Source organism: Salmo trutta, chromosome 1 (genome assembly GCF_901001165.1).
Source record: "Salmo trutta chromosome 1, fSalTru1.1, whole genome shotgun sequence".
Lineage (NCBI taxonomy): Eukaryota > Metazoa > Chordata > Actinopteri > Salmoniformes > Salmonidae > Salmo > Salmo trutta.
The window spans coordinates 55,141,937-55,204,763 of record NC_042957.1 but is presented as its reverse complement, the minus strand read 5'-3'; the positions used below and the strand labels follow the sequence as shown (position 1 = coordinate 55,204,763).

At 43.3% G+C, this 62,827-nt stretch overlaps 2 protein-coding genes across 2 annotated transcripts in view; one reads left to right on the top strand and one right to left on the bottom strand.

Moving 5' to 3' along the window:
- The first annotated feature begins 6,030 nt into the window (after positions 1–6,030).
- Positions 6,031–21,645, top strand: LOC115201194 (ral guanine nucleotide dissociation stimulator-like 1). Its single transcript, XM_029764609.1, has 17 exons — positions 6,031–6,557; positions 10,772–11,061; positions 11,761–11,805; positions 11,892–12,061; positions 12,162–12,319; positions 12,428–12,664; positions 12,817–12,920; positions 13,305–13,389; positions 14,351–14,422; positions 15,432–15,518; positions 15,677–15,709; positions 16,070–16,191; positions 16,599–16,688; positions 18,531–18,657; positions 19,115–19,375; positions 19,770–19,884; positions 20,150–21,645. Exons 1-17 carry the CDS (start codon positions 6,534–6,536, stop codon positions 20,287–20,289), a joined length of 2,160 nt encoding a protein of 719 aa, XP_029620469.1. The 5' UTR covers positions 6,031–6,533; the 3' UTR covers positions 20,290–21,645.
- A 35,136-nt stretch (positions 21,646–56,781) lies between these two features.
- The window catches only part of LOC115201181 (filaggrin), a 14,255-nt gene continuing 8,209 nt past the window's right edge, over positions 56,782–62,827 (bottom strand). Inside the window, exon 2 of the mRNA XM_029764588.1 lies at positions 56,782–61,006. Within this exon, the coding sequence (XP_029620448.1) occupies positions 58,774–60,501 (1,728 nt within the window). The 5' untranslated portion in view covers positions 60,502–61,006 and the 3' untranslated portion in view covers positions 56,782–58,773. The remainder of the gene's footprint in view (positions 61,007–62,827) is intronic.

Genomic DNA, 62,827 nt, shown 5'->3' with positions numbered 1-62,827 from the left:
GCCTAGTGGTTAGAATGTTGGACTAGTAACCAAAAGGTTGCAAGTTCAAATCCCCGAGCTGACATGGCACAAATCTGTTGTTCTGCCCCTGAGCAAGGCCGTGTTCCTATGCCGTCATTGAAAATAAGAATTTGTTCTTAAGTAACTGTAACAGATTACATTTAGAAAGCACTACACAACCAGCTTAGTGAGGCACTTGTATATTAATAGGAGAAGAATCAAGTTCAAGTTTCCACTTTATTTGTCCCAGAAGTATGAAGTAATACATACAATGCAAGTGCATCAGTCGGAATAACGTCTTAATTTTATTTCAAAACAAACTATTAGATGCCTGTTCTCGAAAGAACAGTTATTTGATCGGTTACAGAACCATACCTACCAAGAACAATGTTGTAATTTGTTTAATTTCTCATAACCTAATTTGTAGATGACACATTAATAACAGATAAATGGAAGGTCCTGACGCCAACAGGTACAGTTTTAGAGCCTTAGGCTGATATATGGTGACATATTAAATAGTTAATCAGATACAGTATGGATGTAATACCCCTCCAACAAACGCCAATGATTTTAAAGCACTATTTGGCAGACATGGATTGAGTGGGTGACAAGGTTTTTGGTGAAAGTTCTCTGGAAAGGTGAGCATCTGTGCAAATGTCTGTTATTGCAACTCACTGAGAAATACTCTCTTTCCATTCCATGACACACGTTACACAAGTAGCCCTACATTGTAGGCTTTGTTGGCATAGTCTTTCTGGGGTGACCAGCTCTTTAGCTTATGGGCATTGAAAGAAAACATGTCAATTTGACGTGTCATGTCTATGCAGTGTAATCGCAATTCTATCCGTGGAGGGAGACTCAGACTTCAAAAGGCCCATGGAAGGAACTAGTTGGGTCAATCTAATTCATCGTTCACTCCTGAGATGAGTGTCTGGTGTGTGAAAGGAATAGCTGGAACAGAGTCAAACACATTGTTTCCATGTGTTTGGTATTTTACATTTACATTTTAGTCATTTAGCAGACGCTCTTATCCAGAGCGACTTACAGTAGTGAATGCATACATTTCATACAATTTCATACATTTTTTTTCTGTGCTGGCCCCCCGTGGGAATCGAACCCACAACCCTGGTGTTGCAAACACCATGCTCTACCAACTGAGCTACAGGGAAGGTATCATTCCATTGGTCCCATTCCAGCCATTACAATGAGCCCGTCCTCCCATTGCTCTTCCCACCAGCCTCTTCTGGTCTTCACATACACTACAGCCTTGGTAAAAGAGACCCAACAGATTTACTTGAACATTTAGTGGAGAAGAAATGTTGTCCACTGAACCTGTTTTTGCTGTTATTCACGGAGTGCACAAAACATTAGGAACACCTTTCTAATATTGAGTTGCACCCCCTTTTGCCCTCAGAACAGCCTCAATTAGCCGAGGCATGAACTCTACAAGGTGTTGAAAATGTTCCACAGGGATGCTGGCCCATGTTGACTCCAATGCTTCCCACAGTTGGGTCAAGTTGGCTGGATGTCCCTTGGGTGGTGCTCCATTCTTGATACACACGGGAAACTGTTGATTGTGAAAAACCCAGCAGCATTGCAGTTCTTGACACAATCAAACTGGTGCGCCTGGCACCTACAACCATACCCCATTCAAAGGCACTTAAATCTTTTGTCTTTCCCATTCGCTCTCTGAATGGCACACATACACAATCCATGTCTCAATTGTCTCAAGGGTTAAAAATAATTGAACCTGTCTCCTCCCATTCACCTACACTAACTGAAGTGGATTTAACAGGTGACATCAATAAGGGATCATAGCTTTCACCTGGATTCACTTGGTCAGTCTATGTCATGGAAAGAATAGTTGTTCATAATGTTTTGTACACTCAGTATATTACTGTGTTATTGTTATTCCCCATTTGAGCTATCTGGCTGAGATGTAAACAGTCACATCCCAAAAGCTACACATGTACTGAATATATGATTGTGACATGACATTATATTGAATAAGTGGAAGCATTCTTTATTTCTAATAGTCTCCTACAATTATAGAAAAAAGACTAACTCCCTTCATCCTAAACTGAATGTACAGTCTTGGGCTCCCGAGTGGCGCAGCGGTCTAAGGCATTGCATCTCAGTGCTAAAGGCATCACTACAAACCCTGGTTTGATTCCAGGCTGTATAACAACCGGCCGTGATTGGGAGTTCCATAAGGCGGCGCACAATTGGCCCAGCGTCGTCCGGGTTAGCGTTTGGCCAGGGTCAGACGTCATTGTAAATAAGAATTTGTTCTTAACGATCCTGAGATCAGATGAACCAAGACTCCCTGAAGTGCCACCACCAACAATGGCTGAGCTGCTACAACTTTGAGGAGATGTCACCACGCAACACAGGATGCAGTTAGCACACCTTTGAGCGGAGAAGGAGCTTTCCCGGGAAAGTGTGAAAACCTAGAGTAATCAGAAATGTTGTTGAAAGAGGGTGGAGTACAACCAAACATTACTCATATGTAAATAAGGGAAGTCTGTGTGGGCAAAAAACTTGAGTGAGAAACAATATTTGTGCAATCTAGCATATAGTCATCATTATTGTAATTTTTAAATGGTTTTAGAATGATTTACTAAACTGTTCTCTTTTCCTGGATATCTATGTACTGACGGATTTCACAACAAATTAGCAGACCTACAGGAGGGTACATATCCAGAAAGACGGGTGGACTACCCTGGTGGAAATACAGTTCAAATTACACAGATGAGGTCAAATAAAGTTGTATTAGGGAGATAAACAACAATACAAGGTATTCTCTGTAACCTTCTCAAAATAACAAAAGCACAGTGTAAAGAAAACATTCTGATAAAGTACTGAACTGATATCACCCAGACAGAGGAAGAAATTGCAAAAGAACTACTTCAAATAAAATGGTATTTGTCACATGCTTAGTAAACAAAAGATGTAGACTAACAATGAAATGCCTACTTACGGGCCTTCCCAACAATGCAGAGAGAAAAAATAATAATACGAGGAATAAATCCACAATGAGTGGATAACAACTACCTTACCATGATTGTTTGCAATTAAAATGGTTTAAAAAAAATACAAAAATAGCTTCTTACCAAAAAGCAATTTCTCAAGCAAGAATTTTGCTAGGATTGTCTGGGAGTTGTCTGAGTGGGGATGGGAAAACAGAAAACTAGCTGTTATTGGCAGAGAGGTTTGGAGCGTGCTTTCTTATTGGTCTATTAACTAATTTACCACATAGTGACGTCACCAAATAGGCCAAAACCCCCCTCTACCAAAACAGGTGGAAATTTCAGGCGGTCATTTCAAACAGCTCTTACACTAAAAAGGCATTTTCATAATTTTCACAATATCACAGTATTATTCCAACCTCATAGTGTGGAAATATATATAAAACACAGGAAAAGACATTTTGACTGCACAGGACTTTTAACAAAGATGTTGTTAAATTTAGGTCATAATTTTGCCAAATGGCCCAGATTGGCTACACAAACAGTAACTATACTGAACAAAAATATAAACGCAACATGCAACAATTTGAAAGATTTTACTGTGTTACAGTTCATATAAGGACATCTGTCAATTTAAATAAATTCATTAGGCCCTAATCTATGGATTTCACATGACTGGGAATACAGATATGCATCTGTTGGTCACAGATACCTTAAAAAAAAGTAGGGGTGTGGATCAGAAAACCAGTCAGTATCTGGTGTGAGCACCATTTACCTCACGCAGCGTGACACATTTCCTACGCATAGAGTTGATCAGGAAGTTGATTGTGGCCTGTGGAATGTTGTCCTACTCCTCTTTAATGGCTGTGCGAAGTTGCTGGATATTGGCAGGAACTGGAACATGCTGTCGTACACGTTGAACCAGAGCATCCCAAACATGCTCAATGGATGACATGTCTTGTGAGTTTGCAGGCCATGGAAGAACTGGGACATTTTCAGCTTCCAGGAATTGTGTACAGATCCTTGTGACATGAGGCCGTGCATCATCATGCTGAAACATGAGGTGATGGCTGAGGATGAATGGCACAACAATAGGCCTGAGGATCTCGTCACGGTATCTCTGTGCATTCAAATAGCCATTGATAAAATGTAACTGTGTTCGTTGTCCGTAGCTTACACCTTCCCATACCATAACCACACCGCCACTATGGGGCACTCTGTTCACAACGTTGAACAGAGTGCAAATCGCTCGCCCCCACCCAACGCCATACACGTGGTCTGCGGTTGTGAGGTCGGTTGGATGTACTGCCAAATTCTCTAAAACAGTGTTGAGGAGGCTTATGGTAAAGAAATTAAAAAATTTTTTGGCAACAGCTCTGGTGGACATTCCTGCAGTCAGCATGCCAATTGCACACTCCCTCAAAACTTGAGACATCTGTGGCATTGTGTTGTGTAACAAAACTGCACATTTTAGAGTGGCCTTTTATTGTCACCAGCACAAGGTTCACCTGTGTAAGCATCATACTGTTTAATCAACTTCTTGATATGCCACACCTGTCAGGTGGATGGATTATCTTGGCAAAAGAGAAATGCTCACTAACAGAGATGTAAACAAATTTGTGCACAAAATTTGAGAAAAATAAGCTTTTTGTACATATGGAAAACATTTAGGATCTTTTATTCAGCTCATGAAACATGGGACCAAGACTTTACACATTGCGTTTACATTTTTGTTCAGTATAAATCAAAAACAGGTTCAAGAAGATGCACCATAGATAGTTGAATTCACTCATTTGAGACTTACCAAAATAGACCTTTCTTTCAGGAAATTTGAAATCAGGATTTGTTTCCCACACATGCTTTATCAAATCAACCAAATCAATGCTCTCTGTCTGTCCACCAGTCTTCCAGACTGTCAACTCGCTGTGAAGAATGAAAAAGGGGCAACAGACAAGCACTATCCAATGGAGGAAGCAGACTCTGGGCCAGTGTGGGTGTGTTTGGGGAGAGAAGTAAAACATTTTTATGTTCTGTCCTTATTTGCAATAGGGGATAGTTGGGTAAGTTTAGCCATTTTTTACATTCAGTGTCATTCCGTCAAGAGAAATATAGTATTCTATCTAATAATTATATCTACATATATTTCAGGATGATGTGTATCCCTGGAAATAATCAGAAATCATGTAAACATTAGTTTTGAAAACACAGCTTGTCCCCAAAAAATTATCTCTTGGCACAACTTACCCCGGGTATGGGTAAGTTAAGCCACCTACAAATGTATGTACTGAATGAAATACACTACCTTTTTAAAACCATATCTATCTATTTCCCAAACACAATTCAACACAATCGCTTTTGTATTATAATCATTTTAAGCATCCTTTAACATAGGCTTAACACCTAACAAAGACGTTGTACTTTTTTAAAACACCTTTATCGTAAGCCAGGCCTTGTTCTTACCTCATTTCCCAACAATAATGCCTTGCATAACGCCTGGGAAGAAAACACATTTGCTCAACTTGCCATTGGTTCACTTACCCCATGGCCACTGGCTCAACTTACCCCAACGCAAACATTTTGACTATATTAGCCCACACAGCTACAAGGATGCACGTTCATGCTAGGTTTAGGACCTCATATTGAAGCTTATAGAGACCCCAACTGATGTATAGAACACTTAAAATGATCTACTTTGGTTTAGATACAAGCGTCATGAAACCTCTAACACAAATGGATTTGACTTGCTGAAAATCTTTTGGACCTAACTTGCTTACCACTTTTTCCATGTGGTTTCTTCCTTCACAGACTCCATGAAATGACCTCTTCCTAAACATTTCGTCAAATGATCAATTGTGTGTATGGTTTCCTAGAAACAAGGGAGGCTCAACTTACCCCACTCACCCCTAATTATCATTGTGCTCATTCTGCCACCCTTCTTTTCCATAGAATATATAGGTTGTGGAGCTGCCAACACGCCAACAACAGATTTTACTTTCAGCATCCAAAACTCACCAGAAGATGAACTTGCAGAAGTAATGAGATCGAGTTTCGACCAGATGATTATCCCCTATGTAGTTTTTTGTAGGAAATATGCAAACCAATACAGAAGAGTAGACCAGAGAGCACACCCCTTTCATCAAGACCGCAGTCAAATGAGTAGCCTATTCTTCCCATAGCCGCCACCCACTGCATAAAAGCTGGGAGTTACAGGCAAGAACGCCAAGCTTCGCTTTGAAGAATTGACCGATAGTGGCATTAGGTGCGGAGCTAGTGTAGATCATTGATCTGCCTGACAATCAGCCATGGGAAGCTCTTGACAACGGATAGCGTGTAACTTGTATGCGGCCGCAAAATGTGACGAATAGTACGCAGATAAAAAAAAGAAGATATATATTTTAAAAATATGTAGTTTAAAGAAAGACGTTTCTGTAAAATATTTATTAATATCACCATGCAGCCGTAAACTTCAACTCCTTCGAAGTGGATGTGTATTTTCAGCTTCAACACTTAGTTTGAACAAGATGGAAGTTATTACACCATAAACGTTCTGCGGTGACTGACGAGATGGGAAAATGGGAGATATCAATGGTAATTTCCAATGATATGCATAAGAATTTTGTGGTTGTACGACATGCGTTTCATTTAGAAATGATAAAGTTATTATCTTATTAGTTTTACTGTATTTTAAGAACTATAATGTAATGTAAGCTATTTGAATCATAGGTTATGCACTGTTTGAACAAAGTCATATGCGGTTAATAGCCTAATTTATCTTCTTACACCTGTTGGTCATAAATCAGACAGTGCTGTCTTGTCAGAGCGTTATAGACATCTGTAGCTATAGCCCAATAATGGACTAAATGAGCCTAACGTTACTCCATATAATCTAAGGACCTTGGATGTTCTGTTTCGAGGTGAATTGGTTATGGCAGCCAAATACACCATCTAAACGTGAATCGATTCACAATTGTGGTATGCTTTTTAGGAACATAAAGCCCTCTACTTTCATGTCACATCAAAATATAGGCTTAATATACACTTACTGTACACGGTTTTAACACAGTCGCAGCAGACAGTATTTTTCAGTGACACACTTTGTGGCGTCAGTCTTCTGTTTACACACAGGTGTTTGGAGAAGCAGTTAATTAGCATAGGCAGTGGACTCTGTCTTCTGGCTGTTTTCTGTAAACAAGCGCTGTAACATGGAAATATGGCTGTGTGGGAACCCTAACCCTATACAGGTGGGTAGTAGTGTTATATATATATATATATATTATTTCTTGCTGATATGAAACAGATACCTGAGAAGACAACATATATATATATATATATATATAGGTATATTATTTCTATATTATTTCTTGCTGATATGAAACAGATACCTGAGAAGACAACGGTCCTCATTAGAGGAGGCTGGAGCAATAAGAGGACTGGCTCATTGTAAAGGGTGGAATGGAGTTCATTGAATTGGATCAAACATATGGAAACCACACGATTGAATCCGTTCCATTAACTCCATTCCATCCATTACAACGAGCCTGTCACCTTATAGCTCTTCCCACCAGCCTCCACTTGTCCTTATGTTTCCTTCGTGTTAAAACTTAGAGCAAACGTCTGGGTTCTTAACAAAACTTCCCTGGCCAGAAGGCGTCTATGAATGGGCTAATGTGCAGCTAATGAATAAGGCAGCAACACTGCAACATATTGCCAATGCATGCATCTTGCATGGATGTACAGTATATCCTTGCATTTAGTGTATGCATATCTGTCAGTGAGACTATTATTTGCATCATTGTCCTGTGACTACCGATGGTGCCTCTTTTAGTCTCCATGGTCTATTTATTCATTAGATAAAACTGCCTGAATGGAAAAACAAGTATTAGGCCTATAGCTGGTTTCCAACAATACATGGTGATATCATAATGCTAACAGATTAATAGACGCTAACTGCTTTAGCAACGATTGACAATAGTATTTTATGGTCGGGGCAGTTTTGTTAAGATCCCAGACACTCGTTCTAAACGTTAAAACGCATCGCTGGTATTGGAAACAAGGATCATGTTTCATATCGGCGAGAATTAAATTTACTACCGACCTTTAAGGGTTAGTGTTCCTACATGGCCATATCTCCATGTTACATCGCTTGTTTACGGAAGACATAGGCTGCCACCTGTGCTAAATTGCTATCTAGCGTTCTCCATTAACCTGTGTGTAAGCATAACTGGGGAGGAAGTGTAGTTCCTCACTGGAGGCACACACAGTTTGTGGATCTGTGCAAAGCTACTACAGTAAGTTAACTTATTTGAAAAATGTTCTCACTGATATGAAAGATAAGGTGCATATCGGAATGTGTTTCGAAAACCGGTTTGAAAACTATGATTTATGTTTCTAAACATTAAAACAAAGCATCGAAATTGTAGTTCACATACGGGGAAGAAGGGTTTTCGAGAGCTATCCTGATATAATTTGTATCATTATGTTCAGTCTCAATATTGGACAAATCTTGTCTGTTTTGAATTTAGTTTGGTGCACCTAAGATAGATGTTACTGTATTGTATCCTTGCCCATAGAAATAGGATCTCTGTGCCTTGGCCTCATGTAGGCCTACAGATAATGTAATGCAGTATTCCATAAAGGACAATGGTGTGATATTGGTCCCCTCACGACACCGATAATAGTGCCTCTCTTTCTTGGCCTGGTCTTTTGTCAGGTGTGTATAATTAGGTTGTGACGCACGTCTGCCTGCCTTGTACCTCAGTAACCCTCTGTAATTTAGGAGCTGGGTAATAATTATAATGTGCCTTGAGTGCTCTGCCCACCATACGCATCTGCACGTCTGTCAGATGGCATGTGACTTAAAATGTTCTGATTTGCTTTGAGCATACAGGGATAATATCAGTGCCAATGTTAAAACCAGACTGTTTAGTTCTGACAGGGACATAGGGGGGGAAGCCTAAATTATATCAGAAAGAGGTGGATAGATATGAGGGGTGTGTATTAGAGCAGAGAGATTGATTGGGGGCTAGTGACAGACTTGCATGTAGGACTGAGTGGGTGGAGGGATACTGTGACAAGAAAAAGTATGTGAACTCTTTTGAAATACCTGGATTTCTGCATAAATTGGTCATAAAATTTGATCTGATCTTCATCTATGTCACAACAATAGACAAACAGTCTGGTTAACCAATTTAGGTAATCCAGGTAATTCCAAAGTGTTCACATACTTGTTCTTGCCACTGTAGATTTAATAGGTTACATATTTTAAAGGGGATTATGCTGATTTATTTACGATTTCTTTGATCACGTCGTTTCAATTATTAGACCCAGGTGCCGTCTCTTTGTACCACATTGCTCTTGTCCTCAATAGGCAAGCTGTGTTCCTTTTCATGTTGTTCTGTACCAATGTTCTTTGGAATACATTAGAGTCAAGTTCCTTGTCCTGCTAAATATGCAGACTATTGTTTGAAATGTTGTAATTGGGTAACTCCATTTGAAGTCAGTCACTTTTTGACAGCACCCCTTTTGATTTGAAGAAAACTTTCCATACATATTTGCCCATTGTAGAAGTGCTCAGAAAGTGACTTTTTGGATCTGAATGCCAAAACAGAGAAAGGTGCTTAAAGTTGACCTATTTTGCATACCATGAGACATCCATGTCTTCATCACTGGAAAATATCTATATATATTTTTAACCTTAAACATTAATTATATATTTGTTCAAATTGGCACATGTTGTAGCTTAGACCCTATTTTACATAATCTGAGGTTGTTGTGCCTGCCATCAGTTGAGACACAACATGCTCTTGAATACAGGCTGGGCAATCATTTACGTTAAAGGTAAAAAAATAAATAATCATAATTTGTATTCAATAAATTAGTTTGACAACCCTGTTTAACCATGTATCTTTTCCAATAATTAAGACATGGATGTCTGATGGTATGGTGGGGTATGCAAAACGGGGCAACTTTGAGCACCTCTCTCCTGAATGTTTTGCCATTCATGTCCAAAAAGTAACTTGCTGAGTACTTCTTCCATCGGCAAACATGTATGGGGGGAAAAAGGGATGCTGTCAAAGTATTGAATTCATATCTCCATTTCTGCTCAGTGTTTTCTCTAATTTAAACAGTACAGTGTTTAAGAGAGATTTGAATTAAACCTTTAAAGCGAAGAAATCTCATCCAAATCTAGCTTTGGTAAACCAAGGTGTGAATATCCAGAGACAAATCTGTGATAGTGTGTGTGTGTACAGATGCAAACATGAGTTTGTCTTTTCACCAGTCAGCTGAATAACTGATAAACCCAAAGCACTCCCTGTATCACAGACCTTCCAGGTGAAGTGTCTACATTTTGCTCACAAGGCGGGCATGCCTCTGTATAGGCTTACTGTAATGGACCATAAACATCAATCTGGTCTTAAAGCTGGTCATTATGGTCTGTAGGCTCTGTCCTGTCAGTGGTCTACTGCCCCTAGACAGCTATTATACACATGAGCTGAAATGTCTGTGTTGCATGTGAGGTCCAGTTTGTTGTTGTGTGAGCCTCATAGCCACCTCATCACTGTGGATCAGGGGGGTTTAGGTGGTTTGCATGTCAACACCTCTGCTTGTTTGTTAGTGGTCAACTATGGCTATTTTTACCTGCTAATGATCCACCTTTTGACCTCCGTGTTTCCAAAAACAAAAATGAGGTGTCTAGTCCAGTATGCGTCAATACAAGGGTAATAGAGGATTGAAGGAATTGAAAGGAGCTCCAGTCTCCCCATCTCACCGTGTGAGTTCTTCCTTCCTTCCTTCCCACCCAGAACCCAGTGCAGGAGTGGGGGGAGGAGTTTGAGGAGGGGGCGTTGTATGGGATCACCCTGCGTCGGGAGCCCGTCCAGATACCAGCCAGCCCCACCGATGCCCGGCCATGCATGGCCTTCGTCCAGTACCGGACCTGCAAGGTGCGCAGGCTGAAGGCAGCCACCCTGAACCGGCTGGTGAGCCACCTCCTGGACCCCTGCTGCCAGGAGCCCGACTACAGACGTATCTTTCTGTCCACCTACCAGACCTTCACCACTACCAGTGCACTCATTGAGCTGCTCTTCCAGAGGTGGGCCATGTCATTAAGTTTACAGTACTCATAACTGCTGTTATGTTTCACCTGACCATTGTCTCAGACCATAATGCAGAAGCTATTTCACTGTTAAAATTATACAGTATGAAATGAGGTGAGCAGGTTGTTTGACCTCTATAGTTTGAAAACACCTTGACGTTCTAGTTTTACTGCTTATTAAAACCCATCTTCTATTGGGTGAAATGGCCTAAAAATGTCTATCTCCCTCTTCTTTTGCCTTCTTGTCTTCACCCACCGTTTTGCAAACACAACTCTTTTGACACATTCCGAGTTATCACAGTAACAAATAAGATTAGCCAAATTGGATTCAGAATGTTATGTTGGAAACAGATGAGAGGGTACGTCGAGAGTGGACGTTTTTGAACAACACCTCTCGCTGTGTATGCAAAGTCACTTAGTTTCGTCAGATTGTTTTTTCTTTCTTGCTTCCCTCACAAAATGACTATCTCAGCATCTTTGATGTAATGATAATAAGCACCCAGCAGGTAGTTAGCCATTACAGGTTTTACAACAACAACAATTATTCGCTGAGTTTGGAGTGAGGGCAGTGTCAGGATAACAATGGAGCATAGAGACAGACCAAAGAAAAACAGTCTGAAGAAGAATGGACCACGGCCCTGTTGGTCACAATCACGGTTTAGATGAGTCTGACACTCTTCCTAATTGTTCTCACAGGGACAATGGGGCTTCAGACGTGTACAACAGTGAATGTCACAGGAGGTGAGCTGGCTGCTTTTCCCTTGATCACATTTACTTCCTTGACTCTGAAACAGGGAAGACATTGTTTCATCACGTTGTCTCCTCAGGCGTCTGTTGCCCCTGATCCAGACTTGGTTGGAGGAGTACAGTGAGGACTTCCGGGATCCTCCTCAGCACCCATCCCTAAGGCTGCTGATGGACCATCTGCATAGCCTGTCCTCCTTCTGTTCACTGGCCCAGCGCTCTGAAACTCTGCTTAAGAAGTTCCAGAGAGAAGGTACAGGATTCACTTGTTTTTCCTAACCTTTTCTGTGAATTGCCTTTGATTATGATACCATTGTTAATCCCCTTCTGTCATTCCTCTCTCCCTTTAATAGAAATGGATACTGGTGGCCATTCTTCCCAGGCTGAGGTTAATCAGGAAGATGAGGGCTCAGGGGAGGAAGGCCTAGAATGGGACAGCCCACTGGATCAGGGTGACATCATGGACTTCTCAGTCACAGGCATCGCAGAACAGCTCACCCGACTGGATGCTGTAAGTGGCAATTATGGAAGATAACTTCTGGCTCTTAATATGTGTCCTCAGGAGTGGATCGCTAACACTCTTTTTCCGTTTTACCTTCCTTATCTGTGCGTCTCTCAGGGGCTGTTTGGGAAGGTGGTTCCCTACCAGTGTCTGGGCTGTGTGTGGTCCCAGAGAGACAAGAAGGAGAACCTGTCTGCTACCGTCAGCGCCACCATTGCCCAGTTTAATGCAGTCACCAACCGAGTCATCACCTCCCTGCTCTGCCGGCCCACCTCCAGCCCCACTTCCGTCCACAGGGCCTCCAGCCCAGCTCAGAGGGCCTGCGTCATTGAGAAGTGGATCAGAGTAGGACAGGTCAGACACATCTAGTAACTTGGACCATTTGAGGGATACATTTTCAAATCCAAGTGCAGCCTTCTTACACATCTAAACGTTAACCTGGTTCTCAGTGCATTCAGATGTAAGTCCCTAGTCAGTCTCTAACTTGTGACTGTTTTCTGAAACAGGAGTGTCGGCAGCTGAAGAATTTCTCCTCTTTGAGGGCCATCCTGTCTGCCCTTCAGTCCAATGCTGTCTACAGGCTGAGGAAGACGTGGGCTGCTGTGTGTAGGTACGGACTGTCGGGTCACACTGCAAGGGTTAGCTGAGTCATGAAGCTAGAGGGCCAATAACATTGATTGAATATGGCAAAAAATATGAACAAGGGTGTCCTTATCCTCTGAGAATGTAAGGCTTAGTAAGGAAATTATTTACTAGTAATTGACCTACATTATTCAACTAACCTTAGTTTGTACTTCATGCCATAACTATGTAATAAACAATTTTTATTGTGTCAGTCAAGAATAGTTGAACAATAATTTTAGGTCAACATGCCATGCCTTACGAACTCTATATCCCTTTGAAGCTTAAAGGATATATTTTGTAATAAAGTTGCTAGTGGTGTCTTGTCTGAGTGTTATTTTTGGATTGATTTAAGTGGTTTGTTGTTCTTCAGGGACAGCGTGGAGATCTTTGATAACCTCTGTGAAACCTTCCCTGATGAGAACTGTGTGTTGAGCAACAGAGAGATCAGTGTGGAGGTATGAATCAAGTACATTAAGAAAAATTATTTAACTTCATTTTTTTAACTTGCATCTCTGCACAAATATATGCTTTCTTTCTACAACCATAATGCAGACAACATGACACTGTTGAAATACTTACAGTATGGAGTGTTTTGTGAGCAGTTGACCTTTACTTACATCTTCAAGCACCTTGATATTCTACTTTTACAACTTATTAAAACCCATCTTTCTGTTAAGTTAATGTTTAGTGAAATTGCGTAACAGTGTGTTAATAGTAAGCCATTGTCCCAAAGCAAAAGAGAGGGTGTTCTATTTTTCTGTCGGCTCTGGGTGTTTGTGTCAAATCTTCATTCGGTCTGGTTACAGTGAGAGGGCTCTAAAGTAATATTCTACATATTGCTCAGAATTTCCAAATAAGCTGATATTAACATCATTGTCAACAAACACTACACTAATGATAATTTCTCCAGCAGTTCCTTGAGAAACACCTTAATTTGCCTCACATCTTTATTTCATTTTACTGTATTGGTCCACCCCTTGTTCAACCGGACTGTTCCAGAAAAATATTTTAACGTGCTCCCTGTGCTCCCTGTGCTCCCTGTGCTCCCTGTGCTCCCTGTGCTCCCTGTGCTCCCTGTGCTCCCTGTGTCTGTATTAACAGGCTCACAGTATTTGTGCTTTTGACAGATGTTCTTATCAAAATATTCCTTAGCACAAAACTGCTTTTGTTCACATGTTTGCATGGATTTTAAAAGCTCAATATGTTGTTTACATAATGAGATATGTGTGTGTGTGTGTGTGTCTAAGAACAACCAATGTGGTGTTGACCCCATAAGCTGGTAAAGGAAGTTTTGACCTAGACCATATTTGACTGACTCTTTGCATATGCTGTAGGTCATTGCAGATGAGTGGACAGGTTGACAATGGAAGGCCATAAATGCAGACTGAATTTAGCTTCTATCTGACTCCTTTTCAGGATGGAAGCCAAACAGCCATGGATAACATTTCTCCCAAGATATCCAAGCGATGTCCTGTTGCCAGACAGATGGTAAGCAATACTTCAGAGAGAGATTGAGTAAGAGACATTGCAGACATGATATGTAGATATGAGAGATATCTATATATAGTGGGGGTCATTAAGTTTGGGTTTAGCTTTCTCTTCTTTCCATGCAACATTAAATGGACAGAAATGATAGCAGAGGCCTCCTGAGTGGCGTAGCGGTCTAAGGCACTGCATCGCAGTATTGCAGCTTCACTACAGCCTGGGGTTTGATCCCAGGCTGTGTCACACCCGGCCATGACTGGGAGTCCCATAGGGCGGCGCACAATTGGCCCAGCGTCGTCCGGTTAGGGGAGAGTTTGGCTGGAGGGGGCTTTACTTGGCTCATCGCACTCTAGCGACTTGTTGTGGTGGGCCGGGCAACTGCAAGCTGACTTTTGTCGTCAGTTGAACGGTGTTTCCTCCGACACATTGGTGCAGCTGGCATCCGGGTTGAGCGGGTGTTAAGAAGCGCGGCTTGGGGGGGTCATGTTTCGGAGGACGCATGAGTCGACCTTCGCCTCTCCCGAGCCCATTGGGGAGTTGCGGCGATGAGACAAGATCGCAATTGGATATCAAGAAAAAGGGGGGTATGACATAGAAATGATAGCATAATTCTGTGTATCTGAAAGTTAAAAAAACAAGTTTATTATAAGCTGCTATAGGGGGTGGAAAGGGGAGGAAGGAACCTAGTATTGTCTACTCAGTATTTTGCGGGGGCAGTTTCTGCTTCTTGAAGTCACATGTAGCCCCCTAACCCCATCAGCTCTTAACCCACAAGAGGTTACAGTGATTCCCCTAGAGGAAAAATCTATTCAAAGACCGAGAGAGTCATGTGTGGCAAGAGGAAGCCATCCTATCCTTAGCCACTGATGTTTCAAATGGCCACAGATTACTAGGCTATGAAAGGACAGTAATCATAGACCAAGACCTTTTCTAGCTTCATATGCACATTCTCTAAAGCTGTGTTAATAGAATCCTCTGCTGACATGCTGTCTCTGTACTGTCATCTCCTCAGAGCACCTCCAGTGGGGTGGTTCCTTACCTGGGCACGTACCTGACTATCCTCACAATGCTGGACACTGCTCTACCAGATACTGTGGAGGTAAGCAAACAGCCATTGAAACAGACGGCTCAGTTATGGCAGCTACTTTAAGTTAATTCTATATTTACCTTATAGCGGATTGCTATCTTAATGTTTAATATTGATAATAAATCTTCCATATTGTCAAGTATAATAGCATGTTGTGCTATTTTTGACAGGGGGACCTCATAAACTTTGAAAAGAGGAGGAGGGTAAGTTGTTGCTGTTTTTGTCTTCGATCTCTAAGCCTGTAGGGAATAGGATTTTACGTAAAGAAAACAAAAGATGCAGTACAAACGTGTCTAAATATTTCACCCTTGTTATAGGACATGACATGCATTGAATTGGTGGTACACTCACCACCACATTTTAGTGGTACTTTCATATGCCGAAGCAAAAAGTGCACACCTTTATGCTTAAGGATGTTTGCTTACTGCTCTAAATGACTATCTCTCAGCCTTTATTGGAGCCCCATGACTGTTAAAAGTGTTGTCAGGTGTTACTAGTTCAGGACAAGTTACATAACAACCACACAGCTGACATGGGCTCATGATCTCCCTCTCTCTCTGCAGGAGTTTGAGATTCTCTCTCAGATCCGGCAGCTCCAAGCCTCCTGCTCTCAGTACAACCTGCCCCATCACACCAGGATCACTGCCTGGTTGCAGGGCCAGAAGCTGCTCACTGACCAGGAGAGGTGAGAACCTGTCCCCCACTGGTTTTATGGTAGATCAATGAGGAGATAAAGAGCTGGTGAGCTTTGTAAGGATTAATGGGGCCTAATCATGTCTTAAAATGATGCCCCTTATAGGCCAATAAACCCTTTATACAACCTGAATTGTCTCTTTCTAATATACTGTATACCCAAATGTAGTACTCAAATGACATGTAAAACACAATTCCCATAATCCCTACCCTGGTTTTGCCTGTTAAGGAAATTAATAGAAAACGCATCTAGAGCTGGGGTTGACACAGGGCTGCAGTGTGTTTAGGCTTTTAGAATCAGATGTGCTAGTGCAGGGCTGGAACAAAAGGCTGTATACATTTAGACAAGTCCACCCTGACTTTGGGCCTCATAAGTGTTTTCTCTGTGTTCTGCCACAGCTATGAACTGTCCAGAAACCTGGAGCCTCCAATAGACCTCTGCTCCACAGGCGCCTGGAGCCACCGTTTGCTCAGCAAGAAACTGTCCTCGTGAGTACTGAACACTTCTCTTAACAGCAGTTGCCATCTTGATAATTCTAATCAAGACAATAGTATTCACCCCATCTCTAATATACAGTTGAAGTCAGAGGTTTACATACACCTTAGCCAAATACATTTACCTCAGTTTTTCACAATTCCTGACATTTAATCCGAATACAATTTCCCTGTTTTAGGTCAGTTAGGATCACCACTTTATTTTTAAGAATGTGAAATGTCAGAATAATAATAGAGAGAATGATTTTTTTTTCAGCTTTTATTTCTTTCATCACATTCCCAGTGGGTCAGAAGTTTACATACACTCAATTAGTATTTGGTAATGTTGCCTTTAAATTGTTTAACTTGGGTCAAATGTTTCAGGTAGCCTTTCACAAGCTTACCACAATAAGTTGGGTGAATTTTGGCCCATTCCTCCTGACAGAGCTGGTGTAACTGAGTCAGGTTTGTAGGCCTCATTGCTCGCACATGCTTTTTCAGTTCTGCCCACAAATGTTCTATGGGATTGAGGTCAGGGCTTTGTGATGGCCACTCCAATACATTGACTTTGTTGTCCTCAAGCCATTTTTCCACAACTTTGAAAGTATGCTTGGGGTCATTGACCATTTTGTAGACGAATTTGCAACCAAGCTTTAACTTACGGACTGAGATGTTGTTTCAATAATTCCACATAAATTTCCTTCCACATGAGGCCATCTATTTTGTGAAGTACACCAGTCCCTCCTGCAGCAAAGCACCCCCACAACATGATGCTGCCACCCCCGTGCTTCACGGTTGGGATGGTGTTCTTCGGCTTGCAAGCCTCCCCCTTTTTCCTCCAAACATAATGATGGTCATTATGGCCAAACAGTTGTATTTTTGTTTCATCAGACCAGAGGACATTTCTCCAAAAGTACGATCTTTGTCCCCATGTGTAGTTGCAAACCGTAGTCTGGCTTTTTTATGTTGGTTTTGGAGCAGTGGCTTCTTCTTTGCTGAGCGGCCTTTCGGGTTATGTCGATATAGGACTCGTTTTACTGTGGATATAGATACTTTTGTACATGTTTCCTCCAGCATCTTCACAAGGTCTTTTGCTGCTGTTCTGGGATTGATTTTCACTTTTCGCATCAAAGTACGTTCATCTCTAGGAGACAGAACGCGTCTCCTTCCTGAGCGGTATGACGGCTGCGTGGTCCCATGGTGTTTATACTTGCGTACTATTGTCTGTACAGATGGATGTGGTACCTTCAGGTGTTTGGAAATTGCTCCCAAGGATGAACCAGACTCGCGGAGGTCTACAATTGTTTTTCTGAGGTCTTGGCTGATTTCTTTTGATTTTTCCCATGATGTCAAGCAAAGAGGCACTGAGTTTGAAGGTAGGCCTTGAAATACATCCACACGTACACCTCCAATAGGCTAATTGACATCATTTGAGTCAATCAGAAGCTTCGAAAGCCATGACGTCATTTTCTGGAATTTTCCAAGCTGCTTAAAGGCACAGTCAACTGAGTATATGTAAACTTCTGACCCACTGGAATTGTAATACAGTGAATTATAAGGGAAATAATCTGTCTGTAAACAATTGTTGGAAAAATGTCTTAGGTCATGTACAAAGTAGATGTCCTAACCGACTTGCCAAAACTATAGTTTGTTAACAAGAAATTTGTGGAGTGGTTGAAAAACAACCTAAGTGTATGTAAACTTCCGACTTCAACTGTATACAACTATTTTAACATTGTTGTAAATAAACAACAACTGTAAAAGAACAATGACAAAATGCAGTATTTAAGGTTTTACTAGTGTACGTTGACCACATTTGTTAATTTAGTGCAAAGTTCTAACTGTGTGTATTTGCAGACTCCTGAAAGTGAGTGAGGGATCCAGCAGGAAAAATCATGCAGACCAGATCAGTGTGTCGTCTTCAGGGTCCAGTGGCTCTGAGATGGAGGATCTCTCCACCCCTCCCTCCACACTCAGACTGCAGGTACAGCTCTCTCCTATCCCCTTTAGACATGCCTCTGACTGTTTCTTTCTTTCTGTCAGTCATTGCTCACCCTGGTTAAAGCTGTTTCAAATGTTTTAATAGAACACACTGTACTACAAAACATCCTCTAGTTATACTTTACTAATACCAGTAGTTACACCATGAAGCAATTCAAAAGTAATTGCCATTATGTGGCTTTTTATATAACCTCCCATTCATAACAGGGATCCCCATTGACATCTCATTGAAACTGATGTCCTTGAGAACTGGAATGTCAATTGACCAGGTCCTTGAAGCCAAGCAGGAGTGGTGTTTGCTTAGCACATGCCTCTCTGGTGAAGCATGGCTCAATACTTCAGTTGTCAGTGAGGTCAATATCTCAGACAGACAAACTGGAAGACTAATTCATTATTTCCAATGGCACTCATGCATGTTCTGTCTCTCTACCTTGTCCCAGTCTATGTCCAGCTCCTGTCAAAATGTGGCGGAGGCCATACCCTCCTCCCCGGATGGCTCCACTCCCTCCAGTTGTTCCTCCAGTTCTCAGCCTGACCTCTCTGCTCCAGTGGCTGCCCACCCTAAACCCTTGCTGGCCTCTCATCACAAGCGCTCTGTGTCCATGACCTCCCTCCCCCTCTACAACAGACAGGTGGCTGACTCCTGTATAGTGAGGGTCAGTGTGGAGGCTGGCAACGGCAACATGTACAAGAGCATCCTGGTGAGCTTGGGTTGGGATCTGGTGGTAGGGATGATCTTGGGATCCTGTTATGGAAATGTAAAGGGATCATGTGTATAGTACTCTAGCTCTGTACATTTAGTTATGATGAAATCTAAGATAAGAACTGCTGTATTGGTTACATTTTAGTTATTTGGCAGACGCTCTCATCCAGAGCGACTTAGTTATTGCGTTCATCTTAAGATAGCTAGGTGAGACAACCACATATCACAGTCGTAGTAAGTACATTTTTCCTCAATAAAGAAGTTATCAGCAAAGTCAGGGGGGGTTGTGTTATTTAAGATACTCTGGTTGGTTGAAGGGAGGTTTTGCAGCCAAACCCTTCACTTCCTCATTGTAGCATATTAACTGCTTGTTTGACTTGCGTCCTTCTCAGCTGACTAGTCAGGACAAAACTGCCCAGGTGATCCAGAGGGCCCTGGAAAAACACAACCTGGAGCACCTGACCTGTCAAGACTTCACCCTCACACAATTGATCTCCCAGGAAAGAGGTGAGCTAAAACAGTCAATGCTCTTACACAGTACATATGCCCACTACATATGCCCACTCAAAGATGCCACATCACTGTGCAGATCAGTGTTGGTCAAGCAAAGATAGTTGTTATAGTTTGGCATTAACTGTACTGAACTACAGTAGAAATATTACTGAAGATATTGTTGTCCTGGAATGATTGAAGGGGACTTTTTAATAGTGTAGGGAAACTGTATGTAATATTCTCCTTTCTCATACCAACCCCCACATCTTCTGTTTTTCAGAGTTACTCATTCCGGACAAAGCTAACGTCTTCTACGCCATGTGCACGTCGGCAAACTTTGACTTTGTTCTTCACCAGTGTCCAAAGGGTCAAAAGAAACCTCTGTGCGCTACTTCCAGCCTTGGACGTTATTCAAAGTAGACACCGTTCTATGGCAATGATGAGTAACTGCAAACTAGGACTGAGTTCAAAGGATTTTGTACAGACATTTAGCTGGTTGTAGTTTTGTTTTTAATAACTTTCTTTTATGACAAAAATCATGTTTAAATGTTCCATGATGGACAGACCCCTGTTTGGTTTGTTGTCAAGTTGGTGCCAAGGGGGGAACAGGTGGAAGATGATAGTATGATGGCACTTCATGTAAAATACACGTGTTGTGTATATACGTCTGAAGACAACAGATTTGGGGCTACATTTTGAAACCCATTGAACAGAATGTCCTTTATTTATTGGTGGAGCGAACTCTACATGAATTCCACCATTGAACACTCAACATTCCTCAAAGACTTCCCTGAGGTGCTTTACTTTGTGGAAAGGAGTCACATTGGATCAGCATCAGCAGTGACTGTGATGCTCTCTCCCTCAGTCACACGCCAATATACAGACACATAATAGTTGTTTCCTATTGTCTCTTCTCCCTTGAGCAAAACCAGTCATCTATTTGTTTTAATGAGACAGATGACTGACGTTTCCCAACAGGGAGAGACAACCCATGAGCCTTAAAATGGAATTAGGTCACAGGAGACGGCCTGCCACTGCCACCTGAGAAGTGGATGGGAATGTTCTCACCCGGATCACTATGTTCCCCAGGGTATCAGCCCGCCGTCATGGCGATACTGATTGGGGCTGTGCGTGCGAAAGGAGGGGCTGCCCTGACTGGCTGGATAGCATTCCACATACACTATAGTCAGTTGCTGTAGAGGGGAAACTGACAAACATTTAAGGACTCAGACTGTCAAAGTTTAAATGATGGTGATAATAATGTGTGTGTTGTAAATGGTTCCGTGTTGCATTTCAGTGTTAATACTTAGTTTTTTTCTGTTCATTTTACATTGTTTTCTATTTGTCTCCTATAATGCTCTTGATGATTAAGTGGGCCACCATGGCTGTGTTGCCTAGCTACCCAAACTCCTTGCTCCGGCCAAACGCCACGCCCACGGACGTTAGTTTCTCTGAGTACCTCCCCGATGATTTCTAGAATGGAAATCCATTCTAGACCGTCTGATTGGTCCCAGAAACTGATGGGGTTGAGCCAGAACACGTAAACAGGTAAATCGGTGTTTTGAAAATTAGTCATTGGCTTTGATATGCTGATGGGTTAGAGATGATCCAACCGCTAATGCCTTGTTTTGTACAACACCCCTCATTTTGACGTCGCCACAAACGACTTCAATGATTGCACTCTGACTGAAGTCTGTTACCAATGATAGAGCAGCGGAAGAATTCAGTTTGAGTCGTCAGGCAAGGCTGTGTGCACTTGTCAATTGAATATACAAATATACTGAACAAAAATATAAGCGCAACAATTTAAACACATTTTACTGAGTTACAATTCATATAAGGAAATCAGTCAAATTAAATAAATTCATTAGGCCCTAATCTATGGATTTCACATGACTGGGCAGGGGCGCCGCTATCGGTGGGCCTGGGAGGGCATAGGCCCACCCACTTGGGAGACTGGCACACACACTGGGGAGCAAGGCCCAGCCAATCAGAATTAGTTTTTCCCCACAAAAGGGTTTTATTACAGACAAATACTCCTCGGTTTCATCAGCTGTCCAGGTGGCTGGTATCAGCTGATCCCACAGGTGAAGAAGCTGGATGTGTAGGTCCTGGACTGGCGTGGTTACACGTGGTCTGCGATTCTGAGGATGGTTGGACGTCTGTCAAATTCTCTAAAACAACGTTGGAGACGGCTTATGGTAGAGAAATTAACATGCAGTTCTCTGGCAACAGCTCTGATGGACATTCCTGCAGGCAGCATGCCAATTCCTTCAAAACATCTGTGGCATTGTGTTGTGTGACGACTGCACATTTTAGACTGGCCTTTTATTGTCCGCAGCACAAGCTGCACTTGTGTAATGATCAAGCTGTTTAATCAGCTCCTTGCCACACCTGTCAGGTGGATGGATTATCTTGGCAAAGGAGAAAATGCTCACTAACGGGGATGTAAACAAATTTTTGAGCGAAATAAGCTTTTTGTGCATATGGAAAAATGTCTGCGATCTTTTATTATAGCTCATGAAATCATGGGACCAACACTTTACATGTTGCATTTATATTTATGTTTAGTGTACATTCTAAACCATGCCAGATGAATCACCGATTGATAGGCATCTCCAAAATGCTTTTTAAAAATCAGTGTATGACACTACAGTAGCTTAATTTAGATGTTTAGAAGGACTATCATGCAAATAAGTGTTTGATATATTAAAATTTTCCACTATGATTGAACCAAATTGGTTATGCAACATTCTGAAAGAAGGTGAAAAGAAATTCAAACACTTAGGTGCTGTAAATAACTCGAGGTGCTTTCATCTGCCAGAGCATTGACATACCCCTTTCATCCAGGGCTTGCAGATGGGTAATTTGAACCCAGATTTAAATCTAATGTATATTACAAATCTGCCAAAACTGAATTCTCAGAGGTTGCTTAGTTGTCTCTTTGAGATGAATAGCGTTAAAAGTAATTGTAAACTAAAGAGGAAGTGTTAAATATATGGCTTGTACAGTGCTATTTGAAAATCCTGCAAACATGAAAAAGGTGAATGATTCAAGCAACAGGACATCTCGCTTTTACTGAGCTGTCCATTTTCATTGTGTCTGTGCTCCAAATAAAGTTTCTCAACATCTTTTTCTGTGTTTATGTCAACATTTCTTATACTGTATTTCACTTTATGATTCTAAGATTATTGGTTTCCATATATCTGAATATATAGGCTAAAGCACGCCATTCTGTAAGACTGGCACTTATATTCATGATGTAATTCAGGGTTCCCAAACTGGTGGCATGAATTTGGCCTGCGGGTGATTTTATTTGGCCCCGAAAGTTTTCTGAACCAAAAAAGAATCAACTTTTATTTGTTTTAGTTGTTGGACATAAAAGACTAAAAACACCAGCAAATCAGGTCCAAGTGATTTTAATTTTGGAAATCTGTTCTAAAGTATTCCCACACATTTTAGAGTGACATACACTGATTGTACAAAACATTAGGAACACCTGCTCTTTCCATTACATAGACTGACCAGGTGAATCCAGGTGAAAGCTATGATTCCTTATTGATGTCACCTGTTAGTGTAGATGAAGGGGAGGAGATGGGTTAAAGAAGGATTTTTAAGCCTTGACACAATTGAGACATGGATCCTGTATGTGTGCCATTCAGATGGCAAATGGGCAAGACAAAATATTTAAGTGCCTTTGAACGGGGTAGATGCCAGGCGCACCGGTTTGAGCGTGTCAAGAACTGCAACGCTGCTGGGTTTTTCATAGTGATAGGGAAACAAAGCTTCTTGATTAGATTGTGTTTAGACACAAGTACAGGGAAGCAGATGTAATTGCAGGCTACAGCGAAAATGTTATGCTCCGTGATCCAAGAGAGCAGGTAAAAAAATAAGTGAATGAGACAAAATATGGATAATAATAATAATAATAATACACTTTTACAACTGTATCACTGATAAATGACCGTCCTAACAACGGGACATATAAAATGGTAACATCTTATGTTTCACCGAGACGTGGCTGAACGAAGATACGGACAATATAGAGCTAGCGGGATTTCCATGCACCGGCAGAACAGAGACGCTACCTCTGGTAAGACGAGGGGTAGGGGTGTGTGTCTTTTTGTCAATAACAGCTGGTGAGCGATGTCTAATATTAAAAAAGTCTTGAGGTATTGCTCGCCTGAGGTAGAGTACCTTATGATAAGCTGTAGACCACACTATCTACTAAGAGAGTTCTCATCTGTATTATTCATAGCCATCTATTTACCACCACAAAGCGAAGCTGGCACGAAGACTGCTCTCAACCAACTCTATAAGGCCATAAGCAAAGAAGAAAATGCTCACCCAGAAGCGGTGCTCCTAGTGGCCGGGGACTTTAATGCAGGCAAACTGAAATCAGTTTCACCAAATTTTTACCAGCATGTCACGTGCAACCAGGGAAAAGAAATCTTAGACCACCTTTACTCCACACACAGAGATGCATACAAAGCTCTCCCCCGCCCTCTTTCTGGCAAATCTGACCATAATTCTATCCTTCATATTCCTGCTTACAAGCAAAAACTAAAGCAGGAAGTACCAGTGACTCGCTCAATACGGAAGTGGTCAGACGACGCGGATGCTACATTACAGGACTGTTTTGCTAGCGCAGACTGGAATATGTTCCGGGATACATCCAATGGCATTGAGGAGTACACTACCTCAGTCATCAGCTTCATCAATAAGTACATCGATGATGTCGTCCCCACAGTGACTGTACGTACATATCTCAACCAGAAGCCATGGATTACAGGCAACATCCGCATCGAGCTAAAGACTAGAGCTGCTGCTTTCAAGGAGCGGGAGACTAATCCGGACGCTTATAAGAAATCCCGCTATGCCCTCAGACGAACCATCAAACAAGCAAAGCGTCAATACAGGATTAAGATTGAATCCTACTACAACGGCTCTGACGCTCGTCGGATGTGGCAGGGCTTGAAAACTATTACAGACTACAAAAGGAAACCCAGACGCGAGCTGACCAGTGACGCGAGCCTACCAGACGAGCAAAATGCCTTTTACAGTTGAAGTCAGAATTTTACATACACTTAGGTTGGAGTCATTAAAACTTGTTTCAACCACCCCACAAATTTCTTGTTAACAAACTATAGTTTTGGCAAGTCATTTTTCCAACAATTGTTTACAGACATTATTTCACTTATAATTCACTGTATCGCAATTCCAGTGGGTCAGAAGTTTACATACATTAAGTTGACTGTGCCTTTAAACAGCTTGGAAAATCATTTGAGTCAATTGGAGGTGTATCTGTGGATGTATTTCAGGCCTACCTTCAAACTCAGTGCCTCTTTGCTTGACATCATGGGAAAAATCAAAAGAAATCAGCCAAGACCTCAGAAAAACAATTGTAGACCTCCACAAGTCTGGTTCATCCTTGGGGGCAATTTTCAAATGCCTGAACGTACCACGTTCATCTGTACAAACAATAGCACGCAAGTATAAACACCATGGCACCACGCAGCCGTCATACTGCTCAGAAAGGAGACGCGTTCTGTCTCCTAGAGATGAACGTACTTTGGTGCGAAAAGTGCAAATCAATCCCAGAACAACAGCAAAGGACCTTGTGAAGATGCTGGTAGAAACAGGTACAAAAGTAACTATATCCACAGTCAAACGAGTCCTATATCGACATAACCTAAAAGGCCGCTCAGCAAGGAAGAAGCCACTGCTCCAAAACCACCATTAAAAAAAGCCAGACTACGGTTTGCAACTGCACACGGGGACAAAGATCGTACTTTTTGGAGAAATGTCCTCTGGTCTGATGAAACAAAAATACAACTGTTTGGCCATAATGACCATCATTATGTTTGGAGGAAAAAGAAAAAGGGGGAGGCTTGCAAGCCGAAGAACACCATCCCAACCGTGAAGCACGGGGGTGGCAGCATCATGTTGTGGGGGTGCTTTGCTGCAGGAGGGACTGGTGCACTTCACAAAATGGATGGCATCATGAGGAAGGAAAATGATGTGGATATATTGAAGCAACATCTCAAGACATCAGTCAGGAAGTTAAAGCTTGGTTGCAAATGGGTCTTCCAAATGGACAATGACCCCAAGCATACTTCCAAAGTTGTGGCAAAATGGCTTAAGGACAACAAAGTCAAGGTATTGGAGAGGCCATCACAAAGCCCTGACCTCAATCTTATAGAGAATGTGTGGGCAGAACGGAAAAAGCGTGTGCGAGCAAGGAGGCCTACAAACCTGACTCAGTTACATCAGCTCTGTCAGGAGGAATGGTCCAAAATTCACCCACCTTATTGTGGCAAGCTTGTGGAAGGCTACCTGAAACGTTTGACCCAAGTTAAACAATTTAAAGGCAACATTACCAAATACTAATTGAGTGTATGTAAACGTCTGACCCACTGGGAATGTGATGAAAGAAATAAAAGCTGAAATTAATCATTCTCTCTACTGTTATTCTGACATTTCACATTCTTAAAATAAAGTGCTGATCCTAACTGACCTAAGACAGGAGCATTTTTACTAGGATTAAATGTCAGGAATGGTGAAAAACTGAGTTTAAATGTATTTGGCTAAGGTGTACGTAAACTTCCGACTTCAACTGTATACCAATGATGTCGCTCTTGCTGCTGGTGATTCTCTGATCCACCTCTACACAGACCACACCATTCTGTATACATCTGGCCCTTCTTTGGACACTGTGCTAACAAACCTCCAAACGAGCTTCAATGCCATACAACACTCTTTCCGTGGCCTCCAACTGCTCTTAAATGCTAGTAAAACTAAGTGCATGCTCTTCAACCGATTGCTGCCTGCACCCGCCCGCCCGACTAGCATCACTACTCCGGACGGTTCTGACTTAGAATATGTGGACAACTACAAAAACCTGGGTGTCTGGTTAGACTGTAAACTCTCCTTCCAGACTCACATCAAACATCTCCAATCCAAAATTAATCTAGAATCGGCTTCCTATTTCTCAACAAAGCCTCCTTCACTCATGCTGCCAAACATACCCTCGTAAAACTGACTATCCTACCAATCCTTGACTTCGGCGATGTCATTTACAAAATAGCCTCCAACACTCTACTCAGCAAATTGGATGTAGTCTATCACAGTGCCATCCGTTTTGTTACCAAAGCCCTATATACTACCCACCACTGCAACCTGTATGCTCTCGTTGGCTGGCCCTCACTATATATTTGTTGCCAAACCCACTGGCTCCAGGTGATCTATAAGTCTTTGCTTGGTAAAGCCCCACCTTATCTCAGCTCACTGTAGCACGCACTCCAGCAGGTATATTTCACTGGTCATCCCCAAAGCCAACACTTCCTTTGGCCGCCTTTCCTTCCAGTTCTCTGGTGCCAATGACTGGAACGAATTGCAAAAATCACAGAAGCTGGAGTCTTATATCTCCCTCTCTAACTTTAGGCATCAGCTGTCAGAGCAGCTTACCGATCACTGTACCTGTACACAGCCAATCTGTAAATAGCACACCCAACTACCTCATCCCCATATTATTACCTACCCTCTTGCACCCCAATATCTCTACTTGCACATCATCATCTGCACATCTATTACTCCAGTGTTAATGCTAAATTATACCTCTATGGCCTACTTATTGCCTACCTCCCTGCTCTTCTACATTTGCACACATTGTACATAGTCAATAACACAATAGAAAACTATGTTTGTTTATGTGTAACTCTGTGTTGTTGTTTTTCGCACTGCTTTGCTTTATCTTGGCTAGGTCGCAGTTGTAAATGAGAACTTGTTCTCAACTGGCCTACCTGGTTAAATAAAGGTGAAATCTTCATTTTTTTAAATAAATGCCTATGATTTTGAAATGTATCCACGGTCATAATCATAACCAATGTCAACTAATGTCAATTATGTTACATAGCTAGCTCGTAAAACTATGTACAGTTGCTGATGTTACACAGTTGCTAAAAAGTTACAAACGGGAGGCCTGGTGCATAGTGACAAGTTAGCCGATGCCAGGCTAACTAGCTAGCCAACTCCAGTCATGCTAACGTTGGGTTGTAAAACCTAGCTGCTTTAGGTGGCTGGTTGTAACGTTAAAGCTTGCTGTTTAGTAGCCATATCTACAACTGAAAAGAGAAGAAGTTTTACAATAGATCTCTGATTGTAAAACCTCTTCTACTTTTACTCATAGATATGGCTACCTGTAGTTGTTTAGCTAACTCTTTGCTTCAAATCCTCTTTGCTATATTCCGGTTGAAACGTATGGTTGAATGTCACCATGTAGCAAACAAATTGCTACATCTTCGAATTCAAGTTGATGAGAGAAATTACTTGAAGCCTTTGTGGTCGAGTCAGTTCTTTCAGTTTTGCCCAAAGAATTGTTATGTTTGTTAGTGTCCGCCTCCCTTTCCAATAAGCCTGCCTTGGGGGAGGGACGGGGCCAGGGCACGAAGCACCGCCCCAAATGAGTTGTCTTTCAGAGACTGGGAAAAATGTGTCAGCTTGTACATCTTTGAGCCATGTTCCCATCGAACAAGGACAACCATATCGACAGCACAAAAATGTATGCCACAAAGCAGGAATACTTTATTTTCAGATCCCCCCCCTCCACAGGCCTACTTCAATTCAGTACATCAAAGCATGAAGTTTATTTGAGCTCTATGGGTGAGGTATGTAGGACTACAGTACATGTGCAATTGGATTGAACCCTACTGACAAAAGGGCAAACTCTTCTCTGTAAAAAGGAGTAGGCTACAGTATTGACTGGTTCAAGCATTTGTCTGTAGAACTTTAAATAAGTCTATTGTCGTAGAGCATTATGTTCACTCTTTGATTTTTATCCTGTCTACACTGTATCAAATTCCCAGCTTTAGATCATTAGTCATCCTCATTTCTAATCACGTTGGTCCAATTACAAAAAATTATTGCGCAATCTATTGGTTAGTCTATGCCGAAATACAATTTGTTAGCTTTCTGCAACTCATTTACCAATCACATCATGTTTTGTTTTATAATCCCATTGTGATTGGTCACTGAACCCATAGGGGGCCAGTATGAAATATATAAAACCCTCCTTAATTTACAGTATCTTTCTGTAAACCCTGACGAAGGGCATAAACCCATTGGTTTTACTGTTAATAAATAATCACTTTATCAACTTCCACTGTCCTCCAAGAGTTGCTGAATTCTGTCTCTTCACTTCAGTTAGTTTTAGAATGAGAGAAGGTGGCCTATCGTTAATGAATGCCCCGGGGATAATAAATACTATTATTTTAGAAAAACAATACAACTTGACAAGATAGAAAAGTGTTTATTAGTCCTTTGAACATGTAGTTTGAGCCATGGTGAATCTAGACTTGATTCTTTCTATTTGTTCATGCATAGGCAAACCATTGCTAAATGGGGCCAGTAGATGGCAATAGACACGTTTGTGCTTCATTGCATGTTCCGGAGCTTGTTGACTCAAGTGGAAAAGTGCATTTACAACCATATACTACATGGAAGCAGTAGGATGCCACTGAGTGCTGAGACTCATTCTCTGTTGTATAGGATGTGTGAGTGCTCACCATATCAATGAGAGGATTCGATTAAGTTGCCCTGGGTTGAACCGGGCTATGGCCCATCACGTGACCGGGAAAAGCCTGTGAGGGAGGCATGCCCTGCTCACTCCCTGTGTATAGCTCCATTCTTGTGTATTTTATTCCTCTTGTGTAACTATTTTTCTTTTTATTATGATTTTTTAAAACTCAGCATCGTTGGGAAGGGCTCGTAAACATGCATTTCACGGTAAAGTCTACACCAGTTGTATTCGGGGCATGTGACAAATAACATTGGATTTGATTCAGCTCACGCCCAGGAGGCAGCCCGGTTCCAAATCGAATGCAATCAATGCTAATCCTGTTCACCCGGGGTTTACCTGGGGCAATAATATAATCCCCTCATTGGCACACACACACTACATTGATTCTGTATGTATGTAGTTGTTGAACGTTGTCAGGTGACTGTCTAGTGAAGGATTTCTCTTGAGTGAAACAAAAAAGGAAAATCCATGGTTATCTAGTGCTCGCCCAAACTCAGCAGAGTGATATTGGGTAGATTAATTTGTTAAGGTGTAACAGCGCTTCAAGGCTCTACTTTATACTATGGGGTGTTGAGCAAAGGAAGGAAGCAGCGGGTAAATGAACTGCTCAGGTCAGCAGATCTGGAGGAGAAACACGATGCAGCTCATACACTTTCATGTACTATGTACGCGAGTGATGACCAGCCACGAGTTTGTGAGCGTGTCGACCAGGAGAGCAGCTTTTCTCAGGTCCGCCCCTTTGACGTGACGTAGAAAATAGCTGACAAAATGCATTGTAATGATTTAGCTGACCACTGGATGGAGCCAGAGACACATTCATTCGACAGAGAATCCAGAATGTCCTAGAACTGTCTACTTTTTTGGTGTTCTGACTTATTTTATTAATTTCACACCGTTTTATAAGTAATGTAAACATATTGTCAGTAATTTTTGTGCCCAAAATCAAGCACTGTAGACTTAAGTCATGGGCCTTACCTGGGTTTTTGAGGAGCCACAGAGGGCTGATTATTTGATAGGCAGCCAACTATAGTCCAAATTAGACACGCCCAACTCAAAATCAATCCAAAACAATCATGGACGATTACATTTCAAGAATCAAGCATGACATGAAGTTGTCAGAGAGGGTGGCAGTGTGCCAATACTTTTCTCTTGGCCCCTGAAAAAAAAACTCCTTTGTGACTTACATAGCATTGACTTGTTTACAGCCAACTGTTAGGCTTATGTATGCATGCTTGGGTCAGTGCATGTCTGGCTATTCTCTAAAACCCCAAGCTTTCTCTTCTCAGAATAGTGTGGCTGGTTCTCTATATGGAAGAGAATGTTTACTGCATAGAAGCAGAGGAATGTGGGAAAAGAAAGGGGGATACCTAGTCAGCCTCAACTCTCCTTCCGTGGCCTCCAACCGCTCTTAAATACACTACTCTGGACGGTTCTGACTTAGAATATGTGGACAACTACAAATACCTAGGTGTCTGGTTAGACTGTAAATTCTCCTTCCAGACTCACATCAAACATCTCCAATCCAAAATTAAATCTAGAATCGGCTTCCTATTTCGCCACAAAGCATCCTTCACTCATGCTGCCAAACATACATTCGTAAAACTGACCATCCTGCCGATCCTCGACTTCGGCGATGTAATTTACAAAATAGCCTCCAATACCCTACTCAATAAACTGGATGCAGTCTATCACAGTGCCATCCGTTTTGTCACCAAAGCCCCATATACTACCCACCACTGCGACCTGTACGCTCTCGTTGGCTGGCCCTCGCTTCATACTCGTCGCCAAACCCACTGGCTCCAGCTCATCTACAAGACCCTGCTAGGTAAAGTCCCCCCTTATCTCAACTCACTGGTCACCATAGCAGCACCCAGCTGTAGCACGCGCTCCAGCAGGTATATCTCTCTGGTCACCCCCAAAGCCAATTCCTCCTTTGGTCGTCTTTCCTTCCAGTTCTCTGCTGCCAATGACTGGAACGAACTCCAAAAATCTCTGAAACTCGAAACACTTATCTCCCTCACTAGCTTTAAGCACCAGCTGTCAGAGCAGCTCACAGATCACTGCACCTTTGCACTTTCTTCCACTACAAATCTACCATTCCAGTGTTTTACTTGCTGTATTGTATTTACTTTGCCACCATGGCCTTTTTTGCCTTCACCTCTCTTATCTCACCTCATTTGCTCACATTGTATATAGACTTATTTTTCTACTGTATTATTGACTGTAAGTTTGTTTTACTCCATGTGTAACTCTGTGTTGTTGTATGTGTCGAACTGCTTTGCTTTATCTTGGCCAGGTTGCAATTGTAAATGAGAACTTGTTCTCAACTTGCCTACCTGGTTAAATAAAGGTGAAATTAAAAAAAAAAATTATAAAAAAAAATTATTCACATCACCCAGGAGCAGATTTTTCCACCTTGCCGGCTCGGGGATTTGAACCAGCAATCCTTTAGCTACTGGCCCAACGCTCTTAACTGCTAGGCTACCTGCCGCACTGGACAGTCTGTGTGTGTGTTGGGGTCACTGTTTTCAACATCATAAATAGATGTACAAGTGCCCTTGCAACCTGTAGTAAAGCCAGTCCAGAGCTGTGTTTGTGTCTGCTCTGTATGCTTCCGATAAACAGAGGCCGGTTCCCTATTCTGAGAAGAGGAAGCTTGGGGTTTTAGAGAATAGCCAGACATGCACTGACCCAAGGATGCACACATGCAAGCATGCCCACATAAGGCTACACTCTTAGAAAAAAATACGTTATCTAGAACCTAAAAGGGTTCTTCGGCTATCTACATAGGAGAACCCTTGGAAGAACCCATTTTGGTTCCAGGGAGAACCTTTTTGGGTTCCATGTAGAATCCTTTCCACAGAGGGTTCTACATGGAACCCAAAAGGTTTTCCTTTTTTGTAATATGCACTACCCTGTGCATGCAACCCCACTTTGAGATGCACCCCTCATATATTGGCAGAAGATACCGACCCTACCGTTACGCTTGTTTACACTGAGCTGCACTGAGGTCGGAACGCAATCATGGTTACATTAAAACACGGTTCCATCGAATATTTAAATACTGCTAGTTTTCCTGGAAAACTGCCCTTTTCGTCCTCATGCTAGCTATCAGTAGCCACCGCAGCCATTTTGGAATGGCAGTGTCAGCCAATCACCTCCTTTGTTGTTCAACATGAAGTGCTATTCCAAAATGGCTGAGGTGGCTACTGCTTTCTGGGAAAACTAAAGCAGTATTTTAATCTTCTCGATGGAGCAGTGTGGATAAAGGTCAAATTTGGAGTACATTGGCATATTCTATCCTTGCATTGAGGTATGTTTTCCGACCCATATCTCGTGCCACGGTGTCTTAATGTAACCATGATTGTGTTCCGACTTCAGTGCAACTCAGTCTAAACAAACGTAACGGTAGGGTCGGTATCTTCTGGCAACCCTCATATAAAGCTTTGCATATTAGAATCCATTAATACATACTATTCATATAGTGTACATAGTTACACACCAGCCAAATGTTCAGCCTTCCACACTCTCAACTAAGTTATTCCTTGTTTCTCCACTACCAGGTGAGCGATCATCAAATCAAATTTATTTATATAGCCCTTCTTACATCAGCTGATATCTCAAAGTGCTGTACAGAAACCCAGCCTAAAACCCCAAACAGCAAGCAATGCAGGTGTAGAAGCACGGTGGCTAGGAAAAACTCCCTAGAAAGGCCAAAACCTAGGAAGAAACCTAGAGAGGAACCAGGCTATGAGGGGTGGCCGGTCCTCTTCTGGCTGTGCCGGGTGGAGATTATAACAGAACATGGCCAAGATGTTCAACTGTTCATAAATGACCAGCATGGTCAAATAATAATAATCTCAGTAGTTGTCGAGGGTGCAACAAGTCAGCACCTCAAGAGTAAATGTCAGTTGGCTTTTCATAGCCGATCATTGAGAGTATCTCTACTGCTCCTGCTGTCTCTAGAGAGTTGAAAACAACAGGTCTGGGACAGGTAGCACGTCCGGTGAACAGGTCAGGGTTCCATAGACGCAGGCAGAACAGTTGAAACTGGAGCAGCAGCACGGCCAGGTGGACTGGGGACAGCTAGGAGTCATCATGCCAGGTAGTCCTGAGGCATGGTCCTTGGGCTCAGGTCCTCCGAGAGAGAGAAAGAAAGAGAGAATTAGAGACAGCATACTTAAATTCACACAGGACACCGGATAAGACAGGAGAAATACTCCAGATATAACAGACTGACCCTAGCCCCCCGACACATAAACTACTGCAGCATAAATACTGGAGGCTGAGACAGGAGGCGTCAGGAGACACTGTGGCCCCATCCGATGATACCCCCAGACAGGGCCAAACAGGCAGGATATACCCCCACCCACTTTGCCAAAGCACAGCCCCCACACCACTAGAGGGATATCTTCAATCACCAACTTACCATCCTAAGACAAGGCCAAGTATAGCCCACAAAGATCTCCGCCACGGCATAACCCAAGGGGGAGTGCCAACCCAGACAGGAAGACCACGTCAGTGACTCAACCCACTCAAGTGACGCACCCCTCCTAGGGACGGCATGGAAGAACACCAGTAAGCCAGTGACTCAGCCCCTGTAATAGGGTTAGAGGCAGAGAATCCCAGTGGAGAGAGGGGAACCGGCCAGGCAGAGACAGCAAGGGCGGTTCGTTGCTCCAGAGCCTTTCCGTTCACCTTCACACTCCTGGGCCAGACTACACTCAAGACTTAAAGGTTGAGACAGAGTCTGCGTCTCTCACATGGGTGGGCAGACCATTCCATAAAAATGGAGCTCTATAGAAGAAAGCCCTGCCTCCAGCTGTTTGCTTAGAACAATTAGGAGGCCTGCGTCTTGTGACCGTAGCGTACGTGTATTAATCCATGCTTTTGTTACTTCTACTGCAATGCACTACTTTCCGGTTACCCGGATAAAGCACTAAACAAACTTCAGTTAGTGCTAAATACGGCTGCTAGAATCCTGACTAGAACCAAAAAATGTTGTCATATTACTCCAGTGCTAGCCTCCCTACACTGGCTTCCTGTTAAGGCAAGGGCTGATTTCAAGGTTTTACTGCTAACCTACAAAGCATTACATGGGCTTGCTCCTACCTATCTTTCCGATTTGGTCCTGCCGTACATACCTACACGTACGCTACGGTCACAAGACGCAGGCCTCCTAATTGTCCCTAGAATTTCTAAGCAAACGGCTGGAGGTAGGGCTTTCTCCTATAGAGCTCCATTTTTATGGAATGGTCTGCCTACCCATGTGAGAGACGCAGACTCAGTCTCAACCTTTAAGTCTTTACTGAAGACTTATCTCTTCAGTAGGTCCTATGATTAAGTATAGTCTGGCCCAGGAGTGTGAAGGTGAACGGAAAGGCTGGAGCAACGAACCGCCCTTGCTGTCTCTGCCTTGCCGGTTCCCCTCTTTCCACTGTGATTCTCGGCCTCTAGCCCGATTACAGGGGCTGAGTCACTGGCTTACTGGTGTTCTTCCATGCCGTCCATGGGAGGGGTGCGTCACTTGAGTGGGTTGAGTCACTGACGTGGTCTTCCTGTCTGGGTTGGCGCCCCCCCCCTTGGGTTGTGCCATGGCGGAGATTTTGTGGGCTATACTCGGCCTTGTCTTAGGACGGTAAGTTGGTGGTTGTAGACATCCCTCTAGTGGTGTGGGGGCTGTGCTTTGGCAAAGTGGGTGGGGTTATATCCTGCCTGTTTGGCCCTGTCCGGGGGTATCATCGGATGGGGCCACAGTGTCTTCTGATCCCTCCTGTCTCAGCCTCCAGTATTTATGCTGCAGTAGTTTATGTGTCTGGGGGCTAGGGTCAGTCTGTTACATCTGGAGTATTTCTCTTGTCTTATCCGGTGTCCTGTGTGAATTTAAATATGCTCTCTCTAATTCTCTCTTTCTTTCTTTCTCTCGGAGGACCTGAGCCCTAGGACCATGCCTCAGGACTACCTGGCATGATGACTCCTTGCTGTCCCCAGTCCACCTGGCCATGCTGCTGCTCCAGTTTCAACTGTTCTGCCTGCGGCTATGGAACCCTGACCTGTTCACCGGACGTGCTTGTTGCACCCTCGACAACTACTATGATTATTATTATTTGACCATGCTGGTCATTTATGAACATTTTAACATCTTGACCATGTTCTGTTATAATATCCACCCGGCACAGCCAGAAGAGGACTGGCCACCCCTCATAGCCTGGTTCCTTTCTAGGGAGTTTTTCCTAGGGAGTTTTTCCTAGCCATCGTGCTTCTTTCACATGCATTGCTTGCTGTTTGGGGTTTTAGGCTGGGTTTCTGTACAGCACTTTGAGATTTCAGCTGATGTACGAAGGGCTATATAAATAAATTTGATTTGATTTTGATTTGAATATGAAGTTATCATTGGAAATGAATGAGTATGAGGACGGGCTTGGAGGCTAAAATACATCTACAGTGCAGTGAGTGTACTCAACTCAATCCAATAGCAACACGGCAGCACAGCTACATAACACAGATCTGTTTACTACAGAGCATGTTAAAGCCTAGTTGTCAACCTGAACCTCAGAAACCATGCTCACTTTTCTCTTTCACTCTAATGGTGAGGACACATCCTCTTACCACAGAGATGGGCCTGATATGCTCCCAAGCTTTTACAAAATAATCTCTAGTTTTGCTTACTTGGTGTTTATTTGCCCATGGCTGAACCTCCACAAGGTCAAGTAAAAGCAGTGTGTTTTGACAAGAACTGAGATTATCATCTGGAGAACCTGGGTTTACAGGTTTAGTGGACCTCAATACTCTCTGCCTTAACTCCTGCTTTTAAGCCCTCCAGAAATGTGTTGTGTGTTTCCCAGTACTGTTGACTGTCTGCCCTTCTGTGCACCGTTGTGAACTTTACCCAGCGCAGATACCCCCCTTGTCCTCACTGAACCCATGCCTCTGGAGCTGAAGGACAGAGTCTTTTCTAAAAATAGAAATGTTCACACTCTGGAAACCTGTGAATGTCACGGGCGTCATAGGGTTTAGACCAAAATGCAGGGGGAAAATGTATACTCATCTTCTTTATTTAAGGACAAAGGAAAACCAAAACTTATACAAAAAAATAAAATACGACGACAAAGAACAGGCCAGTAAGGCACAAAGCTATACACAGCAACAAAATCTCCCACAAAATTGCATGACAAACAAACTCCTAATTATAGGACCTTCAGTCAGAGGCAACGATAACCAGCTGCCTCCAATTGAAGGTCCAACCCCAATTAACTAAACAAAGAACTACAATAGACTAGACAGAACATAGAAATACACTAACATAGAACATAGACTAACAAACCCCGGACCACATAAACCAAACACCCCTCTACCTAAATACATAGCCCGAACCACATAAAACAAACACCCCCTGCCACGTCCTGACCAAACTACAATAACAAATAACCCCTATTACTGGTCAGGACTTGACAGTGAAGTTGAATGGTTTCAAATGACTTATTTTGCCTTATCTGTTATGGTTATTTATTGGCTTGTGAAGTCACACAATATCTTGGCCTTATGTTGTAACAACCAGTGAAATATCCCTATGTAATTATTACCCTATAGTAAGGACCGGCAGTTATGCAGTACTTCCTACTTAAGCCTAAACCATAGTATTATCTTGCCAAACATTGTTTAGGAATGTTACATAAGTCATTCCTATATATACTGCTCAAAAAATTAAAGGGAACACTTAAACAACACAATGTAACTCCAAGTCAATCACACTTCTGTGAAATCAAACTGTCCACTTAGGAAGCACTTTTAAAAGGGGGAGATCCAACTCTTTTAAATAATTATAGGCCAATCTCAAAGCTGTCACCCCTGGTGAAAATACTTGAAACCCTTGTGAGTGACCAGCTAAAAGAGTTTTTATATACTAACTCTATTTTATCAATGTACCAATCGGGTTTCAGGAAGAAGCATAGCACAATTACAGCAGCCATGAAGGTTTTAAATGATATCACTGAAGCTCTTGACAAAAAACAGCATTGTGTCTCACTTTTTATTGATCTCTCTAAGGCTTTTGATACAGTTGATCATGCTATACTAAGGCAGAGATTGTCGAGTGTAGGTCTTTCAGAGCATGCAGTTGCATGGTTTGTTAACTATCTGTCTGATAGAACTCAGTGCACTCAATTTGATGGGCTTAGGTCTGTTAAATTGTCTGTCTTAAATGGTGTGCCCCAAGGCTCTGTACTTGGTCCTCTCTTATTCACTATTTATATAAATAATTTTGACAAAAATGTCCAAAATGCACAACTTCATTTTTATGCTGATGATACTGTTATTTACTGTTGTGCTTCATCTCTTACAAAAGCTTTCCAGAACTTGCAAACTGCTTTTAATACTGTTCAACATACCTTGTCTCAATTGAAGCTTATCCTCAATACTGACAAAACAAAACTACTGGTGTTTTCTAAAGCAAGAAATAGACCTCTGAACCTTTCACCTATTACTACCTGTCAGGGCAAGGAGATTGAGGTTGTAACCTCATATAAATATCTTGGAATTTTGATTGATGATGGCCTCTCTTTAAAAATGCATATTCAACAACTTACAAAAAAATTGAAGCTGAAATTAGGATTTTATTTTAGGAATAAGGCTTGTTTTTCTTTTGAAGCCAGAAGGAGGCTAGTATCAGCTACATTTATGCCTTTACTAGACTATGGGGATATTTTATGTATGAATGCTTCCGCTCAGTGTTTGAGATCAATTGACACCCTTTACCATGGCACTCTGAGATTTATTTTAAATTGCAAAACCCTTACGCACCACTGCACTTTGTATACCAGGGTTGGCTGGCCTTCTCTAGTCACTCGTAGGCTCAGTCACTGGTATACTTTTATTTACAAAGCCATTTTGGGTTTACTACCTTTTTATTTGGGCATTTTTATTGTTCAGAAATGGGGTGGGTACTCTCTTCGTTCGCGGGACTTTATCCTGCTAACTGTTCCAAATGTCCGTACTGAATTTGGTAAAAGGGCTTTTATGTACTCTGCGCCATCGTCTTGGAACGCCTTGCAAAATACTTTTAAACTGGATGAACTTGTCCCGATTGGTATTTTTAAATCACGGATGAATGATCTGGAGACTGATTCCCTGACATGTCAATGTTTTTAATTTGCTGTTTTTGTTTTTGTTATATTCTTTGTTAATTCTATGGTTTTTACTAGATTACTTGTAGTTTTTCATGTTGTTTGTCTGTAATTTTTGTAATGACTTGGCGCTGCCTATCTTGGCCAGGACGCTCTTGAAAAAGAGATTTTAAATCTCAATGAGCCCTTCCTGGTTAAATAAAGGTTAAATAAAAAAATAATAAAAAAAAAAAAAAAGCAACACTGATTGACAATAAATTTCACATGCTGTTGTGCAAATGGAATAGACAACAGGTGGAAATTATAGGCAATAAGCAAGACACCCCCAATAAAGGAGTGGTTCTGCAGGTGGAGACCACAGACCACTTCTCAGTTCCTATGCTTCCTGGCGGATGTTTTGGTCACTTTTGAATGCTGGCGGTGCTTTCACTCTAGTGGTAGCATGAGACGGAGTCTACAACCCACACAAGTGGCTCAGGTTGTGCAGCTCATCCAGAATGGCACATCAATGCAAGCTGTGGCAAGAAGGTTTGCTGTGTCTGTCAGCGTAGTGTCCAGAGCATGGAGGCGCTACCAGGAGACAGGCCAGTACATCAGGAGACGTGGAGGAGGCCGTAGGAGGGCAACAACCCAGCAGCAGGACCGCTACCTCCGCCTTTGTGCAAGGAGGAGCAGGAGGAGCACTGCCAGAGCCCTGCAAAATGACCTCCAGCAGGCCACAAATGTGCATGTGTCTGCTCAAACGGTCAGAAACAGACTCCATGAGGGTGGTATGAGGGCCCGACGTCCACAGGTGAGGGTTGTGCTTACAGCCGAACACCGTGCAGGACGTTTGGCATTTGCCAGAGAACACCAAGATTGGCAAATTCGCCACTGGCGCCCTGTGCTCTTCACAGATGAAAGCAGGTTCACACTGAGCACATGTGACAGACGTGACAGTCTGGAGACGCCGTGGAGAACGTTCTGCTGCCTGCAACATCCTCCAGCATGACCGGTTTGGCGGTGGGTCAGTCATGGTGTGGGGTGGCATTTCTTTGGGGGGCCGCACAGCCCTCCATGTGCTCGCCAGAGGTAGCCTGACTGCCATTAGGTACCAAGATGAGATCCTCAGACCCCTTGTGAGACCATATGCTGGTGCGGTTGGCCCTGGGTTCCTCCTAATGCAAGACAATGCTAGACCTCATGTGGCTGGAGTGTGTCAGCAGTTCCTGCAAGAGGAAGGCATTGATGCTATGGACTGGCCCGCCCGTTCCCCAGACCTGAATCCAATTGAGCACATCTGGGACATCATGTCTCGCTCCATCCACCAACGCCACGTTGCACCACAGACTGTCCAGGAGTTGGCAGATGCTTAGTCCAGGTCTGGGAGGAGATCCCTCAGGAGACCATCCGCCACCTCATCAGGAGCATGCCCAGGCGTTGTAGGGAGGTCATACAGGCACGTGGAGGCCACACACACTACTGAGTCTCATTTTGACTTGTTTTAAGGACATTACATCAAAGTTGCATCAGCCTGTAGTGTGGTTTTCCACTTTAATTTTGAGTGTGACTCCAAATCCAGACCTCCATGGGTTGATAAATTGGATTTCCATTGATTATTTTTAAGTGATTTTGTTGTCAGCACATTCAACTATGTAATGAAAAAAGTATTTAATAAGATTATTTCTTTCATTCAGATCTAGGATGTGTTGTTTAAGTGTTCCCTTTATTTTTTTGAGCAGTGTAGTTACCTTGGACTCTTTCTTACAGACAATTCCACAGTAACAGAATGATGCTGTGTTATGCAGAGCAGCACAGGGGAACCCAAGAGCAGACTCAGACCAGGAAACAGGGATGAATGAACCAAGATATTTATTGTAACACAGGGAGAGATGAAGTGCAGATCCAGGGAAGCTCGGAAGAGTTGTAGGAAGCCAGATGTGGAGGCTGAGGTTGGAGTGAGCTGGGTTGGGACAGGGTAAACAGGTCCGGAGGGGAATCCAAGGGAGTGGTGGTGTGGTGAGTCCAGAACAGGGTAGTAGGGTGGTGAGATGTGGAACAGGAGACAGGAGTCAGAGAGGCAAAACTGCAGTGAGAGGAGAAACAGCGTCAGGCAAGGTAATAGGCACAGCAGGATAAAGGATCTTAAATAACAACAACTAGCTAGAACCGTATACTGACTGAACAGAGATTACGATCTGGTAGAGTGGAAGTGGCAGGACTGAGTATTTGTAGAGGTCTTGATTATGGAGCGGGTTGCAGCTGCTGGGGAACTGCTCTGACTCCAGCACACCTGTCTCCAACAACACAATCACACACACACAGAGAGAGAAGAGGGAGAGAACTGGTGGAATGGCTGCAGGTCAAGGAGACACCGGATGTCCACTAGGGGGTGTAGCAGGAGCAGATGTGACATGCTAAGACTGATTGTTTTTCACTTTGAAATGTATGCCAAACAAAAAACAATGATACAAAGTTAAACAAACCATACAACTCTATGCACAAGGACTACTTTTAACAATTTCCACAGAAAAAGTTTACAATTACTGTTTTTTGTTTGACATGCATTTTAAAGTGAAAATTTGAGACTCACCATCACTCTGTTACCATGGAATCCCCCTAAGTAATGTAATGTTTTCATAGTCTTGTATTTCATTTGTGTAAATATGATTTGTGAATATTACAAGTTAATGATTGATGCAACTTATGATAGTGATCTGTATAACTCATTTCTACTCCTAGTTCCAAAATCTGTCAGCAATGTCACTAACAAAATTATTACAAAGTTCAGCTAATGTACAGTACTTCTATTTTTGAGAACACAAAGCAAGTTGTTTGATTCTTACAACCCATATGGTGGCACACACCAGCTGATACATGACTTCTTTGACTTGATGTCACCCTACCAGCTGGCCCGCCGCCCCCTCCCGTGCCCTTGGCAGATTGTGCCGAGCAGGCCCTGCTTTACTTAACCTCCCTGGCTCCAGTCAAGGTGTTACAGTAACACGTTGTGTAACGCTGCATGTGAGCTCCCAGTCACATGGGGCCGTCTCTTCCCCCTCCTCCCTCCTCCCTGCCCTCCAGGTGTTTGGATTAGTGGAGTAAGGCAAGAGAATAATAGTGAAAAGGGAGGAGGGTTGGCCTGTAAACTGGCTCTTCTCCTGTCTGTTTGTCCATTTATAGGCCCCTGCTCCCTCACTACTCTAAGGTCCTCACACTTTATTGGTCTGTTTTTGTTAATGCTACTGTCATCACTTTTTCTCCTCTGTCCAGCGATGAGAGTGGCTGTTTGCACTTGGGGCTGCTGTCTCTCCTAATGCAAAGCGAGACAGCTGCCGAGTCCTACTGACGATCTGTCAACAGATCAACAGGCACCTCAAGTATTTTTTAGTGTCATTGCACCCTTTGACATGTTATGTAAGCTAACCAAACAGAAAGAGCTCTCTTTGTCCTGGGGCTGTTCAGTCTCATTCTACAACCAGTAATGTCATGTAATCCACCCCAACTCTGTGTGTGTCTTACTCTGTGGAGGATGTCCAGGAGAACAGTGCTCTCATTTCAATCATTTGATCTGTGTCTGTAAACAGATGAATGGACCTGTTGACACTAATCTACTGTATGAGGTAATGGAGTCAGTGACTTTGTGGTGCCACTCCTGACTGTCTGTCTGTCCTACTTAATTCACATGGCATGGCCCATATTGAAACACACGCTCAGTGCGAAACCTTACGTGCCCTAATGCCAGAAGCCACTCTGCGTATGGCTTTGAGAAGAGCACTGATTTCACCCTGCCACTTTGCTGTCAAACAAAGATAAGGCTCTGGGCTACTCATTAATGAATCAGAGGTTGGAAGCTACTACAAGCCTACCTACCTTGTTGTGTGAGCAGGTATGTAATAGAGGAGCCAGTGCAGTATTGGTGGTGAGAGCAGGAACTCAGTGGTAAAGGTCAGCCCCTGGCAGGTGGGCCTAGTGCTGCTGACACTCTGGAGGCCTGTGGGGACTCCCTCCCTGACTCACATGGGCATGTGCACATCCAGCCGCTCCACTCACACTACACCCTGCCCACTGGGCAGCACAGGGACAGACCGGCATGGCTGAACTAATGCTGCTTGCAAACAATTACAGACTGAGTAGTATGCCTCATTAGCCACAGTAGTACCCAGTATTTAAGTTATCATAAATATTCATGGTATAAGATGAAGAGACTGATTGATACAATAATGCCCATTACACAAGCATAAAGAAATAATGTGGATTTCTTTTTTTTATATATATAATCGAGGGACTCATCCAAAGGTTAGATTCAGTCTAGATAGAGCTGCTGTGTGTAGTCTGTGACTGTAGGCTAGATTTAAAAATAAAAATAGTTCACTTCAACAAGTTACATTTCCTCCACTGCTACCACACATGGCTCCCGGTAACCACATTAAAGACAAAGAAGACTGAAAGAAAAGCTATTTATGTAATTAACTCCTCTAATTTCCAGAGCGGGTTTCTTCAATGTTTTTCCCTTCATGTAACCACAGGCTGCAGGCTGTGAGGAGAGCTAATGCAGATAGTATGACTGTGTGGCAGGTGAGAGGGAATGTAGGTCAGCGAGAAGGAGCGAGACCAGGGACACTGTCTGCTGAGAGACAGCTTTGTGTGAGACCCTGAGACTGCCTGCCAGTGGCACAATAGCACAGATCCACATGGAGGCTCCCCTGGAATTCAGGACCCCAGCCCAGGCCTTTGTGTTGGTCAGAGAGCCAGCCTCTGGATGGGATAAGATATCCTGCAAGAAGCCAATCAGCATGATGTTCGTTGCACCTGCACTCACAGGTGGTTTGGGCTGTAATCTGTTGAGAAGAACTGATATTTCACTATACAGCACAGTGAAGGGTCTCTCTGTGAATCAGGCTAGATATAACTTGTCAAATCTTGTACGTGCACAGGGAAGCAAACTCTAGTCAGTGTTGTGTGACTGGTAGGGAGGTGAATAGACAGTGGTCCGGTGGAGTAGCTGCTCTGCTCTGACAGAGATATTTGAAGTTGCAGTGACCTCTATCCTTTAGAGGAAATGGCAAAGGTCTGGGTGCATTTGTCCTGACATCTGACCCCTGTAATCAGACTAACACAAGGTTGAGTGCTCTGGAATTTACCCACTTTTTTTCTCAGGTCTCATTCACCTGCAGGCGTTTGTTAATGTGCATGCACAGCGACATTATGGAGAACACTTTGCTATTCATTTACAGATGTGCAAGTTGTAGTAGTTATAACCGATCTCTCCACCAGCAGAAGTAGTGGACTGGTCACACTAACTAGATTTACAATGCCTGGTTGATTTGGTGGTGATATAGCACCAAGCTCTACTGTAATGACCATCAGTGTAGGCTTCCTCTTTTCACACCCAAAACATTTTATTTTTAAATATTACATAACATGAGATTGACTTTCAGTTAAGCCTCTCGAGTTTCATACTGGTATCTCACTATGGGATTATATTCTCCATTGAGGTAGGCCTATCTTGAGATCCTCCTTCCTCCCAGGGTATCGTATTCCATCTGTAAACCACGGCTGTGCTGGTGTCTGCTGCTTTGTATGGCACTTCTGTCATCACTTCAATATGATTAATGCTTGTTTTTATTGCCATTTGGCTCAAATTCCGGGCTGAAATGAGACACTTTGTTTTGAGTGTTGATGAACAGTGGGAGCAGTACATCGATGAGCTCAGGTACCAGCTTGGCCTTGTTACCCAACAAGTGGGAACTACTGCAGGGTCACAAAGACGGGTCTTAAATCACCCACACTTGACAAAATCTACCTTTTGTTGCACCCTTCTGTTTTTTTTTGTAAAAATAATGATCTCCTATGCCTTTGCTTTATCCTTGTCATTCTTGAACTGCAAGAATTATTTCGAATTTTAGAATCACACCTCATTGAAATTGAAATACTAGTGACGCACAAGTCATTTTGCACACGTCAACTGTAAATATTTAAATATCTGGTGAGGCATACTATCAGCAATGTGTTGCTTTCCTGATTTTCTTTTTGTGTGTGTGTGTGTGTGTGTGTGTGTGTGTGTGTGTGTGTGTGTGTGTGTGTGTGTGTGTGTGTGTGTGTGTGTGTGTGTGTGGACAATTTTAACTATTCTTGTGGGGCCCAAAACTTTGACCAACTGGGGACATTTTGTTGGTCCCCACAAGGTCAAAAATCTATTTCTAGGGGGTTTAGGGTTAAGGTCAGAATTAGTGTTAGGGTTAGAATTAGGTTTAGGAGCTAGGATACGATTTAGGGTTAGGATTAGGATTGTTAGGGCTAATGTTATGTTTTGGGGTTAGGGTAAGAGTACGGGCTAGGTTAGGGGTTAGGGAAAATAGGATTTTGAATGGGACTGAATTGTGTGTCCCCACAAGGTTAGATGTACAAGACTGTGTGTGTGTTTGTGTATTTTATCAGTAAGACGGAGACAACCGTTGACCAGCATGTAGTCATACAGCATTTCTTGCAGCCTGCCATTTATATGATGGTGTGTGTGTTTTCCCAGTACCTATGATGGTCTGTATATGAAGCTGTTTGACCTGGCCTCATGGTGGAAGTCATTCATTCACCCACGCCCTGACAGTCAGCTGCCAGCAAACCAAAAGTGGCCTGCTCACGTTTCACCCTTGGTGAGGGAGGTTGATTTTCTCCTCTTCTGACTCACCCCTCCCCTTCAATAAACCAGATTCCAACGCCCCCTTTGTTTTTGTCTCCTTAAAAGGTTGCCTTGTTTTACCGCTTTTGCATTTCCCAAAAGACAAACAGTTATGGCACAGTATCAACATGACGGAAAAATTAAACACTGTTGAGAGATAATGGGTGCCTTGCCTGAGAGAGGACACGACAACACATTCTTCTAGTACACAGAACAGAACATGCATATCCTTAAGCCTGTAATCCGGGGGCTGTATATGGACACGATTCCTGGGGAAGGGAGACCAGAGACCAGTTCCTCAGAAGTGAAGAAGACCAATCGGAGGGGGTGCAGGCATTGTGGGTAGTGTCTGCCATGGCCTATTTTGCCTGGAACTCTTCCCCCTTTTACCCCCAGCCAGACAGGCCACAGCTGCGTTGCCATGGGGCGCGGGTTCACTCAAGGTTCTGCTGGTGAAAACTTGTTTTGTGGTGGTATGAGAGGTGTGGCCTGGGACAGGGAGGATGGGGCTGACCTACATTCTGCCTGGGCCTGCAGCAGCAGTGTACTGTAGCAGATCCTCAGGAAAACCGCAGAAAGAACAGGGCTCCCCTTAACAGAAAGTCTCTCAGACTGAAGCGCAGCCAGGACTCACTGAAACTCCAACACACACACACATTCCCAGTCATTCCACACAGTCTGGAACCTCTAAAATAACAGCTGGCCTGAGGGACGCTAAAAATCTCTTTAGTATTGACTGTTAAGTTGTTGAACTTGTCTCCGTGTCCCTCCCAAGGCTCACTGTCTCTCCCTGTTCAACCCACTAAATACGCTCATCAGGGCTATATTCCATGCGGACACATAACACCTGTTGCCACAGTAAAAGGGCAGATGGCTGGGCCATTTCCAAAGTCCCCACTGGGCACACACTGGTTGAATCAATGTTGTTTGAACCAACGTGGAATATATGTGGACTTGACGTCTGTGCCCAGTGGGTCAACACTGTCAGAGCCAGGGATGGACAAAAATGACAAAATACAGAATACCATAAAGATCAATGTATCAAAATAAACCACAAATTACTTGAAAGTAGCCGGCCCAAACAGCAACAATATTCTCAGTAATGGTTACAAAAAGTTTTACTTGCTATGAATGTTATATGTTGTTGTTTATCTACCTTAGTTGAGCAAGTCACTCTGGATAAGCTGTCTGCTAAATTACCAAAATGTAAAAAAGCACACTGTGTATTGTTTCGGGGCGGGGCTCATTAGAATAATACTCAGCATGCTTTGCAATTGTTCATTTTTACATATACCTTTATATTTAGTTCATTTGGCAGACGCTTTTATCACACCATAGTGCTATTAGACTTCTGATACCAATGCAGGCTGAAAGGGGGGCAACAAAATGTGAACCGCTATGAACAATTGCATGGAAAATTATTTGAAAATACAAATTACAGTATTTTGAAAATACTAAATATATTGGAGTGTTGGAGTGTAGTTCAGCCCAGTGTAATTCAAAGGACAAATACTCAAATAATTAAAATATGTATTTCAAATTCAAAATACAGAAATGCTGCCCAGAGCGTAGAGTCAACCGTCATTAGGTGTTGCCTGAAAACAGTAACAGACACCCTCCCCACCCATAAGATCATGTGGCCACTAATATTACACAAAGACCTGTAGATGAGGACATGCTGGTCGGTTGTGAAATGTCTGTAGGCAATGTTAAGCATTCTCTCTCTCTCTCTCATATACACATTACATGTGAAGGCTGATGCAATTTTTGTGCCACAGATGAGGAAATTAAAACAAAGGGAAGGGAGGGTAATTTGCTTTAAGCCCGCCCCCTTTCACACATGCAAGGGGCATCATGCACCCCGAAAAATATTATGGGGCACAAAGCACATGAGGATGGATGTGGGATGGCCCCGACGGGGGCAGGCCCCCCAGGAATTTAGCATTTTTCAAACACACGAAACAGCTTTTTCCTGCAATTCCTGTAGTCATAATCATTATGCTTAATTCTACGTAAAAAACTATGTACATTTTTTTGCGTATCTAGGCATACCTCTTGAGCTGTCTGTAGCCTCCTGACTGGTGTTTTTTTATATAAACTAAATATGCTTCTCTACATCTCAGCTAAAATCTGGGTAAAAAACGAAGGAAGTTGAGTCGTATTCAGTACATGTAGTTATTGCTTGCTTTTCTAAAGCAGGGGTCTTCAAACTTTTCTTGTAGCTACAACATACCTAATACATACAATACAGCTTTAGTGACACCCCTGTCTCAAAAGCGAATGGTTTTAGCTGCTTAAATTTAGTAAATTAAGCTTTTCCTCCCAACTGTGCCGTTCTGCTTGTAAAATGATGACTAACTTTACCCCCACTTCAAGTAAAAATGGAAAACTGCTATTGGTTAAACTATATCTACTTGAATATAAAGTTGAATCCCCCTTCTCCTAAAATGTAATGTATTAAGACGATTATGACGATTTCTAATCTTGCCGTTTGCTAATAGCAGCTGTTTTGCTGGTTAAACAAAGTTTAGCAATGTGTTGTTGAAAGATTTGTGCCGGAGGGGATGGCTGCCGTTTTTATGGGCTCGTTTTTTTCACATTGTAACTTATTTTGTACATAATGTTGCTGCTACCGTCTCTTATGACCGAAAAGAGCTTCTGGACATCAGAACAGCAATTACTCACCTATTTTTTTCTTTAATGAGTCGGACGAGAGGGATTTACTCCAAACACTTGAACAGGCCCTCATCCCCATCATTCTCAGGAGGAGATGGAGGTATTGCGGAAGGAGATCAGGGTGCCTTGTGAGGATCCGGCAATGAGTGGCTAATCTGCCTTTGCAATCGATACTATTGGCCAATGTACAATCGCTGGCTAATAAAGTGGACAAACTAAAAGCACGTATATCCTACCAACGGGACATTAAAAACTGTAATATCCTATGTTTCACCAAGTTGTGGCTGAACGATGACATGAATAACATACAGCTGGCGGGTTATATACTGTATCGGCAGGATAGAACAGCAGCCTCTGGTAAGACAAGGGGTGGGCGTCTACGAATATTTCTAAATAACAGCTGGTCCACGATATCTAAGGAAGTCTCAAGGTTTTGCACGCCTGAGGTAGTGCGGTCTACAACTTATCATGAGATACTCTATCTACCTAGGGAGTTTTCATCTATAGTCTATTTACCACCACAAATCAATGCTGGCACTAAGACCACACTCAATGAGCTGTATACGGCCATAAGCAAACAGGAAAATGTTCATCCAGAGGCAGCGCTCCTAATGGCCGGTGACTGTAATGCAAGAACTTAAATCAGTTTGACCTAATTTCTACAAACATGTTACATGTGCAACCAGAGGGAAAAAAACTCTAGACCACCTTTACTCCACACACAGAGACGTGTACAAAGCTTCCCCTCGCCCTCCATTTGGCAAATCTGACCATAATTCTATCCTCCTGATTCCTGCTTAAAAGCAAAAATGAAAGCAGGAAGCACCAGTGACTCGGTAAAAAAACATGGTCAGATGAAGCAGATGCTAAGCTACCGGACTGTTTTGCTAGCACAGACTGGAATATGTTCTGGGATTCCTCCAATGGCATTGAGGAGTACATCACATCAGTCACTGGCTTCATCAATAAGTGCATCGATGACGTTGTCTCCACATTGACTATACGTACATACCCCAACCAGAAGCCATAGATTACAGGCAATATCCTTACTGAGCTAAAGTGTAGAGCTGCCGCTTTCAAGGAGCGGGACTAAGAAATCCCGCTATGCCCTCCGATGAACCATCAAACAGGCAAAGCGGCAATACCAGATTCCGAGCATGCGTTGACCAACTGGCAAGTGTCTTCACTGATATTTTCAACCTCTCCCTGTCCGAGTCTGTAATACCTACATGTTTCAAGCAGACCACCATAGTCCCTGTGCCCAAGAACACTAAGGTAACCTGCCTAAATGACTACCGACCCGTAGCACTCATGTCTGTAGCCATGAAGTGCTTTGAAAGGCTGGTCATGGCTCACATCAACACTATTAGAGAACTGGCCACCCCTCATAGCCTGGTTCCTCTCTAGGTTTCTTCCTAGGTTTTGGCCTTTCTAGGGAGTTTTTCCTAGCCACCGTGCTTCTACACCTGCATTGCTTGCTGTTTGGGGTTTTAGGCTGGGTTTCTGTACAGCACTTTGATATATCAGCTGATCTAAGAAGGGCTATATAAATACATTTGATTTGATATTATCCCAGAAACCCTAGACGCACTACAGATCCACAGATGATTCAGTCTCTATTGCACTCCACACTGCCCTTTCACACCTGGACAAAAGGAACACCTACTTGACAATGCTGTTCATTGACTACAGCTCAGTGTTCAATACCATAGTGCCCTTAAAGCTCATCACTAAGCTAAGGAGCCTGGGACTTAACACCTCCCTCTGCAACTGGATCCTGAACTTCCTGATGGGCCGCCCCCAGGTGGTAAGGGTAGGTAACAACACATCCGCCACGCTGATCCTCAACACGGGGGCCCCTCAGGGGTGCATGCTCAGTCCCCTCCTGCACTCCCTGTTCACTCATGACTGCACGGCCAGGCACGACTCCAACACCATCAAGTTTGCTGATGACACAGCAGTGGAAGGCCTGATCACCAACAACAACGGGACAGCCTATAGGGAGGAGGTCAGAGACCTGGCCATGTGATGCCAGGACAATAACCTCTCCCTCAACATGATCAAGACAAAGGAGATGATTGTGGACTACAGGAAAAGGAGGACCGAGCACGCCCCATTCTCATTGACGGGGCTCTAATGGAGCAGGTTGAGAGCTTCAAGTTCCTTGGCGTCCACATCACCAACATACTAACGTGGTTCAAGCACACCAATACAGGCGTGAAGAAGGCACGACAAAACCTATTCCCCCTCAGGAGACTGAAAAGATTTGGCATGGGTCTCAGATCCTCAAAAGGTTCTAGAGCTGCACCATCGAGAGCATCCTGACATGTTGCATCACTGCCTGGTATGGCAACTACTCGACCTCCGACCGCAAGTCACTACAGAGGGTAGTACATACGGCCCAGTACATCACTGGGGCCAAGCTTCCTGCCATCCAGGACCTCTATACCAGGTGGTGTCAGAGGAATGCCCTAAAAATTGTCAAAGACTCCAGCCACCCTATTATAGACTGTTCTCTCTGCTACCACACGGCAAGCGGTACCGGAGTGCCAAGTCTAGGTCCAAGAGGCTTCTAAACAGCTTCTACCCCCAAGACATAAGACTCATGAACATCTAATCAAATGGCTACCCAGACTATTTGCATTGCCCCCCCCCCTCTTTTACGCTGCTGCTACTCTCTGTTATTATCTATGCGTAGTTACTTTAATAACTCTACCTAGATGTACATATTGCCTCAATTACCTCTATTAACCGGTGCCCCTGCACATTGACTCTGAACCGGTACCCCCTGTATATAACCTCGCTATTGTTATTTTACTGCTGCTCTTTAATTATTTGTTCCTTTTTTTTGTAGGTATTTTTCTTAACTGCATTGTTGGTTAAGGGCTTGTAAGTAAGCATTTCACCTGTTGTATTCGGCACATGTGACAAAAAAAAATGTATTTGACAAATGTTAATGTCCAGGTCAAGAAAGCTTGCCAGCAGCCAGAGTACCCGCGGTTACAGCAAGTGTAATTAGCTCCAATTAGTGTAATTTGCTCAATATTAGAAGTTTTGCCCTTATTTTCTACTAGTCTGTTATAATTGTATTTATTATGGATCCCCATTAGCTGCTGCCAAGGCATCAGCTACTCTTCCTCGGGTCCGGCCAGGACCAGAAGTCCCCACAAGAATAGTAAACAAACAAAAATCTGACCAACTGGGGACATTTTCGATGGTCCATTTTCTATGGGCTTTAGGGTTAGGGTTAGAATTAGTGTTAGGGTTAGAATTAGTGTTAGGGTTAGAATTAGTGTTAGGGTTAGAATTAGTGTTAGGGTTAGAATTACGTTAAGGGTTAGGAGCTAGGTTTAATTTTAGGGTTAGGTTTAGGGTTACGGTTAGATTTTTGGGTTAAGGTTAGGGTTAAGGTTAGAGTAAGAGTACAGGTTAGGTTTAAGGTTAAGGTTAGGTTTTTGTGTTAAGGTTAGGGTAAGAGTACGGGTTAGGGTTAGGAGTTAGGGAAAATAGGATTTTGAATGGGACTGAATTGTGTGTACCCACAAGGTTAGCTGTACAAGACTGTGTGTGTGTGTATACACACACCCACACTCTGAGTGTACAAAACATTAGGGAAACCTGCTCTTTCCATGGCATAGACTGACCAGGTGAATCCAGGTGAAAGCTTATTGATGTCACCTGTTAAATCCACTTCAATCAGTGCAGATGAATGGGGGAGAAGACAGGTTAAAGAAGGATTTTTAAGCCTTGAGACAATTGAGACATGGATTGTGTATGTGTGCCATTCAGCAGGTAAATGGGCAAGACAACATATTTAAGTGCTGCTGAGTTTTTCACACTCAACAGTGTTCTGTGTGTATCAAGAATGGTCCACCACCCAAAGGACATCCAGTCAACTTGACACAACTGTGGGAAGCATTGGAATCAACATGGTCCAGCATTCCTAAGGAACTCTTTCTACACCTTGTAGAGTCCATGGCCAGACAAATCGAGGCTGTTCTGAGGGCAACTCAATATTAGGAAGATGTTCCTAATATAACCGGACCTCCGGTTGAATACCCATGTTCTAAAATCTACCAACCTTGCCAGCAAGCATGCTAGCTAAGATAGTTAGACAAGCTAGCTACTGTAACTTGATTGATAGCCGGAAATGGTTTCCTGGTAGCTAGTTATGAGGTTTGGAAATTGGGAAGCTATCTGGGCTAGCTAAAGCCAACTTCCTAAAATTGCTAAGTGGCTAATAGCCTAGTATTACAGAGAGAAAAAAGCTAAATGTGACAAATCTTAATAGGGCACATGCCCCTGTGCCCCCTATGGGCATGACGCCTATGCACACATGCACGCACAGGCTGAGGAACTATGTTCTGGGCTCCCAAACTGAGCCATATGAATGGAAAACAAACACTATGTAACACTTCACACTGAAACACAGAGCCCTGTGTTACTCAACACACAGTAGCAGGTTGTTTAATACTCCCATAATGTCTTCTACACCTGATCAGTAATCCCTTCATAAATTGCCTGTTCACAGGCATATTGCACACATTTTTGGAGGATTGCCAAGGCCCCACCGAAACTAGGTCTGGCGTATGCCCTGATCTCAGTGACAAACTTCATATCTGGTTGATTGCCAGTTGTTGTTGTATCTGGTTGCATAATAAACCATTCTACACTACCGGTTATCCCTGACTTTTTAATGTGTATCGTAAACTATTATGATGACCATAAAGTATATGTTTGAATGAGATCGTCAGAGTCCTGTTTATGACTTTGACTACTTTTATAGTGCTGCTTGCCTGCTTTTGTTTTTGTCAGCTGCAAATGATCACACTTTAGACTAGAACGTGATTGTGACAGTTTTAATATTGTCTCGGAAATGTCTACTAATGTACTAATAGTATCTATTAGTGCTTTTCAAGATAACTTTTGAAGGTTTTCAACATCACATTTGTTTTTGTTGTGCATAACAAGTTGCGTCATACTGACGATGCTGTACTAGTTTATGTAGCCAAGTGTTACAGAGCTAGCTATCATTTTAATCTGTGATTTCATCACATTGAATGTGTCTGTTTGCAGTGATAAGCACATCTCCTCTGTAGGGGAATTCTTTCCCAGTATAAAATGAGGCCATGGAGGAGAGAAGCCCTGTCATGAGGCCCACAATATCTCCATTGTCCCCCTGCTGTGGGTAACCCAAACAGCAGAGATCACCTGGCTGAGAGGGAGGGTTGTTTGGGAGGGGCACCACCACCTGTTAGGTGACGCATGGCCTCTGAGCTCATGAAGCTCTGCTCTGGTCCAACAGGAAGGAAACTCGGGGAAGAAACACAGCCAGCTCTTTGTTATTACTTAGACTTATGCTCCGCTCCATTACTGCCCCTCCTTTCCCCATTGCTCTCTTTCTCTCTCTCTCTCTCTCTCTCTCTCTCTCAATTGTTTAAACCATTTCTATCTCTTCTCTCCCTCGCTTATCCCCTGATTCCCCATGTAGGCCTCTCTCTCACCCTCAGTTTCCCACATGTTCCCCTCTCTCTGTTATATATTCTGACCTACTTTCTAATAAGAGCTACATTATATGGTTACATAAGAGCAAGACTGTCTCTGCAGTTGATACCCTGATTCAGTCCAGCTCTGCTGTGTTCTGTCTCACAGAGGGGGTGCTGGCACTGGAAGACTCCCAACACCACAGTGCCTGAGGCTACAGATTTGGGAGCACGTAAATCCTTAGAGAGAAATGATGAAAGTGTGAGCTCTTATTCCTTTGTCAAATCTCCAGCTCTCACCTGCCTACCATTCAATTCCAGGACTGCGGCAGTTGACTAAAGTGAAATTAAATAAATGAACACCCGAACATATCATTGAAATACTTTTGCCCCCAAAACAGCCTCAATTTGTGGGGCATGGACTCTACAAGGTGTCGAAAGCGTTCCACAGGGATGCTGGCCCATGTTGACACCAATGCTTTCACCTGGATTCACCTGGTCAGTCTACGTCTTGGAAAGAACAGTTCTTAATGCTTTGTATACTCAGTGTATAAACCATATCGTTTATCTTATTTACATTACGACACTCCTTATATCACGTCAATAGACACACCTATGTAAGTGACGCTTGTGATTGGAGGTTGGGTTGTGACTGGAGAGGAGTTGGTCTGAACGCAGGGAGGAAGGGGTTAGAAGTAGACTTTGAGATGGGCCACTCCCCAGGTCTATTCACTGAGCCGCTCTGGACCAGTTTGAGGGCTGTTATGTTGCGTAACCATTATGTAACAGAGTTTAATGGGACACACAGCCCCTCATTCCCCCCCCTGCCTCCCACCTACCCACGTTTTTTGCACAGTTAAATGTATGTCTATTGCTAGGAATGTTTTGAATCTTTCCATTCAATTCCATCGCTCTTTTGATTTCATGCATAGAGGCAAACAATACCAGGATATTAAAGCATGAGCCATGTAACCTTTTTGAGTACTGTTTTCAAAACAGAGATTTGTATACTCGTATGTTTATTTAATAGTTATGTTTATTCCATCACTGTCAGCCGTGTATGATAACAGCCATGCTAGAGTTTTTTTCAAATAATGAACCGCAAGGAATTGCTCTTTTAGGTCATGCTTTGTGGAAAAATGTGGTCCTGTCAACAGCGGAGAGGTGTGACTATGCATGCCATTTTTGTGCTGTGCGTGTGTGTGTGTGTGTGTGTGTGTGTGTGTGTGTGTGTATGTGTGTGTGTGTGTGTGTGTGTGTGTGTGTGTGTGTGTGTGTGTGTGTGTGTGTGTGTGTGTGTGTGTGTGTGTGTGTGTGTGTGTGTGTGTGTGTGTGTGTGTGTGCATGGTAGGACCTGATGGCAGTGGGTGGTTTTGAATCAGGGTTGTAGTTGTCACTTACCACAGCTGAGCAGGGATTAAGTAGTGGTTTGGACTAAAATTCAATACCTGTATTTTCCTCACATAAAATATATATATATTTAACCATTAAATACATGTCTTTCATCAAATGAGTAGGTCCATATGTACTGTAAGTATCATAGTCTTTCACAACCACAGTGTGTGGTTCAGGTGTTGCGTGCTGTAGAAGCTGGGGGAAGTCCACTCTACAACATTAATACCTGACTTTGATTTGCCCCGGCTGTGAAACCCAGAGGTGTCTGCAACCTGCCCCAGAAATGTGTGAAAAGGTTACAGCGTCTCAGACTGGACATGAGACAGGGCTGTGTAATCCTGTGGCCCCCTCCCACGCTGGCTGCTCCACTGACCCTCATCCCCAGGCTGGGAGGGACAGCCAGGTAACTGGAGAGCCTTGTTTGTGCTCTGTTTTCCAGGAGGTCTATTCTGCAGGAATCATTTTGTGACACGCACATCCAGTCCCCTCCAGCCCCCACCTCTCTCTCCTCCCTCCCTCCTTTCCTCTCCTTTCCTCATGCCTTCCTCCTTCTCTCGTTCCACTCTCTCACGTTGACCTACTTTTCTCCTAACCTGTTTATGCAAGCGACCCCGTGCTCCAATCAAATCAGGAAAAGGGGAAACACAGCAGAATCCAGTAGACGAGTGCTGCAGTTGTCAGGGAATGTCACCTTGACACTATTGCAGGGTGACATCAGTCGCACCACCCAGACCAAGCATGGGCTGAACACAAAGCAAAAATATTTTGTGTGCGTTTGTGAAGGGCATTGCGGTGTCAGCCCTCAAAGAGCTACTTTGTTTGCAGGCTTAGTCCAGGTCACTCACTTCCTTTGTCTTTGTGTTGTTATGAACATAACCTCGTTGTGTGTTTTGGGAGGGCGGCAGAGAAGATAGCATGAGGAAAAGACGCTGCCCCACTGGGCTCTGCCTTGATTTACAGCCCCATGTATTCTTCTCATGACAGGTCTGCTGTGACACTGAACTTGGGCCTGGAGAGTTGGCAGCAGGGACGGACTATTTCTGTCCTTACTTTGTAGGTCAAAGAACCATGGACATGCCTGTTGAGTGAGAGCCCATGAGAATAGGCTGTGAGGTATGTTAGGACTGGGCTTAGAAAAGGAGAGGAAACTTGTCCAGTTTTCCCTCTGGGTAAAGTGGTTTGTGTCAGGTTGAATGAGGACTTTATAAAGTGGACTGGGGCATAAGAGAGGTCCTCCGTTCCGTTCCGTTGGGGGGGGGTCATAATCTGTAGGTGTATGTGCGTGCGCGTACATCTGAGGGCGTTTGTGTGTTTAGTGTGGTCGTACGGGACATCTCTGCCCTGCATGCGTAGGGCCGCAGGTTTATAGAGAGTTAGCGGCAGGAAGTAGGCCACTGTTACATCAGGGAGGTCGGACGGGCGGTCTGTCTAGAAAATGTGTGTCAGTGTGTCACTCCAAAGCTCCTCTCATTTCAAATTAATCCTGTGTGTCAGGAAAGTAAGGAGCCCAGGGAGTGACTGTAACCAAGCTATTTGTGAGGACTGGAAACAGGGTGTCCCCACACCTGCTAAAAGAGATGAGGACTCAGAGTCTCTGTTAAACATGCGTGTGGTTACAAACACCTAGGTTAGGCCATCATTTGTGTCTTGCCTTGATTTAGATTGTGTCTGTCTAATCATTGTACCTTGCGGCTCTGCTTTGTGGCTGTGTTAAATTAGTAGGCAGTGATTCAAATGACCATAGAAGAATGTTGGTTGTCAGCAGATGCTCTGTATAAATTATAGTTTGTTTATTACGCTAGCTAGCATATGGTTATTATTATTCTTTGCAGTGTTATAACTAACCTATGAACCAGTTTGTATTCAGTATCAAGTGATAACTACAGGGAGGTTTTGGTCTTTATCCGTATGGCATACGCACAGCTGCTTTTCAATCAGACCCATCATGAACTGTGTGTATCCCCCATAGACAAGAGTAAAGAAAGGAGAAATCTGACAATATTTTTACGATATGTTGAGAAATTCAACATCCTTTTTATTGTTTTCAATCTTGAAATGCCTCCATCTTCCATGATGAATATTAGTGTCTTTACATACACAGCCATGTCAAAAAGAAGGGGGGTGGCGATCTAGACACCACCTACTGCTACACACCACACAAGTCTCGTCTGCATCTTTGTCTTTTTTTAATCTTTTTCATAAAACCATCAGCAAAAACACAAGCATCACTGATTTAAAACACATTGAAAAAAGGGAGGATGGGGGTATGGCGCAAATACATCATCACGGTCAATAGGAGAAAGACACACGAAGATAATAACAGAACAACACTCAGAAAATAAAACAATGACATTAACATTACAGTGTTGTCTGGGAGAGGGAAAGCTTTACATTTATACACAAGTGGCAAAAAAGCTAAACATGGTACATATACTTTCTAAACTGGGTGGTACAGTGCAGGCTTCTCACTGTCACCCAATAAGAGGAAAATAAAGGCCGGGGGTGGATGCCCCATGTATTACACTACAGAGGCACATTAGAAAAAGGGGAAATCCCTATTTCATTAACAAAGTAGAGATTGTCCTTGGTTTTTACAAAACTTAATTGCAATAGGTCTGAATATTCTAAACCAGGTTTTTCTAATGTCATGGGCTATTTGTGTAATATAGTAAATTAGCCTCTGTTTCAGAGATCCAATTACCTAGTATCTGGGTTTAACTCCGTGTCTCTAGGGCAGTGGATCGACGTCAGGTCAGAAGCCTGAGGTTCTGAGCTCAGTGCATTGTGTAGTGTGCTGATTTGCAGAGGAGACTAGGTGGTGGGAGAGTTAAAATATCATACAGATATCATTTAGATTATATTACTATATTTAAAATCACTCCCTCCCCTATATTTCCCCACTTTACGGTTTTAACTTGAGCTTTTATATGTTAAAGTTTATACACATTCATATTTTAGTCTATGTTCCTATTGGCTTTTCTGCAGTGGTTGGCGTAGGAATAAATACACTGGGCTAAGAGATGGGAACAGTGGAAGTCTAGACTGTTGATGATGTTCAACTTTAGGCCAGCAGCCTAGTTCTGTCTCAGATTGACTTTGATTGAATGCTGTCTAAGATCTTCAAAATCTACTGTAATAACAGGTAAGCTGCATTTCAAAAGCTATTGGCCATGTTTCTGTAAACAGAGTTAAAGTGATTACATTAAAGGCCTTTTAACTTAAGTGGAGTTTGCAACAGTAGACACAATGTGACTGTACAGTAATTCTGACAAAAACAGGATGGTAACGTCCAAGTCCTTTCTTGCCTCAACAGTATGTCGCATTGTTGTGACACTTTTTGTTTTTCTTCAAAAATATATATTTATAAATTATTGGTATATTTACAGTAATATACAAACCAAGTGCTTGAACAAGAAAGATAATGGATGGGCTGTGTGAGATCATGGAGATGGGAAGGGAAATATGGATTGGTAGAGGTAGGGTTAGGGAAGAGGGATGGAACTTCTCATTGTGTTGCATCTTTGGTCAAGGGAATGTTCCCAGAATGTTGCTGCTATGTTTGTCTAACGCCAGATGTGCACCATAGGAGGGGCACTGAAAGCTGACAATATAGTTCCAATAATGGTCAACTTATATTCTCATTTGAAATGACCAACTGTGGTTTGACGAAAAACGATATGAAAGAGTTTCATCCCTCCTCTCATTTCTAAACAAAAGTCCTTCTGTAATTATAGAGAAGATGCAAGAACTGAAAAGTGTATATACAATATATACACATAGAATACTGTTCCCCCAGAAGTCCAGCCCTGTTTTGGGCTTCAGTCCAGCTTTTTAGTCCCAGGACATGAAGGTGAGGGAGGTGTAGCTGGGGTTTAAAGGAATGATAGTGGATTGAGATTGAGGAGGGGAAAGGGAAAGAGCGAATTTTGAACTAAGGCAGCATCAGAGACACCTCACAATGTGTTGTGTTGCCCTCAAGTGTTCTATAGGCACTTAGTCTCGTCTGTTACGGCGTCCGCTTGATGACTCCTTTTTCCCACTCTCCTCCCTTGACTCAGCTGAGGACGGCTGCTTATAGAACCCTGTGGGGGGCTGGCTCTCACTCTCTTTGCCGCTCTGCTGTTGCGTGAGGGCCAGGTAAGGGTGCTGGGGCAGGGGTAGGATAGAGGAAGGAGGAGGGGTGGTGGGAGAGTCCTGCTGGGAGCTCATGGCTTTGTGTTTGAGGCGCAGTTTGTGAGGCAGGGCAGTGCCCTTAACCTCTGCCTGGATGTCCCCGCTTTGGCATTGGGAGGAGCCCTGCGGGGAGGGCAGAGGGGACCCTGGCTGGTGTGAGACAGACAGGTGCTGGAGGTAACTCCCGGTGTCAGAGAAGGAGGAGGACGGGGACTCGTCGTCCGTGGAGGCCTCCTTGTCAGAGCTGCGGGGGTCATTGTCACTAGAGGAGGTTTCTTTGCCTGAGGTTGAGTGTTCTTGGTAGTACGCCTCACTCCTGGCCCCGCCCTCATAGGTCAGTTTGGGGGGCTCCTCGTCCTGGGCGCTAAGATAGCAGTGACTAGCCTGGTTGTGGTACAGGTGGGACGTGACGGCCTCCTGTTTTTGGAGGATGTCTGGAGCGAGGCCCGTCTGGGTCTTTTGCTCCTGTTGCAGAGCTCTGTACACCTGCCTCTCTCCTGCCTCGCTGTGGCAGTCTGAGTAGTGGTACGGAGGTGAGTCTAGTGTCTTCCTCTCCATCTGCTTGGTCACCTCTGCCAGTCTCTCTGAGCTGTCCGTGTGGCTCTCTCGAGCCTGGGCCAGATGGCTGGCCTGAGCACTCTGCAGTTGGGCTGTCTGTTGATCTATGTCCTGCTGCCTTTGGCTCTCCCCAGGGTAGGAGGCACTACTGGAGCGGTATAGTATGACACTCCTCTGTTGGGTGGGAGGAGGGACCTGACTGGTCTGGCTTGTGATGCTCTCATGGTGGTGGTAGGAGTGGGAGTGGTGCTGTTGGCTGTGGTAGACCGACTCTATCTCCTCCTGGTGATGTGTGGAGGACAGGCTATGGTGGACGTTGAACATGCTGCGTCCAATGTCCATCTCCAGGCTGCTTTCCTCCTGCTTGATCTCGTAGACCGTAGGTTCTGGGCTGTCCCGGGAGGATCCGTCTGACATGTCTGAAAGGGATCCATGGGGGGAGTACGTCACCAGTTGACTATGCCCTCCACCACTGCCTGACTGCTCAGTCTCCGAGGAGTCAGAGTTCATCATCACCTGGGAGCTGCTGGAGTAGCCGCTGGAGTAGTAATTGGATGTGGAGGATCTCCCATTGCCTCCATTGTTACCTCCACTAGTGAGCTGCTGGCTCTTCTCCATGTAGGAGGCAGTGGTGATAAGGCCAAAGCGCAGCTTCAGCTGCAGCAGCTCCGTCTTCAGGCGGCAGTTCTCGTCATTCAGCACCATGACGCGGTTTTCCAACACCATGTCGTTCAGTCGTCGCTTCTCCCTGGAGCGTTTGGCCGCCTCGTTGTTCTTACGGCGCTTCTCCCAGTAGGATGCATCCTTCTTTTCATCAGAGATGAACTCACGCTTGCGTCTGCAACTCATGCTGGGCTTGACGAGACGCCCCTGGCGAGAGGGGGTTCCTTGAGGCGATGGGAGAGACTCTTCGTAGTTAGAGTATGTCTCTAGGCTGTCCAGGTTATTTTCTGAGCTTGCTGATTGGAGTTGTGAATTCAGGCATTCCATTGTTGCTCAGTGGAGGACAGTTTGGAATATTGCTACAACCACTGGAAAGGAAACTCAAGGAATGGGGTGATAAGAAACAGTGGGATTCAGCTATATCTCACTGAATGAATGAGCTTATAGTTCAAGTGTCTAAACTGGCCAAGAAGATCAATAAACGGTGGAACTCTGCATTAATTCCCCTCATTTATCCAATGTATGTTCAGCCTTTCTCGAGGCAAGTCTCTTCAGCTTTCTCACAGAAAAGTGGGTCAAAGCTGCCTTGTAGAGAAAAAAAAGAGTTCCTGAAGTGGAGAATGTGACAACCTTCACTGAGCAATTCTCTAACCTTCTTTTCTCTGTTTTGTTTTTCAATCTTTTTGCAAGAGCGCTGTGCTGAGCAGACAGAGAAGTGCTCTACTGCTCCAGGCGTGTTGCAGGATGTAGGTCACTCAGTCTATCTCGGCTTGTCAGTCTCTTGGGAGGGGTGCTACCTCTCTCCTTCTCCAGTAGGTTGCAAGATGAAAGGCTGAGGAGACAAAGAAAGAAAAGGCAAAACTCTTAATCCTCGTGGACTGCTGTCGACCACTATGCATTCAGATTGAAGCAATAATATCTTCTTTATGTCATTGTTAATGAAATCCATTTTAGTTTTTGGCATGCCTGGTGATCAAAGAATTTTGAGGGATAATTAATAATACGCTCCTTCTCACATCCTCCTGCTTTCATCTATGTTCTGCATGTCTGGCTTTGACTGAATTGTTACCCCTGGCAACCAGTGAATATTCACTAGACCCTAGTAACCACTGTCTGACCTCATGGCCCTTCTATTGAGCTTCTCTGTCGGTGGTCCATGACCCCTGAAGGTGTCAGCATGCTTCAATTCGGCTGGCGCCTTGCCAAACCGAACGAGTGTGCTTGCACACTCCCTTAAAATACCTTCGCTTGGAAAACTAGAAAAAAAAGCGGCAATAGTATTTTGTCCATATTGAGATGCCGTAGCCAATTTACACTTCCTCAAAATAGTCAGAATTAATCTATGATAAATCAAGAAATCTGTCAATAATTTTGACGTTTTTGCAGAGGAGATCTAACTGGGGTGTTTGGTGCAGTATTTCTCAATGAGAAAATGTGCATGAAAATGATTCTGGTGCAGTATTTCTCAATGAGAAAATGTGCATGAAAATGATTCTGTACCCTTACACAATATATGCACAAACTCTTCCGAACTGTTTCGGCTGGGAAGCATGCAGACGCGTTTAGCCCTGCATGTTGACGTTGACTTGCATGGTGTAATAAACATGAGGCCAATATAGTCGTTTCTGAGTTACTATCTTTTTCTGAGTAAGACATTACACATTTGCTATTTGTGACATTATTCCTCCACCTTTGTAATCATAACTGCGTGTCTGGCAACCAAGTCGAGAGCACATGATTACCATGTAAACTCAGAAACAGTAACACTACCTGAAATTACATCATTCAAACACATGGAATGATTGGACATTGAATTTGTAAGCTTTAAACAGCCATTATTGACTTATTTCATGGCTGTTCTAAATAGTCTTTCAGGCAGATTTATTTTAAGAGCCAGGACAGTGAATCACACAGGTGCAGTGGGTATAGGCTTCCCCTCATTCCATTTTAGAATTCTAGGTCAGGAACAAAGATTCCAAAACAACCATAATAAGAAACAGCCCACTACGTTTACATAGAAATGATCATGAATTGGAGAATTTACTGTAAGTGTAATAACCGTAAAAATTCACATTCTATTTGGACAACCAGTTCTTGGCGGTGAATGAAGACAAAGGTTCCCCGCCAAGGAAAAGAGGTGGAGAGGGCACGGGATTTCAAAGTAAGGGCGGATAAGGATGTTGGGGGTTAATTAATGAATATAGGTCAAGTCTCAGGAAGGAGGAGGCTGGAGAATGTGCCAAGCTCTCTTGGGTGGTCAGCCTCATAACTATGAAGTGTCTGGGAACCTGCTCAGCAGGGACTCTCCTGGTAATGAGGTAAACAGAGATAGATGTGTCACTAGCCAAACCACTTAAGTATGATTTTCATGAATAAGCCAAATGGCTTTTCATGTTTCCAATTTGTCTCTGCTGGTTGTGTACCAGTTAGCCTATTTTATCTCTGTTGCTGAATAACTGGTTCAATATCAATTACATTCCATACAGGTGACTTGAGGAAAGCAAAGGAATTCAACAGGCATCTGAGGATGGATTCTTCCTGGAACATTTCTGAGGTAACTCATTCAGACTATGTTCCCTTGTTCCATGGTTCCATTAAACTGGTCTTGTATTCTTTAAAATCAAATTACTTAAATCAAATTAGTTGCTGGCCA

Excerpts from the sequence above, each read along its gene's own strand:
- LOC115201194 (XM_029764609.1), top strand. The coding sequence starts at position 6,534 with ATGGGAAAATGGGAGATATCAATG. Across the intron at positions 15,519-15,676 it reads CTCTACCAGATACTGTGGAG|GGGGACCTCATAAACTTTGA; the intron begins GTAAGCAAACAG and ends TATTTTTGACAG. Across the intron at positions 19,885-20,149 it reads ATTGATCTCCCAGGAAAGAG|AGTTACTCATTCCGGACAAA; the intron begins GTGAGCTAAAAC and ends TCTGTTTTTCAG.